General features: G+C 44.6%; 1 protein-coding gene and 1 long non-coding RNA gene across 2 annotated transcripts; one reads left to right on the forward strand and one right to left on the reverse strand.

Annotated features, from left to right (window-relative positions):
* Nucleotides 1–23,888: 23,888 nt before the first annotated feature.
* LOC143261154 (uncharacterized) lies at nt 23,889–25,189 on the reverse strand. Its single transcript, XR_013035372.1, has 6 exons — nt 24,833–25,189; nt 24,649–24,753; nt 24,465–24,569; nt 24,281–24,385; nt 24,009–24,201; nt 23,889–23,929 (listed from the first exon to the last, which is right to left on the reverse strand). It is a non-coding gene; the product is annotated as an uncharacterized LOC143261154 (long non-coding RNA).
* A 15,693-nt stretch (nt 25,190–40,882) lies between these two features.
* Nucleotides 40,883–51,868, forward strand: LOC143261149 (uncharacterized). Its single transcript, XM_076527756.1, has 4 exons — nt 40,883–41,219; nt 41,299–41,376; nt 41,469–41,655; nt 51,696–51,868. The coding sequence occupies exons 1-4, from the start codon at nt 40,980–40,982 to the stop codon at nt 51,866–51,868; spliced, it is 678 nt and encodes a 225-aa protein (XP_076383871.1). The 5' UTR covers nt 40,883–40,979.
* Nucleotides 51,869–72,089: the final 20,221 nt, after the last annotated feature.

The following is a 72,089-nucleotide window of genomic DNA, read 5'->3' on the forward strand; positions in this document are numbered from 1 at the left end:
TACCTTCACGCTCTGTAGCAAGAAGAGTGAACCTCCGGTCTGCTCTAATTGCAAGGACAGAGGGTGGGCTAGTGCACACAAGTCGCGGGACCCAGCTTGCGCTTCCTATCAGGCGGCGCTAGCTTTGGAGTCGTCCCGTGTCCGACTTGAGTGACGGGCAGACGTGGACTTGTCCACTCCGCCATTCGAACGGCATGCTGGGCGGACCCCTCGGGGTTCGTCCCCTCGGGCCAGGCTGAAGCCCCTCTTGCGGAGATAAATTGACTTTAACACTACTCCGTCAAGAGTGCCTGGATTGGGTTGGACTCGAGGTGGCAGCGGGAGTAGCACGTTGTCTTCCCCTGTCACGATAACGAACGAGGGTAGAGCCAGACCATCGGCACGCGTCGAGAGAGCGGCTAGTATAGTCCACATAGGACCCAGGCATAGCCCATCTTTAGACTCACAACGACGACGCTAACTGTCCCTATCTACACCAGGGGAACGGCATCCTGGTCGAGTCCCCTCAGGACTCTGACCTCGCCACCCTCAGAAACAACCCCCAGCTCAAAGCTGCCGGCCTCATCGTCGGCGCCCCCCTCAAACGCAACCCCAGAATAATCCTCTACGACGTCCCAAAGCTGGAAAGCGACGAGGCCACCCTTCGAGCCATAGTCAGTCAGAACTTGGACGCCCCAGAAAAAGCCCTCTCCCAGCAAATTAAGCTCGCGTTCAAGTCCGGAGACAAGAACAAGGATAACTCGAGGTATCCAGGCAGGCCCGCGACGTCCTAATAAAGAAAGAGCGCGTTTATGTCGGATGGAGTTGTTGCCGGGTCAACGACTACATCGCGGCCACCCGGTGTTACAAGTGCCATAGCTTCGGCCACACCACTAAATTCTGCCGCGCCGAAAAAGATATCTGTGGCCACTGCGCCGAGCAGGGCCACTCTTTCAAGACCTGCCCAAATAAGTCCAAACCAGCCCGCTGTCACAATTGCCACAAAACCGGCAAACCCTCTGCCCACCCTGTCACCGATAGGCAATGCCCTGCCTACGTTACGGCCATAAATCAGGTTCTATCACGAACGGATTATGGTCTGTAAACCTGACCCTTTGTTAAGATAGGCCAGGTCAACGCACAGAACTCCAGATCGGCTCTCGAGGAACTAAAAGTCTGCGCCTTTGAGGAAGGAATCGACATTCTTGCGATCCAGGAGCCCTACTCCTTTAACAACGCCCTTAGTAGCTTCGGCCCGAATTCCCGGATAGTCACCGATAGCAAAAGGTTCTCCAGCCTCTCGGTTCCTGGTCTCCCCAAGGCGGCACTGGTTATCAGAAACCCCAATATAACCGTCCTCAAAATAGACTGGCTGTGCAATACTCATTGCACATGCGTAGAAATCACCCTCCACGACCTGAAATTCATCGTCGTCAACCTGTACTTCCAGTACAGTGACGACATCCAGCCCTTCCTCCACCACATGGAAACCATCCTGCACTCCATCCAAAACCGCAACATCCTGTTCGTTGCCGATTGCAACGCCAAGTCGCCGCTTTGGTACAACCAAACCACCGATGAAAGAGGCGAAACAATGGAGGACTTCCTTGCTCAATCCCGATTGATTGTAATGAACGAACCCTCCAGCACCGCCACCTTCGATAACGCCCACAGTCGATCCAATATCGACCTAACGCTTGCCACAAACGCCCTCTCCAGCCATATCTCTACGTGGACTGTCCATCCAGACAGGTCCACCAGCGATCACAACCTGATCACCTTCTCTATTAGCGTCCCAACGCCCACTGCCACCGACCCCCCCAAAACCCGCTACAACATCAAGAGAGCCGACTGGGATGAATTCGACAGAATTATCCCAGCTCTCACAGCGGAATACCCCCCCCCCCTCCCGGACGACCCCTACGCTGTCGACCCCGATATCCTTAGCACGGATATTCAAAACATAATCACTGCAGCTTCCAACACCGCAATCCCGAAGAAGACCAGATTCCCGAGTTCAGTCCCGTGGTGGACCCCTCAGCTCACATCCCTCAGATCCGAGGTCCGCCACACGAAAAGAAATTACCAATCAGAATCCAACTCCGCTCGTAAAGCAATCCTGAAAGCCCAGTACAGGCAACTCAGGAATAGATACACCGCCACCATCCGCAAATCCAAACTTCAAAGCTGGAGAGATTTTGTCACCAAGCAGGGAAATGCCAACCCTTGGGGCATCCCGTATAGATCAGTTACTGGCAAAGTCCGCGCTGAGGATATCCCGGTCTCAATCTCCACCGGAAACGCGCAAACCTCCTCCTGGGAGGAATCGAGTAGGGCTCTCCTCCACGCGCTGATACCCGACGACTCTCCGCAGTCGGACTCCGCCTACCACGCGGAAGTCCGACAACTCGCGAACACCATCCCCGACACCCCCAATGCCCCCTTCTTCGAGATTGAAGAGGTTTCACGCGCAATCAAGCGAATTAAGAATAACAAAGCCCCCGGTCAGGACCTCATGGAGGCGGTCGTCCTCAAGCGTGCTTGGGGCCACCTCCATCGGGAGATTACCCTACTTTTTAATAGCTGCCTAGCCCACGGCAAATTCCCTACGATCTGGAAAACAGGAATTGTGAAGGTTCTCCGTAAGAGCACCGAGAAGCCCAGAACCGACCCAAAATCCTACAGGCCTATCTGCCTTCTTCCCATCATCAGCAAGACCCTTGAGCGGCTCATCGCCGACAGACTGTCGAACGTTTTCAACAGTCACCCCCTAGCTTCTACCTCTCAGTTCGGGATTAAAACTGGGCTCTCCACTGAGCACGCCATCCTTCGACTACGCGAGTCCACCCTCAATAGTAACAAAAAGTACGCGATCGCCCTCCTGTTCGACATCAGCGGTGCCTTCGACAACGTCTGGTGGCCCGCCATCCTCCAGCAACTCAAAGCGAGAAGCTGCCCAAGCAACCTCTACAGGTTAATCCGGAACTACCTGTCTGACAGATCCGCCATGATCACTTCAAACAGCTCCGTTTCCTCCAAGATAGTCACCAGGGGCTGCCCGCAAGGCTCAGTCCTTGGTCCCTACCTTTGGAACCTCGTCTTCGACGACCTCCTCTCCGCCATTCACCGTTGCGGCTATGACGCAACGGCCTACGCCGACGACCTTGCGGTCGTCGTCTCCGGCAACAGTAGGAAAGAAATTGAAACTAGATCCTCCGTCATCACGGACATCATATCCGCATGGTGTCTCAGGAACAAACTTGAGCTGTCAAAAGCCAAGTCGGAAATCTTCCTCGCGAAAGGCTTCCTCGACACCCGTAGACCCCCCACTATCCGCATCGACAATTGCTCGCTTAAGATGCCGGCCTCAATCCGGTATCTGGGCGTACACTTCGGTCCCCGCTTCAATGTCACCCCGCACGTCAACCACGTGGCGGACAGAAGCAAGACCTTGTTCAACCAGCTTTCTCGTATTGCCAAGACCCACTGGGGTCTTAATCAGAATAGCATGAGTACACTATACAAAGGCCTCTACGTCCTTATCGTTTCGTACGCGGCCGCTAGCTGGGCCGATAGGCTCAACAAGTGGCATGTCAGGAAGCTGCGACAATCCCAAAGGTTCGTCCTCATCCGCACCACTCGCGCCTACCGCACTACTTCTCTCGATGCCCTCTCCATCGTTGCCGGAGCCCCTCCCATAGATCTAATTCTCAGAGAGCGCAAAGCCCTCTTCCATCTCAGAAACAACCAACCGTTCACTATCGGCGAGATAAACCATCCCCCCCACCCACCGAACGCCCCCCTCACCGAAATCTCCGAAATCGCCAGTTCTATTAAAGAACAAACCCTGGCTTTTTGGCAGAAGGAATGGGATGAGTCGACCAAGGGTCGAATCACCCACGACTTCTTTAGTAGTACGCATGAAAGAATGGGCATCAAATCCCTCCCGCACAACTTCTATGCAACCCAGCTCCTCACGGGGCATGGACGCATAAAACAAAAGCTTCACGCCCTTAAGATCTCGTCCGACGACGTGTGTGACTGTGGTGCCACTGACACTGTCAGGCACATCATCTTCGAGTGCCCCTCCGTACTCGAACACCGGACAAGGCTCGCAACGAAATTGCGAGCCAACAACACCCCCTGGCCCTGTCATCTCCACGAGCTTGTCAACAAAGAAAACTTTCCGCATTTTGCCAACTTCGCGGTCAAAGTTATGACACTCAGAGACGACCTAATTATTAACCCCAGACCCCCGACACCCCCCCCCTCCCCGGCCACCCCCGGCCCTAGCACCCGCAGTGGCAGAAAGCCCACTGCCAGCCCCAACCCGGGCACCGCGCAGACTACCCTCAGAGCCAAACGGAGTTACGTGTGGAAGACTCCAGCCAAAAACCTGACTGGCAAAAGAGCCAGACCCCCTAAACCCCCCTCGCAACAACCCCCGCAGACCCAGACCTAACCCTACACCCCCGCCACACACCACACACCACCTGCCCACTCCTGGATGCGCAGGCACCCCTTGTCCATCAACAAGCGGTGATCCAGGAGCGAGCTGCGGCAAAAGTCCTCGCGAGCCGCAATTCAGCGAGTCGCGACGACAACCGCCGCAAACACTCTCGAATGGAGAGCCTGTTAGAGATCGAGCGTTATGCTGGTAACTCCGCCTCCCCGTGGCCCCCGCTGGAAACATTCTCCCGGCGGCCCGGCCCTCCTCGGGGCCGAGCCGGCGGGGGAATGGCTAAGTGAGTTACTCCCCTTGAGGGACGATCTTCCCTTCCGATGAACCGGTCAACGGTGAGGGAGGGGTTCTTCCAAGCACGACGTCCGCAGTTTCCGGATGCGGACTTCTCTCTTCGCAGTGGCTTCAGCTGCCTTAACACCGACCGGCATAAGCAAGCTCTGCTTCGCCCGGTCAGAGCCGGCCTCGGCCCCGTTGCTCAAATCGTAGACATTAACTGTCCCTATCTACTATTCTGCCGCCAGGTGTCGCAGCGAGTGTACGCGTCGTCACGCCGTGCTCCGTGTTACATCGATAAAAAGTGGTTAAATCAGCCGTAAAAATTATAAACAGTGCATTAGAGTGAAGTGCTAGTGGAGAGGATCAGTTCGTGATATAAATTGTGGAAATCGGTTCGAAATTGACAAAATTATAGCGAGTGAAAGTTGACATACGGATCGCCACGTGTTTTGACACGCCGGTGTTCGCGGTCCGATTCCGGCGAAAATAGAGACCGCATTGCAAATCTGATTACGTCAGAATTGATTGCTAGCGATAGCGGTTAATTTGACGTATCGTAAGTGTAAATCGGTGCAAAACTGTGGAAGTGAAAAAATCGTCCAATACATCGAGAAACAACGTACTGCCACCTCGAACTTCGAGACGCCACCGTCGGCGTGGGCTGGCGCTGCAGTCGCGGTGTTGAGCATTCTGATTGGCTGTCGCCGGGCCGTAACAAGCTCGGAGTTTCCAGTCTACAGAGAGACTCACCGCTGCTGCCAACCTCGCAAATTTTGCTAGGGTTGGCGACAGTGAACTCCCCGGGCCGAAATAACTCATCGAGTCTCCGCCACGAACTTAGACGAACATCAGTACGCGAAATTCGAAAGCGAATAGACAACAACAAACAGTATCCGGGCAATTGTTTAAATAATTGTTTAAACAATTTGTTTAAACAATTTTAAACAATTTTTAACAACTTTTGGACAATTTTTTATAAATAATTTTAATAATTTTTAATAACTTTTTTTTTTTTTTTTAGAGAAAAAAAAAGAACAACAAAAGTTACGGACTTAAAAGTGAAGTGCTAAAGTGTTCCGCCGCGTGATCTGTTCGCGCGGTGTGGGACAATGGAAGTCGCCATGGATGGTGACTGGAAAACGGTTCAATCAAGGGAAGCAAGAAAACTAGGCAAGAAGATGAAACGGAAGGCTGCATCCGATGACGATGAGGATAACAGCCGCGAAAATAAGAAAACCAACCACGCCGAACCGGAAGACACCGAACCTTCACCGCTGCTCCTGCTCCTAACTTTTAGCCAGGAACTCGCCGAGAGCCTGCCTGAAGAGGACTCCAGGCATTTCAAGGGCCTTATAAAGAGTGCCTACACCTACTCCGAGCGCATCCTGGCTGAAAATAAAGCCCTTAGAAAGGAGACCGTCAACAAAGAGACCCCATTGAAGCTAGGCTGGACAACCTAACAAAAATCGTCAGCAGTGTTGTCAACACAGTCAGCTCTCTGGGGAAAACAATACAGAGAGGCACAACAACAACAACCCCAACAACCAAAACACAAGCCACCTCATACGCCAACATCACAAAAACAAGGATAAACACCACAGCAATGACGATTCCAAAAAGATACGTTGCCACAGTTTACCCCACCGAAACAACACCCACATCCAGCAGCGAGGCCACCAAGAAGACAATCATCGACTCCATAGCTCCAACTAAAGAAAGCCTCAGAATCAGAAACGTCCGCATGATCAACAATAATGGAATCCTGATAGAAACCGAAACCAAAGAGGATCTCGACAAGATCCTCAAAAGCAAGACCCTCCCTAAGGTGGGCTTAAAAGCTGACCTGCCCACAAAGAAGAAGCCTCGGGCAATCATCTATGGAGTATCCAGCACAGTGACCGAAGACGACCTCATAGGTGCCCTGAAGTGCCAAAATTTAGAGCACTTAACCGACGAGGACTTCGCCCGGAAAGTTAAGGTCCTCTACAAAACCGGGGACAAATCCAGGGACACCATTAACTGGGTCTTTGAACTGTCTCCGGATGTTAGAGAAATCTTATTCTCCACCGGGCGAGTCTTCGTTGGTTGGAATTCCTGCGCTATCAGGGACTACAACATAGTCAGCAGGTGTTATAAATGCCAATCTTTCGGCCACATTTCAAAGCACTGCAGGGCAACCATCGAAACCTGTGGTCACTGTGCCAAGGATGGACACTCCTTCGACAAGTGCCCCGAGAAAAGCAGCCACCCCACGTGCATCAACTGCAAAAGGGTGAAGAAGCCATGCGACCACTCCTCCAGGAGCAAAGACTGCCCTGCCTTCCGCTACGCCATGGAGGTTAACTCTAGCAAGATTGATTATGGTAAGTAAGCCTTCACCTTTTGTAAACGCGGGAACCACCGGGAGAAACACAATGTCACACAGGAGAGATCGTATCTCCACTATAAAGATCGCGCAAATAAACACAAATAACTGTAGAACGGCAATGGACGAGCTAAGACTAATAGCCTCGAGAAAGGGGCTTGACGTCTTAGCAATCCAAGAGCCATACATTCACCCGAACACAAAATACACTAACATCCTTGGAATCACGACACAAACAATCACAAACAGCAAACACTTCTCAGACAACGCCTCGAAAAACACTATCAAAAGCGCCCTAGTTATTTGCAACCCGGCGCTCACGACATTGAAGCTGGAGCACCTGTGCAACACGCACTTCTCCTGTGCTGAGATAAGCACGGGTGACCTCTGCTTCTATGTCGTGAAGGCCTACTTTCAGTGGTCAGATCCAATCACCAAGTACATAGACCACCTTGATTCAATCCTGTCCAACCTCCAGGGAAAGAATATCATAGTCCTCGCAGACGTAAATGCCAAGTCCACCCTTTGGCACAACACGGACACAGACAACAGAGGTGAAGCTGTCGAGGATCTAATCTCGCAGCATAACCTCTTAGTTGTTAACAAACCCTCCAACACGTATACTTTCGATAACACAAGAGGCAAATCCAACATCGATGTATCTCTGGTCGCAGGCCCAATAGCGAACAGGATAGATCGATGGTGGATACACGATAGAGAAACTGCAAGTGACCACAACCTAATCACATTTAGCATCCAACGCACATCCGCGGATAGCCCAAAACTCTCCTCCAACCGGTTCAATCTGAAAAGAGCGAACTGGAACAAGTTTGACATAACCCTTAGAACCAAGTCCTTGCAGGTTCTCAATGCACCCTCTACCAACCACACAGACGCAAACGGACTTGCAGTTGCGCTCGAGGATGTGATCATTCATGCCAGCAATGCTGCAATCCCAAGGAAGACCTGTTTCCCCAGGTCTGTCCCTTGGTGGAATAAGGACTTGGACGGATTGAAGAAGGAAGTCCGAAGGCTTAGAAGGTTAACTCAGCAAAACAGAAACACTGCACAGCAAGAACAAACAATGAAACAATACAAACAAATCAGAAACAAATACAATGCACACATCAGAAAAGCAAAACTCCTCAGCTGGCGCTCACTTGTGACAACTGAGGGGAACAAAGATCCCTGGGGCATAGTCTATAAACTACAAACCAGGAAGATCAACACTGCAAAAGCATGCAACAACATTGTACAAAACAACACGCCCACAACCACGTGGCACGACACTGCTGAGTTACTCCTTCACAGCCTTATTCCGGATGATGATAGGAGCACTGAAACGCAATGGCACAGGCGACTACACAATAGCACACATACACCCCCCAACACGCGCAACTCTGCCTCCTTCACCACAACTGAGGTGGAGATTGCCATTCGTAAGCTTAAAGGAAAGAAGGCCCCAGGCGCTGACGTAATGGAACCCGAAGTAGTCAAGAGGGCATGGCCCCTGCTACACGCGCAGATAACACAGTTATACAACACATGTCTCTCTACGGCTACCTTCCCGAAAAGATGGAAGGAGGGCGTCATTAAGATTCTCCTAAAAAACGAGAACAAAGACCCTGCGAATCCGAAATCTTATAGACCCATCTGCCTCCTTCCGGTGCTAAGTAAAATCTTGGAAAAGCTAATAGCCTCTAAATTAGAACCTCTCCTAGAAACACACGCGCAAACGGCTGACCAACAATATGGCTTCCGACCTGCCAGATCTACGGAGGAAGCTATTGTTAAAGTCAGATCTATAACAGCACAAAGCCAAGAGAGATATGTGATAGGTATGGTACAACGTATGGTAGCCTTCTATCCTGGATGGCCTGAAGCGACGAGATTGCCCGGCAAATCTGTACAGACTCATCCAGAGCTACCTCTCGGAGAGAACTGTACAGATCCAAAACAATAGTTATTCAGTTAGAAAGGATGTGACAAAAGGTTGCCCACAGGGTTCTGTACTGGGTCCAAAGTTCTGGAACCTGGTATTTGACGACCTTCTAAACAAAATTACACTGAAAGGTCTCAAGTGTGATGCATATGCCGATGACCTCATAATCCTAATCCCTGGAGACTCCAGGAGGGAGCTTGAGGTCAGAGGCAACACTGCAACAAAGCTTGTCGCCGACTGGTGCCAGAAGCACAAGCTCCAAATCTCGGAGCCAAAAACAGAGATGATCCTACTAAAGGACATCCTGGACATAAGACGACCACCCACCGTAAAAATCGGGAACTCATCAATAAAGATGAAAAAGGTCGTCAAGTACCTAGGAATTAACTTTGGACCCAGGTTCAATGTCACGACACATATCCTGGAAATTTGCAAGAAAAGCAAGGCCGTATTCCAGGGCCTCGCGAGGGTCTGTAAGTCATATTGGGGACTGAATTACGGTACCACCCTCAGGCTCTATCGAGGCGTCTTTGTGCCTATAATAACGTACGCTGCCGCAGGTTGGGCGGACAAAACCAACGTCCACCACCTGCGGAGGCTACAAAGTGCGCAAAGAAATGCCCTCCTTAGAGTCACCAGGGCGTACCGTACAATATCCAACGAGGCCCTGATGGTACTAGCCGCTGCCAAACCTATAGATCTCGTCCTTCAAGAAAGAATGGCAATATACCGCCTCAGGAAGGGTGAAGAGGCTAAAATCGGAGATACGATCTTCTCTTCTGGTACACTAACACAACCCTCTGGTAATAACGACACAATAACACAAATCACACAGAACATCAAAAACCACACTCTTGACATCTGGCAAGAAAGATGGGACTCTTCCTCCAAGGGAAGAATCACCCATCAATTCTTCCCAGATGTCAGAGCGAGGATGGGTGCGAAGCTGGAGCCGGATTTCTACAGCTCGCAGCTACTGTCGGGGCACGGCAAGTTCAATGCCAAATTAATGGCGTTGAACATAGCCGAGACCGACGCCTGCAGATGCGGAGAGACCGACACGGTAACGCACGTCATCTTCGAATGCTCACTCCATGACATACACCGCACAATACTACACACCCACGCCACCAAACATCACCTCCCGTGGCCGTGTGACCTGAGGAAGCTTACCGAGCCGCCAATAATCAATTCCTTGCTAAAGTTCGCCAAAGAAGCAATGAAAGCGCGCGAGTAGGCGGGCAGTCGGCTCGCATGGCTTACATTGGTCGGTACACGGCAGCGCAGGCATCCCACCGAAAGGTGAGATGGGCCGAACCGTCCACTAAAACACTCATGCATTGCACCCAACGCATGAGCCTGCAAGAGACTGAGCATATGCCCGTGCATATGCTGACAACCCCGCCTCCACGTGGCCCCCGCTGTAAACACTGCTCCACTCACCTCCAAGTGAGGCTTGCACAGTGGAGCAGTGGCTAAGTGGGTTGTCTCCTGAAAAGGACAGTCCTCCTTCCTGATGATCCCCACCAAAGGTGATGGAAGGGTTTTTCACAGCAGGTTCCCCTCGTACTGGTTTCGCTACCTTAATACCGCCAGTATAAGCCGCACTCTGCGGCTTCGGTATGGCAGAGCAGGCTAACGCCTCATTAGCTCAAATGTAGACATTCTACTGTCCCTATCTACTCCCGGAGGAGGAGGAGACGACCGTGGCAGCCCTCAGAGCCGACGCTGCCAAAGCATACAGGCTATTAACGAACGAAATTACGCTTCCAGGAAACGATATCCCGTCTACTGTGGTGCACGCCCTGTGCGCACAGGCCGCGAAAATAAATGACCTACTCATGAAAGCCCTCGTTTACAGCAGCAGGCTTGAGGGGCGTCTTGAAGCAGTTCAGGCCGAGTCCAAGGAGTGTAAACGCTCCTGCCAGGCACTCCAGGACAAAGCCGTCGCCGTCGCCGCCGCCGCAGCCGTCACCGCCAAAAAGCCGACCACATATGCCGAACGCATCGGCGTCAGGTCCGCTACGGCAGCCAGGTCGACGCAGAAGCAGGACCCTCCCAATGTGGTGATCATCACGCCGTCAGACACCGCCAAATACGAGGACAGTGCGAAGACTAAGGAGGCAGTCTTCGAGCTGGTTTCGCCCAGAGCGGACGGCCTGCAGATCAGGGGCGTCCGCAGGGTTCAGGGAGCAGGAATTGCGCTCGTTACATCTAATAATACCGACGTAACATCCCTGATGACCAACCCGAGACTTAAAGCGGCTGGTTTTGTTTTAGGTGCTCCGGCCAAAAGGAGCCCGCGGATCATCGTCTTCGACGTCCCACGGGCCCAGGAGGACAACAAGGAGACGACGGACGCTATCCTGCAGCAGAACCTAAGTAAGGAGGAAGCGGCCAGCCTCTCAAAGGAAGTAAAACTGGTCTACAAGAGTGGCGATAAGACTAGGGACCGATGCAATTTAATCTTCGAGGTCTCTAAGCGAGCCAGGGACCTTTTAGTTCCAAAAGAGAGGCTGTACGTGGGTTGGAGCTGCTGCAGGGTACGCGACCACGTGAACGTGACCAGGTGCTACAAGTGCCAGGGATTCGGCCATCCTGCCAAGTTCTGCAAGGCCGAGAAGGAAACCTGCGGCCACTGCGCGGAGGCGGGGCACGGGATCAAGACCTGCCCGAAGAAGGAAAAGCCGGCCAACTGCGTAAACTGCATGAGGGGTAAGAAACCCTCCTCCCATTGCGTCACCAGCAAGGACTGCCCCGCGTATGTAGCCGCCATAAATCAGTCGCTCTCCCGAACTGATTATGGTCATTAGGCCCTCACCTAAAAATATCCCCGACATTAGGATACTGCAGCTGAACATGAGACGTTCAGCTGCAGTTACCGGAGAGGTCCGCGAGCTCATCGCTCAGAAGCGGCTAGACGTCCTGCTATTGCAGGAGGCATACGTCAGCCAACTGGGCGCGCGATATAAAATTAGCGGTCTAGGGTCCGGAGTGAGGTTGGCAGCAGCCGAACCACAACCCCCGTGGGCGGCTGTTGCGGTCTGCAACCCCAACTTCGACATGATCTTCGTCTCGCAGCTCAGCAACTCCCACTGCGTCTGTGCGGAAGTGCTAGCACCCGGCTTTTCATTTTACGCGGTGTCGTGCTATTTTCAGCACAGCGACGAAATTGAAAAGCACCTCAGCCACCTCGAGAAGGTGTTCTGCGCACTGAGGGGGAAGAGACTCCTAGTTTCGACAGACGCCAACGCGCAATCCTCGCTCTGGAGCCCTCGAGGCACAGACGAGAAAGGAGCTCAATTCGAGACTCTGATAGCGGCGTTCAGCATGGACGTTGTGAACGACGCAGCTCAACCACCTACCTTCTGGACGCCAACCGGGTCGTCATACATCGACGTAACCCTGGCGTCGCCTTCCATGTCTCCGTTCATCAGGAGCTGGAACGTAAGGTGTGCGTGGACGACCAGCGACCACAACGCCGTTGACATTAGGTTGCGGGCACCCAGAGCCGCGACGGGGAATCGCGGAGTCGCGAACTCTCGGTTCGACACTCGTCGAGCCGACTGGGAGCGATTCTCCGAGACCCTGTCCGATCTTTCACGATCGAGGCTCGAAGTCCTGAGCCTGGAGTCAGCGGAGGAAACCATAGGAATGGCAGAAACGCTCACAGACATCATCAAGGATGCCTGCACCGCGTCGATGCCGAGAAAGCGTAGATTTAGAAAGTCCAATCCGTGGTGGACGAAAGAGCTGACGGGCATGAAGAAGGCTGTCTACCGAAAGAGGCGTGCCTTCCAGAAGGAAAGAAATGAGTCCTCACGCCTCCTAAAACTGCTGGAGTACCGCACTTCGTTGCGGAACTACAGCAGAGAGGTGAAGAGGGAGAAATTCGAGAGTTGGCGAAACTTTGTGTCGTCGCACGGGAACACGGAGCCTTGGGGCATCGTGTACAAGCTGCAAGCGAACAAGTTCCGTGTCGAGAGGGTGCTCAGCACCCTCCGACGAGCTAACGACAACACCATGAGCGCGGTAGAAACAGCCAACACCCTTCTGGAAGCACACGTCCCGGACGACCGGACAGAAGACGACACGCCCGCGCAGCAAGTAGTTAGGGAGAACGTGCGAATCGCGCCAAACACCGCGGACGCCTCTCCGTTTTCACCGGACGAGGTCGTGGATGCGATTCGCACGTTCGGAAACGACAAGGCACCAGGGCCGGACCTTATCGAGGTCCGAGCGCTGAAGGCCGCCGCGAAAGTAGTGTTAGGACAATTAGTTCGCCTCTTCAACGGGTGCCTTCGTTGGGGCGTCTTTCCCCCCACCTGGAAGGAGGACTCCCTCAGAGTGCTCCTGAAGGGAGAGGGCAAGGACGTGAAGGACCCGAAGTCCTACCGACCGATCTGTCTCCTCTCCGTCGTAGGGAAAACCTTCGAGAAGCTCCTTAAGAGCCGACTCGAACAGACGGCGATGGCAACGGGACGCATCTCCAGCAGACAGTACGGCTTCATGCGCGGAAAGTCGACTGAAGATGCAATTGTCGAGCTGCGCCGCATGGTTGATGCCATGGAGCATCGGCATTTGATAGCGTTGCTATTCGACATTTCCGGAGCCTTCGATAACGTCTGGTGACCCTTAGTTTTGAAGAGCCTTAGGGATCGAGACTGCCCGCGCAACGTCTTCGAAGTGGTCTCCAACTACTTCGAGGACCGCAAAGTCAGTATCACCGTCGGAACGGAAAGAGTCTCCAAGCGCGCGACGAGGGGGTGCCCACAAGGCTCCGTCCTCGGCCCGGCAGTGCTGGAACCTGATGTTCGACGATCTCCTGAGGTCTCTCGAGGCCTCAGTCGAGAATAGATTCGTCGCCTACGCGGACGACCTCATCGTCCTCGTGGGCGGAAACTGCCGTAGAGACCTAGAGATCGAGGGTCAACGAGTTGTTGACCTGATCCTAGGTTGGTGCAGATCAGCAAAGCTAGAGATCTCCGAAAGAAAATCCGAGGCGATTGTCCTGCGCAGCGGATATATCGAGAGAGATTGAATAGGCCGACGGGGAGGATCGCGCCCAGACCGAAAACGAACGGCAGTCCGCGCTTCCAAGTTAGATTTAGTCAAAAGGCCACCGACCATTCGGATCGGAAATAAGTCCTTGAAATTCAAACCCTTCGTCAAGTACCTCGGCGTCCACTTTGATAGGGGCATGGGTGTTCGAACCCACTGCAACTATATAAGTGACAAGGTCGGCTCGCTCTTCGCGAAGCTGGGTAGAATGGCAAGGCGTGAATGGGGGCTCCGCTTCGGGGCGCTCTCCGCCGTGTACCGGGGGGTTTTCATCCCGGTGGCAACGTACGCTGCCGCCGGGTGGGCCGACCGGTGCACGGAGGGGGAGCTCAAGGTGCTGAGAGCTGCACAGCGCCGTGCTCTCATCGCGATGACCGGCGCATATTGCCGGGCATCGTGGGACAGCATGTGCGTGGTGGCCGGTGCTATACCCATTGACGTTAAGCTCAGGCAAACCAAAGCCTTGTACGAGACGCGTAAAGGTAAAGACGCCAGAATAGGTAGCATCGTCGTTCCGGCGGGGGCCGACGATGCTAAACATAGGTTAGCGGTCGAGGCGTACAAGGTGTGGCAATCCATGTGGAATACTTCCCACAAGGGCCGCACCACCTACGCCTTCTTCAAAAGCATAGAGGAGAGAGTGGCGGCCAAGTGGACGAAACCGAACCACTACACCACGCAAGTCCTCACCGGCCACGGAAACTTCCAGGCGCGCATACGCGCGTACGGAGTTTCCGACGGTGAGGAGTGCGCGTGTGGTCACGGATCGGACACGGTCGATCACTTCCTCCTCGACTGTCCCAATTTCGACCCGCAAAGAGAAGCCCTCCGCGAGGTAGTACCAGCCGGAGACTGGAAATGGCCGGAAGCGGCACAACACTTCGTGTCGTTTCCAGAGGCTTTCCAGGTCTTCTCCGACTTCTGTAGGGAAGCCCTTTGGCTAAAGGGCTTCATGTAGGAAACCCCGGACACCTGTACTCCCCAGGATCCGGAAGGGGACGACTCACGTCCCCATCAACGACAACCCCAAACCCCCACCCATCCCTCCCAACTCCCATCCTTCCTCCTAGGTCTTCGCTTAGTGGCCGCGAGGCGTCGCGTCACGAGTTCGCCTCCCCGTGGTTCCCCGTGGGCGCTAGCGAAAGGAGGGTAAAACCAGAATTTCGCTAGCGGCTAAAGAACTCGTCCATTGCAAACGGCTCAATGGCACGTGCGGATTTTTCCTTGGCCCCTCTCCTTGACAGTGGTTTGACTGGGGGTAGATAGCCGCTTAGCTGTGTATGCCCGTAAGGGCGAGGAAACATATCCGCGTCACCCTCGCGGTGACCGGATTCACACTAGATGTCCCTATCTACTGGATTCTGCTCTCAACAGTCGAGGTGAACGGACGTGTTTCCGGTAGCTCCGTAGTTGATCCGCGTCTTTTTCGATAACGTCAGTTCGAAGTGATCGAAATTCAAAAATTTTTATACGAGTGTGTAGTGCTAGTTACCAGCTAAAATCGTGTACAGTTTGTTTAGTAGTTGTATAAACATTTAAAAAGTTATTAGTTAAAAACATTCATTTCAATTCCACGCGTCCGTAAATTTTTCGTATACCTGCGCCGACCCGGATTATAAGGGTCGCCGGCCATGTAGCGGTACCGCTTAACGGTAATCCTAACGGTCTCCACATTCCTCCGCGATTTTCCATAGCAACCGTCCTTAGTTACGCGCAAATTTCTAAATTCACACAGTATTTTCTTTTCACGTGCGAGTTTTAAAAAATCCAAGTGGAATCTCGTGTGCAACTCCTGGACGACCTGGAACCCAGCCCAGCAGCCACCCGCCCGCCGACAGACCCACCACATCGCCAGAGACCAGCCAAAGACAGGATGGAGGCCGACACCTCAGACACGGAAGGCTACATTAAGGTCAGTAAGCGTAACCGCAAAGTTAAACGTAGAATAGTCTCCGATGTAGAACTAGATTCGGACACTCCCCTGATTAACGCGTCCACGCAAAAACCCCCAAAAATCGGAGAAAATCCGAAGCACCCTCCCCGCCCCCGGTCGCACCTGCCCCCTCCAACCTCGAAAGCAGCAGCAAAACGGTTCCCGTCACCCCCTCTTCAGATCTCACCGCCAACGATCTCCGCCTCAAGTTGAAGAAAGTCTCAATGGCCCTCCTAAACTTCCTCATGGACCAGGACAATGGTCTCTACCCCGAGACATCGAAATTCATCGCCACCAAGCTCGCGAAACCACACCACCTTGAAACCATCCTCCAAACCGTTAAACACCGCAATATCCCAATAACATTAGACAGCAACGCCAAATCGCCGCTTTGGCACAATCAGCAATCCGATGATAGGGGCGAGATGATGGAGGAATTCATCGCTCAATCCCGGTTACTAGTAATTAACGAACCCTCCAGCACCTACACCTTCAACAACGCCCACAGCCAGTCCAACATTGATCTCACCCTCACCACCAACAGCCTCCACAACCATATCGCAGCGTGGTCGGTCCACCCCGACAGCACGACCAGCGACCATAACCTTATCACCTTCAAACCCCTCAACCCATCGCTACCAACCCCTCACAATCCCGCTTCAACACTAAGAGAGCTAATTGGGAAAAATTCGAAAGAATTATCCCAACTCTCAGAGCAGAATACCTCCCCCTCTCAGACGACCCCTACGAAATTGACCCTGAAATCCTCAGCGCGGACATTCAAAATGTCATAATTTCAGCCTCTAACTCCGCGATTCCGAAGAAAACCAGATTTCCGCGATCCGTCCCATGGTGGACCCCGCAGCTAACACCCTTAGAAACGAGGTCCGCCATCGGAAGAAAATATATCAATCCGAATTCAACCCCGCTCTTAAAGCAAACCTGAAAGCCCAGTACAGGCAATTCAGGAACAAATATACCGCCGCCATCCGCAAATCAAAACTCCATAGTTGGAGGAATTTTGTTACGAAACAAGGAAATGCCAACCCTTGGGGCATCCCTTACAAATCCATCTCTGGTAAAATCCGCGCTGAAGATATCCCGGTAACAATCTCCACAGACAACGGACACACCACCACATGGGAAGAAACGAGTAGGACCCTCCTCCACGCATTAATGCCCGATGACACCCCCCTGACGGACACCGCCTTCCACACGGAAATCCGTCAAAACGCGAATACCATCCCGGACACCCCGAACGCCCCCTTCTTCGAGGTGGAAGTAGTGCAACGCGCAATAAACCGCCTCAAAAACAACAAAGCCCCCGGCCAGGACCTGATGGAGACGACATTACCCTTCTCTTCAACAGCTGCCTCGCCCACGGCAAATTTCCCAGCCTCTGGAAGACAGGAGTCGTTAGAGTCCTCCTGAAAAACGTGGAGAAGCCCAGCACCGATCCAAAATCCTACAGGCCCATCTGCCTCCTCCCAGTAATCAGTAAAACCCTGGAGAGACTTGTCGCCGACAGACTCTCCAACATCTTTAACAGCCACCCCCTAGCCTCCACTTCCCAATTCGTCTTCAAACCCGGGCTCTCCACTGAACACGCCATCCTCCAGCTACGCGAATCCACGCAAAATAAGAACGAAAAATACGCCATAGCCCTTCTCTTCGATATTAGCGGTGCCTTCGACAATGTTTGGTGGCCCGCTATCCTCCAGCAGTTAAAATCCAGAAACTGTCCAAGCAACATTTATAGACTAATCCAAGACTACCTGTCCAACAGATCCGCCAAAATCGTCAGCAACAATTCCGTGTCCTCCAAGGCAGTCTCTAAAGACTGCCCACAAGGATCTGTCTTAGGCCCTTACCTTTGGAACGTCGTCTTCGACGACCTCCTAGGTTCCATCCACCGCTGCGGCTACGACGCAACAGCCTACGCGGACGATCTCGCGGTCACCGTTTCCGGCAATAGTAGGAAAGAAATCGAGCACAGGTCCTCCATCATCACCAGCATCATATCTGCTTGGTGTAGGAGGAACAAACTTGAGCTGTCAAAAGCCAAGTCTGAAATCCTCCTCACCAAAGGATTCTTAGACATCCGCAGACCCCCCACAATCAAAATAGACAACATCTCACTTAAGATGCCGGCATCCGTCCGGTATCTTGGTGTACATTTCGGCCCCCGCTTCAACATTACCCCGCATGTCAATTTCGTCGCCAACAAGAGTAAATCCGTATTCAATAAGCTTTCTCGCATTGCTAAGACCCATTGGGGCCTTAACCACCACAGCATGACAACCCTTTACAAAGGTCTCTTTGTCGCAATAATAACATATGCAGCTGCCAGTTGGGCCGATAGGCTCAACAAATGGCATACAAAGAGACTCAGGCAATCCCAGAGGTACGCTCTAATTCGTACCACCCGCGCCTACCGCACCACTTCGCTCGATGCCCTTGCTATAATTGCCGGAGCTCCCCCGATAGATCTCGCCCTCAGAGAACGCAAAGCCATTTTCCACCTCCAAAATAACCAACCATTCACCATAGGCGAACTTCAATTCACCCCCCCTCCGCCCGACGCACCCCCGACAGACACCTCTGAAACAGCCAACTCGATCAGGAATCAAACCCTGGTCAGCTGGCAGAAGGAATGGGATGAGTCGACCAAAGGTCGAATCACCCATGACTTCTTTAACAGCACCCATACAAGAATGAGATAACTATGGTACGTTGGAAGGACAATAATGTCGTTACAATGGGAACTAATTTTGATGACATAGAGCCTCTGGGCAAAGTCAAACGATGGTGTAACATCAGAAAGCAAAAGGTTGACGTAAATATACCTAAAATGTTTGTCAACTATAATAAAGGAATGGGTGGAGTTGACCAAATGGATCAGTCTATCAGCCTTTATCGGATTTCAATAAAAGGAAAAAAGTGGTGGTGGGTTATATTTACCTATTTGTTAGATATGGCGATATCAAATGCTTGGCGACTACATGTTTTGCTCAGTAAAACTAAACAAGAGATAACTTACATGGACCAGTTATCTTTCAGACGAATTATTGCACGGACTTATTTACGTCCAACGAAAACTAAGAGCCGTCCGTCATCCTCAGCGGCACTAGGGGGTCGGAACAATAATGGTCATAATCCTGAACGGATGGAAAACCCATTGCGATGTGTTATCTGTCACCAAAGAATTCGCTGGCGTTGCGAAATATGTTTGAAAACGCTATGTGTTGAACGACCTTGTTTCAAACAATTTCACTCCTAAAGCGCCCATTGTACACGGCTGAGTACACCCCTAAAACTTGATATGTAAATATATATTTTTCATTTTATCTTCTTATATAGCATAGTTTATCCCTTATGGACTAATAAATAGAAAAACAATAGAAAAATATACTGTAGTTTCATTTTGGGCGTTAATCCATCCCGCTCAATTTCTATGTGACCCAACTCCTAACGGGGCATGGGCGCATTAAGAAAAAATTACACTCCCTCCGAATTGCATCCGACGATGTGTGTCTGTGGATCTACAGAAACAGTCAGACACATCATTTTCGAATGCCCCACCATTCAGGACCATAGATTAGAGCTCGCATCTAAACTGCGAGCAAATAAAACCACATGGCCATGCCATCTCCACGAGCTAGTCAGTAAAGAAAACTTTCCGCACTTTGCCAGCTTCGCGGTAAAAGTTATGAAGCTCAGAGACGACATTATCATAAATCCCAGACCCCCGTCACCACCCCCGGCCACCCCCGGCCCAAGCACCCGCAGTGGCAGACAACCCACTGCCAGATCTAACCCGGGCACCGCGCAGACTATCCCCAGAGCCAAACGGAGTTATGTGTGGAAGACTCCTGGCAAAAACCTGACTGGAAAAAGAGCCAGACCCCCTAAACCCCCCTCGCAACAACCCCCGCAGCCACAACCTTAATCCTCCACCCCCCGCCAACACACCACACACCACCTGCCCACTCCTGGATGCGCAGGCACCCCTTGTCCATCAACAAGCGGTGATCCAGGAGCGAGCAGCGGCGAAAGTCCTCGCGAGCCGCATTTCAGCGAGTCGCGACGACGGCCGCCGCAAACACTCTCGAATGGAGAGCCTGTTAGAGATCGAGCGTCATGCTGGTAACTCTGCCTCCCCGTGGCCCCCGCTGGAAACATTCTCCCGGCGGCTCGACCCTCCTCAGGGCCGAGCCGGCGGGAGAATGGCTAAGTGAGTTACCCCCCTTGCGGGACGATCTTCCCTTCCGATGAACCGGTCAACGGTGAGGGAGGGGTTTTTCCAAGCACGACGTCCGCAGTTTCCGGATGCGGACCTCTCTCTTCGCAGTGGTTTCAGCTGCTTTAACATCGACCGGCATAAGCAAGCACTGCTTCGCCCGGTCAGAGCCGGCCTCGGCCCTGTTGCTCAATTATATTGTAGACATTAGATGTCCCTATCTACTTCTCCACACAGCGTGGCCACGGGTCGGTGTCTTTGACCGAATGGCCCATATGTGGCAAGCCCTACGGGGTTGGCTACCCGTATGCACTTTGTATGTATACTCGTACTCACTGAGCATCAACTCTTCTGTCCGAGAGATGGAAAAATTTTCTAAAATGCATCTGTATGATCTGTAAGATTTGGAAGCAAATCGTACCACTTGAAAACTGCGGCTAAAATGAATAGCCCAGTGGAGAGAAAAAACTAACTGTCAAGAACAGCGGGAGCGTACGCACTTCCACGACTATGGCATCACCCATGTGAGCGTGAGCAATTGACCAAAGCTATTCAAACGGACATGATAACGGAACGAACGGGAAAGGACGAAGGCGGGTACTAAATTTTAAAATCAATAATGCCAAACAGACAAAATAAAGCTAGAGCCTCGGACACAGGGACTCCCGTCCCTGGGGTCCCTGTGGCGGAATTAACCGCTAGGATTAGGAGGGACATCGGCTACAACCTTGGCAATGCAACAGGAATAGACTCGGCTAATCAATTGGACGGGATCGGTCTTCGCGCCGTCCGCGCCCACCTCGTAAGGTGCGACGCTACGAATATAGGGAATAATAGGAAAAACAACCCCCGCGTCCCCCCAACCCCAACGCGAAACCGCGGCCCCGCGACCGCGAATGTAGCCACGGGAATTAGGATCCTACAGCTGAACATGCGACATTCGGCTGTAGTAACGGGCGAAGTTAGGGAGCTAATAGCGCAAAAGCGACTGGACGTCCTGCTCCTGCAGGAACCACACGTCAGTAAGCAAGGCGCAGGATATAGGGTAAACGGATTAGGGACCGAAGTGAGGGTGGCGGCGGTGAAAACCCACTCCCCGTGGGCCGCTGTCGCCATCCCCAACCCTCACTTTGAGGTCACGTTCATCTCACAGCTCAGTAACCCGCACTGCGTATGCGCGGAAGTGCTGACCCCCGGCTTCTCCTTCTACGCGGTGTCTCACTATTTTCAATACCAAGACGAGATAGAGAAGCACCTCAAGCACTTGGAGACGGTACTCCTGGCACTGAGCGGGAAGAGAGTGATAATTTCTGTCGACGCGAACGCGCAATCCTCGCTCTGGAGCTCGCACAGCACAGACGAGAAGGGAGCGCAGTTAGAAAGATTAGTTTCCGCGTTTAGATTAACTGTAGCTAACGACGCTAGTCAACCACCCACCTTCTGGACGCCAAAAGGATCGTCATACATCGACGTTACCTTGGCATCCCCCTCCATGGCGCCCTATATTAAGGAATGGAGGATAAGAAGCGAATGGGCGACTAGCGATCATAACGCCATCGACATCCGGCTGCGGGCACCTAGGACCGCGACGGGAATTCAGGGAGCAACGAACTCTCGGTTCGACACTCGTCGAGCGGATTGGGAGCGGTTCTCGGAGGCCCTGTCCGACCACTCACGGTCGAGGCTCGAAGTCCTGAGTTTGGGGTCGGTGGAAGATGTAAATAGGATGGCAGAGACGCTCACAGCCGTCATCACTAACGCCTGCACCGCGTCAATGCCTAAGAAGAGGAAATTTAGAAAGTCCAACCCGTGGTGGACCAAAGAGCTAACGAAGCTCAAAAAGGCCGTGTACAGGCAGAGGCGTGCCTTCCAGAAGACGATAGACGGACCCTCCCGCCTCCAAAAACTGCAGGAATACCGTACTTCGTTGCGGAACTACAGTAGGAAGGTGAAGAGGACGGAACGGGAAAGCTGGCAAAACTTCGTGACGTCGAACGGGAACACGGAGCCCTGGGGCATCGTATACAAGCTCCAGGCAAATAAACTCCGTGTAGAGAAAGTAATAAGCACACTCCAGCGCAACAATAAAAGCACAACCGGTGCTTTGGAAACCGCCAGCGAGCTTCTGGAAGCCCACGTCCCTGACGACCGACCTGAACTCGACTCGCCGACACAAAGGGTTCTCCGGGAAGAGGCGCGAATTGCCCCGAATACCGTCGACGCCTCGCCCTTTTCCTTGGTGGAGGTGGCCGGAGCAATTCGTTCCTTCGAAAATAGAAAGGTGCCAGGACCGGACCTCATCGATGTACAGGTCCTGAAGGCCTCCGCGAAAACGATCCTCGGGGAACTCACGCGATTATTTAATGGGTGCCTTCAATGGGGCGTCTTCCCCTCCGCCTGGAAGGTGGGCTCCCTGAGAATCCTCCTGAAAGGCGAAGGAAAGGACGAGGAGGACCCAAAGTCCTACCGACCGATATGCCTCCTCCCCGTGATCGGGAAAACGTTTGAGAAGCTCCTTAAGGGAGTGTGCACCTAGGCCGTAACGGATCGTGGCGCTGCAGTTGTGCGAACGGACATTAGACAAACCAAATTAGAAATATTTTCTACCGGCAGGTGGCACACGCATATGTTTCTGTGATCACGGGTATCGGTAAAAATGTAACGGAAGAGAGAAAGCAAGCTAAAAGAGAAGGATAGCGACTAAACATGGTTGCCACATTTCATTCCGCGCCGCAATGTTGCCATGTCGTCAAAACTGTTTCACAAACTGAGTTTCATGAAACTGATTCCTGCTTCATGAGCCCGTTCTGCCGCGCGCTAGGTTACTAGACCAGGGGAAGGTGGCGTGCGGGGCAGTCGTGAGCGGCGCGGCAGTTGCAGCAAGAACGCTCGTCGAATACTGTAAATATCTGAACTATAATAAAGAAATGGACATTTCTACAACCGAAGCCCCCCAGCTTAGACTTTTCTGAATCGAAATATCCAACTCCGGAACTGCTCACTCGAATATTGACACGTCCATTTTACTTGATGCGAACAGTTGTCGCGAAGATATTCTGCCGCGCGCTAGGTTACTAGACCAGGGGAAGGTGGCGTGCGGGGCAGTCGTGAGCGGCGCGGCAGTTGCAGCAAGAACGCTCGTCGAGTAATCGGGTAGGTGAGTAATAATATATATTAAAATAATAATGGATTTTTTTATCATAATAATAATTTAATGACATGTACTTTATATACTACGTTTATATAAAAACGTAAGGATGAATAATTATAGGACATCAGGAAAAAAGTGATGGCGATGGGGCAATTGGTAAATAAAATGAACACAAATGATGAAAACGATTTTAATAAAATTTAAGTATATATTTACAGTTACCCCCTACCCCCCCACCTCTGCCTCCTCTTCCTCCTCTTCCTCCTCTTCCTCCTCTTCCTCCTCTCCCTTTCCTTTTTTCCCCCCTCTTCAGGGGGCCATACATCGTTGTCCTGAGTAGCTTCTTCAGCTCTCTCTGAAACATATAAGCATGTATTATTATTATTATTAGATATTATACATATTACTATATTATATTATATATAAAAGTATTTTTCATTTACTTACATTCGCCGCTACAAGGTTTGCCAGGTTTGACCTCTCTGGCCAGTTGGCCAAGTATGTTCCTCCATTGTGACTGTAACATAACAGTAGAATTATAAGTATATATATTATAAATATACATTCTATTTTGTACACATATTGCATATACTTACAGCCCTCCCTGACTCGTATGCGGCAGCGATTTCTCGCTGCCGCGTCAAAATAGAGTCGAGTGACTCCTCTGCATTGCCCGCTGCCGCGGTGGCTGTTGACGGCGCGGAGGATGTTTCCGCTGCTGCGGTCGCTGCTGTCGGCGCCGAGGAAATCTCCGCTGGCCAATTTAGCCAGAACTGTCTTCATACTTGCCTGTAACATGGACGTGGAATTAGAAGTACATACATTATGAATAAGCATTTCATCGTACATACATATTGCAAATACATACAGTTTTCCGGGCGTCGAATGCCAGAGCGTCTTCTCTCCCTCCGGTCAAATGGAAGGTGGTTTCCGCCTACCGAGCCAATTTAGCCAGAACTGTCTTCATACTTGCCTGTAACATGGACGTGGAATTAGAAGTACATACATTATGAATAAGCATTTCATCGTACATACATATTGCAAATACATACAGTTTTCCGGGCGTCGAATGCCAGAGCGTCTTCTCTCCCTCCGGTCAAATGGAAGATGGTTTCCGCCTACCGAGCCAATTTAGCCAGAACTGTCTTCATACTTGCCTGTAACATGGACGTGGAATTAGAAGTACATACATTATGAATAAGCATTTCATCGTACATACATATTGCAAATACATACAGTTTTCCGGGCGTCGAATGCCAGAGCGTCTTCTCTCCCTCCGGTCAAATGGAAGATGGTTTCCGCCTACCGAGCCAATTTAGCCAGAACTGTCTTCATACTTGCCTGTAACATAGACGTGGAATTAGAAGTACATACATTATGAATAAGCATTTCATCGTACATACATATTGCAAATACATACAGTTTTCCGGGCGTCGAATGCCAGAGCGTCTTCTTTCCTTCTGGCCAGAACATTGTCGGTCGTTCCCTCAACCGCAGTGGCGCTGTCAATGGTAGCATCGCAAGCACACCTCACTGCCGATCCGCGTGAACATCATCTGGAATATGCAAGGAAAAATTCGCACACTAAGTGTGCAACCCGACATTGCGTGGGTACGCTCGAGCGAATCTAATGACTCGCGAGGTCAGATCTGTTTTAAATTTCCTTCGCTGAAATAATCAGCGAAGGCGCACACTAAGTGTGCAACCCGACATTGCGTGGGTACGCTCGAGCGAATCTAATGACTCGCGAGGTCAGATCTGTTTTAAATTTCCTTCGCTGAAATAATCAGCGAAGGCGCACACTAAGTGTGCAACCCGACATTGCGTGGGTACGCTCGAGCGAATCTAATGACTCGCGAGGTCAGATCTGTTTTAAATTTCCTTCGCTGAAATAACCAGCGAAGGCGCACACTAAGTGTGCAACCCGACATTGCGTGGGTACGCTCGAGCGAATCTAATGACTCGCGAGGTCAGATCTGTTTTAAATTTCCTTCGCTGAAATAATCAGCGAAGGCGCACACTAAGTGTGCAACCCGACATTGCGTGGGTACGCTCGAGCGAATCTAATGACTCGCGAGGTCAGATCTGTTTTAAATTTCCTTCGCTGAAATAATCAGCGAAGGCGCACACTAAGTGTGCAACCCGACATTGCGTGGGTACGCTCGAGCGAATCTAATGACTCGCGAGGTCAGATCTGTTTTAAATTTCCTTCGCTGAAATAACCAGCGAAGGCGCACACTAAGTGTGCAACCCGACATTGCGTGGGTACGCTCGAGCGAATCTAATGACTCGCGAGGTCAGATCTGTTTTAAATTTCCTTCGCTGAAATAATCAGCGAAGGCGCACACTAAGTGTGCAACCCGACATTGCGTGGGTACGCTCGAGCGAATCTAATGACTCGCGAGGTCAGATCTGTTTTAAATTTCCTTCGCTGAAATAATCAGCGAAGGCGCACACTAAGTGTGCAACCCGACATTGTGTGGGTTCGCTTCAGGTTTTTTAATTACTTTTGTGCTAATCACAATTGGTTTTTTGTACTCCGTTTCTGTGGCCTCTCGGATACTCATGTTCCTAATGTAGCGGCTGTCCAATATTTCGGGCAACATACAATGGACGTAGAATCGCGACAATTTCGATTTCATTTCGTTCTGCCAAAATGTGTCGTCTTTGGTTACTTTTATAGTTTTCATACCCTTTGGTGTCCACAAACAAAACAGACAATATTGTCGACCTGTTATGTGCAGTTGTCCCTGCACTTGGTAAAAATAGTGATGGGTTCTGCGTAATGCAGTACCTGCATCATCTTCAAATATTCTTCGTAGTGGTTGAATATTTTTTATCGCTTCTTCTGGCGATAATTTTTCTGCCGTCTTCGGGCATTTAATTTCCACGATACCGTCGTCGTCAATTATGCCGTCCGGAGTTGCCCCCAAAAATGGTATCTCTGCATCAATGAAGAGACCGCATTTGCGGATTTCCACGTCTTCCTCCTTCGCAAGTTGTTCGCGGGCAATATTCTCACACTGCCGACCATATTCAATGGCAGGCAGCTGCAATATGTTTGCATACAGCAGTGACTTTACCTAATTTCCACACTTGGTTGTTTTCCTTCGCCGACACACTTTGCCAAAGTTCGACGCTGTAAGTAATTTGGATCGGTATGTATGCCACTCGTGGCTTTTATTTTGTTCTACCGTATCCCTCTCTATTTTCTTTCGATTCGCTTGCCAGTCCTGCAGCATCTCCATGTGCCTTTCTTTTTCAAAGCTAAATAGATGTTGCTCCATATCCGGTTTCTCTGCGCTAACTCCATAATCCGGGTCCGTTGCTGAATAAAACGGGTTTCTCACCTTCTTCGGAGACTTTCTTTTCCTTTCGTTTCCTTTTTCATTAATGCCTTTCCTTCTTTCTTCTAATTGTTCTATCAATTTCGGCGGTTTCACACCCTTGCCCTCTATTACCTTTGATATTAGTTTTTGCGTGTTGTGCTGTACAACAGCAGCTGCACATCTCGCAGAATATGACCCTCTCTGGCCCCAATTTAACCTTTTCCCACCAGTATATTTTGCAATGATCGCATTGAGGTTCTCAACTGAATTGTTTGTAGTATTATGTAACAAACTTTCAGCATGAGCCATCAATGGACGGAAGATCTCATGCATCCGGTTATATGTGCCGATTTTCTTGAGATGCGGTACCAAGTTGTCTTCTCCCGTGTTTTCTGGGCGGTCGCAGAAATATCCTAGTCTTCGACACTCCTTGTGCTCTCCGAAAACGTGGCTGGGAATATTTAGTAGATCCGTTTGTAAATTTTTTATTTTTTGGTGGGTCGGAAGATTTTCCTTCGACCTGTAAACTGCAGCCCTCACAACATCCGTGCGCAGTCTACGAATGTTATTTTCCACGGCTTTTCGATAAATGCCAGGTGGAGTCTTCTTTACAACATCTTTCAGTTTGTTGCAAAAATTGCGCAATAAATGGTTCGTGCACTCAATCTTTTTCACACGAACCATCTCTGCCTTGTATGGATCACAATCCAAAATCCTTTTATATACGCTGCTGTCGCCATCGGCAATCAATATATTATATATCAGACCTCTTTTTTCTATGCTGGTCTGGAAACCCTCAGCAATTGCAGCACTCTCCATTCTCGTGGATGTCTCATTTCGCCCCCAGTTCTTGAAGCATCTATGTTCTCTGGGGCTTTCCTTCCTCTTCGAAGCGTTGTGGCAAATCAAACACACTTTATTCTTCACACCTGCAAATAACACTTTTTTTGTGTGGTATCCCGCTATTGCACCAATACCGGACAAGGAGTCATGCCTTCCACTATGGTACGATCTTTTCATCCAGCTGCCGTCAGCCACGACGGGGATGAAAGGAATACCGGAAACTGAAACGTCGCCTCTTCGGACGGCTAATTGTTTCTCCTCTTCTGCCGCTGCTAGCATTTCTGCTTCAGCAAGACTCACCAAATCTTCAACAATGTCGTCATGACGTCTTCGATATTCCGTCCTTGACATGCATGGAATGTTCATTGTTGCAAACATTTCTTCCATCTTTGCGTAACCACCTCCAGAAGTGATTGCAGCGAGGGTCGTAGTATAATGCAAGTCCATTGTTTTGTTGTCTGCCGTTTGACTGTGCACTTCCGCTTCATAGTGGCACATCTTGCACTTCAGAGTTATCGTTGCTAACAATCCCGAGCGCTTCATCCCGATCACTTGCAGATGTTGCGTGGTACATTCGAACGTTGCCGAGTGGTACCCTATCAGTAGTACCTGCTCCACCACGAACCGGAAGTCCGTTATGGTTAATCCTTCATCGATGATTGGCTGTGCACATGATTGCTCTTGCGTTCCTGACATAACCTTGACATAACCTTGACATAACCTTTTTTTTTTTTTTTTTTTTTATTTTACGTGGAGGAAATCTGCTCGCCAGACACCCCCGCCCCGCCCGGGGGAGCGGGACGAGGGTAGTGTGGGGTTTGACCCACTAAAACCTCCACGGCGACCTGAGGACGCAGGACCGATCGCTGGCGATTCAACGGGGGAGCCACGGGAACTCTTGAAGAACACTACCGCGGCTCCCCCTCGCCTGGCCGGCCATCAAGGTGGTAACGATGACCGGCCGCGTCCCGGGGGGAAATAAAATAAATCCTCCCCCCTAAAATCCATTTAAATTCGGCGGCGCGAGGGGTCGCACCCCGCACCGCCCCGACACGGCGACCGCGCGATAGGTGACCAGGGCCCCCGCCCTGATCACAGCGGCCGCCGGGGGGATGACGAGTATATTGGAGGAGGATCACAGTTAAACCTCGCCTCCTTCACGCGACTCGTCATCCCCCACTCCCAACAGTGGACGTCCTCCTCTGTTGGCGGGCGGCGGGCAATGAAACCAGCATATTCTGGTACACCCGCCGCCCGCCTACTCTCAGCTGCCCGGGGTTTCTCGGCGTGGGCGCGCACGCCGTCCCCGGGCACGTCGGGCGGGATCTGTAAGCTCCCGATCCCGCTCGGCAGCCTCCTTCCGCGACATAACATCCTCGCAGAAAGAGATTGCTGCCGCCCACTTCCCCGGGCTCTCCAGCATGGCCCCAACTAGGCTGGAGAGTGCGAGGTCGTGACCGACTTCCCGTTTTAGGATTCGGCGCAGCGCTGAAAAGGCGGGACATTCCTCCAGCGTGTGCTGCGCCGAGTCTTCCTCCGCGCCACAATGGTGGCACACCGTCGTCGCTTCCCGCCCGATGCGACACAGGTAGACACCGAAGCAGCCATGCCCGGTGAACACCTGCGTCGCTCGGTAGGAGAGCCTGCCATGCCGTCTCTCCCGCCACGAGGTGAAGTGCGGCAGGAGAGCCCCGGGGACGCGCTCGCCGGCGTGGGAGCAAAGCTCGGCACGCCATCTGGCGAGCGCTAGTCGCCGGGCCTGGAGCTCAAAACCGTCGACCGCCTCTCGCTCCGGCGGGGCCCCTCGAGCACGGCTGGCGATGTTTGTGCGCCTATAAACATAGGCGCGCACCGCCGCCTGAAGCTCGAAGGGAAGTTCTCCCGCCAGAGCAAGCGCCGCCACGGTAGACGTGGTGCGGTAACCTCTTATGAGGCGGATGGCCATCCGCCTCTGCAGCCGGCGCAACAACAGCGTGTTGCGCCGGCTGGTCATCACGTACGGCGCCCAGATTGGGGCACCGTATAAGGCCATAGACCGCACCACGCCCAGGTATAGGCGGCGCACCAAATCTCCCGGTCCCCCGAGGTTGGGCAGCAGGCGGCCCAAAGAGGCCGCCGCCTTTTCGACTCGGGGGACGAGACGGTCGAGATGCGCATCGAAGCTCCAGCGGCTGTCGAGGATCAGTCCGAGATATTTCAACTCGGACTTCACCTCGACGCAGGCTTCTCCAACCCGGATCCACAATCTGGCCGGTGGCCGAGACCGAGGCCGTCCGTGAAACCAGACAGCCTCGGCCTTCTCCGGGGCTATTTTCAGCCCCAGATCGCGGATCCTCGCGACGACGGCTGCCACCGCAACCTCTGCTCGTCGGATGGTCCTCTCGAAAGTACTCCCGACGGCGACCACCAACGTGTCGTCCGCGTAGCAGACGAGGGTGGCACCGTCGGGCAGGGAGGCCTTTTCCAGGACCGCGTTGTAACCCAGGTCCCACAGGAGCGGTCCTAAAACGGACCCCTGCGGGACCCCGCGGTCCACTTCCCTCCGTATCATCCCGCTCCGGCCCGGGTATTCAACCCACCTGTCCCGCAGGTAGGCCCCGATCACCCGCCTCAGATAGGGAGGCACCTGGTGATCGACGAGGGCCTCCCTAATGGCGGACCAGGACAGGGTGTTGAACGCATTGACGATGTCAATGGACACCGCCAAGCACACCCCGCCCCTTGCCACGACATTGTCCGAGAGGGACTTCAGACGGACGATAGCGTCCACCGTCGATCGCCCCTCCCGGAAGCCAAACTGGCAGTCCGCCAGATCTGGGCCGTCGCGGGACAGGTGTCTGGAGAGGCGGGCAACAATGATCTTCTCGAAGATCTTGCCCGCCTCATCCAGGAGACAAATGGGCCGGTACGCTGAGGGAGAATCCCCCGGCCTCCCATCCTTCCTCAAGAGGACCATCCGACTTTCTCTCCATAGGTCGGGGAACGTCCCCGACCTCAGGAGCCCAGAGTAGAGGCTCCTCAGCCTCTCCCCCAGGACGCTCGTGGCGAGCAACCAGACCCGGCCGGGGATACCGTCCGGCCCCGGGGCGGTATTCTTGCCCCGGAGCCATTTGGCGACCCCGGCCATCTCCTCCGGCGCGACCTCAAGATCCGGGGACCACTCATGTTCCTCTGGCTCAGGGACGGGCCGGGACGCCTCCCCGCTAACGGGGAATAAAGCGTCCACGACCCGCCCGAGCAGCCCCGGATCCAGGCTCTCCGTCACGGGGGGCGCCCAGGGACGTAATCGTCCCAATGCCATCTTGTATGGGCGCCCCCACGGATCTCGGTTCAGAGAGCCGAGGAGATCGCGCCAGGCCTGGTCCTTCGCTCGCCTGATGGCCAGCTGCAGGGCGACCACCTTCTCCCGATATCGCCCATACAGCTGGGCAGCCAGCACGTCATCCGTACGTCGTCGTCGACGGGCGCGAGCGTACTGGCGTCGCGCGCGGACGCACTCGGTGCGTAATTCCGCTATTTCGCGCGACCACCAGTACACCGCCTTCCTCGGGAAGACCCTGGCCCGGGGCATGGCGACGTCGCAAATCGACGTCATTGCGCGCCGGAACCAATGGGCCTCCCCATTCCCGTCGACTGGCCCGGGCGGTGTCGCTGGCCAGGCCACGACGTGGGCTGCCGCCATCAGAGCGTCCTGGTCGAGGCGCTTCAGCGCCCACCGCGGTTGAGGCGAACCCTCATCGGCGGGGCGACGACGGGGTGTCGATGGTGGGGCGGCGGAGAGGTCGAGAACTATGTATCTGTGGTCAGACAACGTCTCGACCCCTTCCGCCACCCTCCACCCCGTAATACGGCGCGCGGCCGGGGGCGTTGCCCACGAAAGGTCAACGATGGACCCCCCGTTATGCCGCACGCACGTATGGACCGAGCCCGTGTTCAGGAGACGGAGCTCCAGTCCCGCCGCCCAATCCAGCACCTCCCGGCCCCTCGAGTCAGTCCCGGGGGAACCCCAAGCCGTGGCCTTGGCATTGAAGTCCCCCAGGACCAGCACAGGACGGGGATGGCAGCGGGAGACGCATCTCCCTACCCCGTCCAGATACTGCTCAAACTCTTCGAGGGACCACCTTGGAGGTGCGTATATCGCCACAACCGCGGTGCCGCCCCAATCAACGGCCACGTATCCCAGGCCGCGCTCGATAAGCGAGCACGGCGGGGACCCCGGCCTCCCAGCCCAAATAATCGCGGCGGAGCCAATCGAGTCCCCCATCCAGTGTGGATGTTTGGGGACCCTGTGCGGCTCCGCCATGACTGCCAACCCGGCACCCCGCTCGGCCATGCATTGAAACAGGAGATCCTGCGCTCTGGCCGAGCAGTTGAGGTTAACTTGTATTATCGGGCCCGGGGGCCCCATTACACAGCCGTGTCCATCGCCGTCACGGCCGCGGATGCGGTGGCGTCTGGGACTTTAATGGCCCCATCCGCCCCAGCGGGCGCGGCGGTAGCATCAGGCCATGCTGCCTTTCCGTTGCTGGCCACGGTGGTCGCTGCCTTGGCCATCGTGGTTTCCCTCCTTTTTTTATTCAATCTGGCAGACGGCCTTTGGCCGCCTCCCTTGCCTCGCCCCGCACTGGCAGGACATGCCCGGCTGCCGAGGCGGTGACCAGACGGCTTGCCCGCTCCCGCACAAAGCCGACAATTGGGCGTGCCCGTACAGGCTGCCACCTTATGGTCCCGACTGCCGCATCTATAGCAGCAGTCGGACCTATCCTCGGCAGAAGTGCACCGCTGACTGGTGTGGCCAACACCAAGGCAACGGTAACACTGCAGAGGCCGGGCACTCAGGGCCTCCACGGCTGCCTGGGTCCAGCCGACAGTTATCCGGCCCGCGACAGCAACCTTGCGGGCGGCCGCGGCAGGACATCGGACCCAGAGGGTGCCCAATCCCGAGGGGGAAGACCGGATTTCGCCGGTATTGATGTCCCCCTCGCTGCACCCTCCCACGCGGGCAACAGCCGCAGCGACCTCCGCCGGCGTAGTCGAATCGACCAGGCCGCGCACCCTAAGGTCAGCTTTTTTGACCGGACGCGCGACCTTTACGCCGGTGCCTGCCAGCGCTTCCGCCACTTTTGTGGCGAGGACGGTGGCCTTGGCGGCACCGTCGGTGCCAGGGACCTCCAAAATTAACCCCCCAGTCACCGCCCTTCGCGGCCGCAGCGAGGCGATGCCAATTTCTGCCAGGTCCACCTTGGACCTGGCAGTGGCCATCGCCTGCGCGTAAGTAATGTCCACGCCAGACGGAACCGTTATGGTAACCGCTGCTGTGCGTGGCGGTCGAGGAGGCAGGGGTGTCTTCCTGGGGGCCGCCGGGACCACCCGTCCTTTTTTATTCGCGGCCGAAGTGGCCTTGGCAGCCGCCTTTTTGGCCTTCCGGCCAACCACCTGGGACCACGCCTCCTGGGGTGGAGGCGCAGCGGAGGGTGGGGCCAATTCTGCTCGTGGTCGAGCGGGCTCCGTCTGGGCCGCTATAGCCGCCCCAGCTTTCCCACCCTTCTTCTTCTTCTTCGTCTTCTGCCGCACCCTGTCCGAAGACTGTGAGGGGACGGACGGCCCAGGGGCCACCGATCGCAGGGCCGAGTCCGCTCGCGGCGCGAGCTCCCTCCTGAATGACGCCAATTTGGCGTCTATCAGGGCGCCTATTTGCGCCAGAAAATCTGCAGGCGCTGCCGCAGGTGGTGGCGAGGACTTTTCTTGCCCGGAGCGATGGCAATCCCGGGCGCCGACGATCGGCGGCGATACTGATCCCTCTCCCGGGCGCGGCGGCGGAGGCATTGCGGCAGCAGCCGTTCTCGCCTCCACCACCTGCCGGAGCCGGGCCACCTCCGCCTGCAGCTCCATCATTTGCCCCCTGAGGACGGCATTTTCGGCCTCCAGGACACGCGTGGCGTCGGTAGCTGACCTCACTGCCAGCTCGGACACCCCCACCCTGCCGTTTAAGGCGGCCACCCTCAGGGCGCGGGCCAAGTTGCCCTTCAGCCCCTTTGACACGCCGGAGATCCTGGCCACCTCATCCAGGCTCTCCAGTAAACCTTGACATAACCTTGACATAACCTTGACATAACCTTGACTTACCTCCGCTGCTTCGATCTTCTCGGTGCGCATCTTCCTTGCCGCTGCAGCTTGTTGAGTTCTATAAATGCAAAATATACAAACAAAAATAAAGGTTTTCAAATGAGTACTATACCGTTCGATCTAAACAGATTGATATTATTAATTAAATAATGTGAGCCAGTCACTGTGCCGTTGCAACCACTTCGAATCATAACCTGGAGTAAGCCGTTCAATCTTTCCATTTTAATTGAACACTTGCAAATGATAACGATGACAATACAAGTAGCAACGATTTGTTGCATAGCAATACGGCCCACCGGTCAACAAAAACCTAGCTGCGCAAAATTTCAACCCGGTTGCAAGCTGTGGTTATCTCTGACTATCACGAAGTCAAATAATAATAATGCGCCATTGGAGTTCAGTAATGATGTAGCACAAATCTAAGCTCAATCAAAATTTATTGTACGTATCTATTATTTAAAAAGTATAATATTATATATTAGAACTTAGACTTATATGTGGGATTAATTTATAATAGAGTTGAATATAATTTCTATTTCGATTTCTCGGTTCGAGAGATGTGACATCATCTAATTGAATAATTGAATTCGATTTCGAATATACAGTTACGGGGTAATTTTCTTAGAAATAAATAATTGGGTTATAGTTAATTAGTACTATGATTGTAATAATATAATTTATTTCATTTAGGTTTATTTGATTGAATCATATTGAACTGTTAATTATTTGAATTAATTCGCTTTGTTGGAGTGAGAACATATATATTATTTTAATTGCGGCTAAAGCATTGGCTACAAAATATTTTTCATACATACAATTGATGAATTCAGCTGAAAATTTAGATAGTTTTCATACGAGTGACAAGTAGAGATTAATTGTTAATATTACATGAAAGTTTGAATAAGAAATGCAAATTAAATAATGGTAAAAATTCAGTGCGCCAGCACCAACGGTTGAACTGCTGTTGTTCGTTATTTTGAGAATTTTCAGGGGCTGCAGTTATCTCGATGGTAGATTTTAATAATTATCTAGGTTGAATAAATTTATGCGAACCGTACAAATTGCCCGTCGCTTTCATTACAAATGGAATAAGTCGTAACGTTGTAAAAGTATGGGACAATGTTTTCATTAAAATTTTAGTTTAACAATAAGTGTTTCATTTACATTGAAAGGATTCTGAATGAGGAAAATTTTATTATTTGCACAAATTATAAATATTATTGATTTCTTAATTTAATATATTTGAAAAATGGAATTACATGATTATAAGTTATAGTATTTATTTACGAATAAATTTAATGGTTGTAAAATGTGTGTGCATGTGTTGTAGAAGAAGAAAGTAATATTAGTATAAGTAAAAGTGATTTTTCGTACTTTTTTGTATCAGGGTTAATTAAAATAAAGTTAGTGTTTTTAATTATCTCGAAAGTAAAAGAGTTAATTTAATATTTCTGTTATGTATCATAATAGTTCTTAATAATGAATTGATGAGTGAGTATGTTAGAAGAAAATCCTAACTTTGGCATTGTTTGTTGTTACATTTTGTATTGGAAGGAATCTTTTTTTTTTCTTTTCTTTTTTACGGACATTATTATTTCATACTTTTAAATATATTTATTCATTTATCCTACATCAAATTGAATTGGTTAGTGTTGAAATTTTAGCCTCGGACAAAAATTCATCTATAGTTTATTTAGTACTAAGATACTACGATATCGGTTTACATTTTCGCCGGTTCCGTCAGCGGGCAACGACGGTGATGTAAACTGTATATAGTAGATACCGCGATACATCATCATCGGTACCATTAGATATACATCGTGCCCTGACTGTTTGGGGGTCCCAGCGTCACGTATACAATGTGAAACGCGAAGATTTAAATTTTTATTACTCAGTAAAATTAAATTATTTGTGTTTCATAACAATTGTATTACTTTGTTGTAATACAATTTAACTTGACTGGATAAATTTAATGTAATACTAATTTAAAATTGGACTTTTAAAATTAGAATATTTAAATTTTCAGTAGTTTTAATCAATAAAATTAAATATTTTGTATTATGATAATTAGACCGCATTTCCAAGATTTTCACGTGGCCCGCGGGTGGTCTGGTCTGCCGATAGGACCCACGGTGGACAGTCGCATGAATTGGGGAAAACCGTAATTCGTTTTCTATGGCCATAAATCCGGTCGACGGGCTAACGATGCATACTGTCAATGTCGTGCTAAGAGAAAGAAACAGTTGTGCGTTTGTCGTAAATTATGTTGAGTGCGAGCGGCGATTGTGTCGCGCCTTCGACTGACGATATACACACGACCAGGCACTCGACGCCCCAATAGCGTTTGGTTTCCTGGATCGCAGACAAAATATATATATATATATATATATATATATATATATATATATATATATATATATATTGCCGGGTAAGTGGCCGAGGACTGTCGCGTGGTTTTCCACAGATCAGTTTGTTTTTCCTTTAGAGAATCGCGGGCCTCGGGGCATTCGTTGAATTATTAGGGGCTGCAGTAATCTGGTATGCCCCGAGGCCCGCGATTCTCTAAAGGAAAAACAAACTGATCTGTGGAAAACCACGCGACAGTCCTCGGCCACTTACCCGGCAATATATATATATATATATATATATATATATATATATATATATTTTGTCTGCGATCCAGGAAACCAAACGCTATTGGGGCGTCGAGTGCCTGGTCGTGTGTATATCGTCAGTCGAAGGCGCGACACAATCGCCGCTCGCACTCAACATAATTTACGACAAACGCACAACTGTTTCTTTCTCTTAGCACGACATTGACAGTATGCATCGTTAGCCCGTCGACCGGATTTATGGCCATAGAAAACGAATTACGGTTTTCCCCAATTCATGCGACTGTCCACCGTGGGTCCTATCGGCAGACCAGACCACCCGCGGGCCACGTGAAAATCTTGGAAATGCGGTCTAATTATCATAATACAAAATATTTAATTTTATTGATTAAAACTACTGAAAATTTAAATATTCTAATTTTAAAAGTCCAATTTTAAATTAGTATTACATTAAATTTATCCAGTCAAGTTAAATTGTATTACAACAAAGTAATACAATTGTTATGAAACACAAATAATTTAATTTTACTGAGTAATAAAAATTTAAATCTTCGCGTTTCACATTGTATACGTGACGCTGGGACCCCCAAACAGTCAGGGCACGATGTATATCTAATGGTACCGATGATGATGTATCGCGGTATCTACTATATACAGTTTACATCACCGTCGTTGCCCGCTGACGGAACCGGCGAAAATGTAAACCGATATCGTAGTATCTTAGTACTAAATAAACTATAGATGAATTTTTGTCCGAGGCTAAAATTTCAACACTAACCAATTCAATTTGATGTAGGATAAATGAATAAATATATTTAAAAGTATGAAATAATAATGTCCGTAAAAAAGAAAAGAAAAAAAAAAGATTCCTTCCAATACAAAATGTAACAACAAACAATGCCAAAGTTAGGATTTTCTTCTAACATACTCACTCATCAATTCATTATTAAGAACTATTATGATACATAACAGAAATATTAAATTAACTCTTTTACTTTCGAGATAATTAAAAACACTAACTTTATTTTAATTAACCCTGATACAAAAAAGTACGAAAAATCACTTTTACTTATACTAATATTACTTTCTTCTTCTACAACACATGCACACACATTTTACAACCATTAAATTTATTCGTAAATAAATACTATAACTTATAATCATGTAATTCCATTTTTCAAATATATTAAATTAAGAAATCAATAATATTTATAATTTGTGCAAATAATAAAATTTTCCTCATTCAGAATCCTTTCAATGTAAATGAAACACTTATTGTTAAACTAAAATTTTAATGAAAACATTGTCCCATACTTTTACAACGTTACGACTTATTCCATTTGTAATGAAAGCGACGGGCAATTTGTACGGTTCGCATAAATTTATTCAACCTAGATAATTATTAAAATCTACCATCGAGATAACTGCAGCCCCTGAAAATTCTCAAAATAACGAACAACAGCAGTTCAACCGTTGGTGCTGGCGCACTGAATTTTTACCATTATTTAATTTGCATTTCTTATTCAAACTTTCATGTAATATTAACAATTAATCTCTACTTGTCACTCGTATGAAAACTATCTAAATTTTCAGCTGAATTCATCAATTGTATGTATGAAAAATATTTTGTAGCCAATGCTTTAGCCGCAATTAAAATAATATATATATATATATATATATATATATATATATATATATATATATATATATATATATGTTCTCACTCCAACAAAGCGAATTAATTCAAATAATTAACAGTTCAATATGATTCAATCAAATAAACCTAAATGAAATAAATTATATTATTACAATCATAGTACTAATTAACTATAACCCAATTATTTATTTCTAAGAAAATTACCCCGTAACTGTATATTAGAAATCGAATTCAATTATTCAATTAGATGATGTCACATCTCTCGAACCGAGAAATCGAAATAGAAATTATATTCAACTCTATTATAAATTAATCCCACATTATCGAATTTTAATGAAAACATTGTCCCATACTTTTACAACGTTACGACTTATTCCATTTGTAATGAAAGCGACGGGCAATTTGTACGGTTCGCATAAATTTATTCAACCTAGATAATTATTAAAATCTACCATCGAGATAACTGCAGCCCCTGAAAATTCTCAAAATAACGAACAACAGCAGTTCAACCGTTGGTGCTGGCGCACTGAATTTTTACCATTATTTAATTTGCATTTCTTATTCAAACTTTCATGTAATATTAACAATTAATCTCTACTTGTCACTCGTATGAAAACTATCTAAATTTTCAGCTGAATTCATCAATTGTATGTATGAAAAATATTTTGTAGCCAATGCTTTAGCCGCAATCAAAATAATATATATATATATATATATGTTCTCACTCCAACAAAGCGAATTAATTCAAATAATTAACAGTTCAATATGATTCAATTGCTATGCAACAAATCGTTGCTACTTGTATTGTCATCGTTATCATTTGCAAGTGTTCAATTAAAATGGAAAGATTGAACGGCTCACTCCAGGTTATGATTCGAAATGGTTGCAACGGCACAGTGACTGGCTCACATTATTTAATTAATAATATCAATCTATTTAGATCGAACGGTATAGTACTCATTTGAAAAACCTGTAAGAACAAGTTTGACCATCTTGAATCGGCTACGCTCTTTGCAGAAGATTGAAGAGACAATGTTTGTTGCGAACAAATGCAGAATACGTATTGAAATAATATCTGCAGTGGGCCCTCACCGTGGGAGGGAATGAATTGTAGGACGCGGAAATTGGAACCTTCCCATCTGCGTGCCGTACGCGGCCGGGTCTCAAGGACCGCTCGTAAAAGCAACGAGTTCCAGATCCTCGGCCTTCTAATTTCTTTCTTTAGGGACACACGAAGGCAATCAGCTTTCTTTACGACAATAATCATACAATTTTCTTTCGACCCCATCTGTTCGTCAAACAATACGAACATCCGTCCATACAACCGGGAAAGCATTTGTACGTGACGAAGATCCCAAAAAACGGAAGGGATATCTCGATGTCAGTGTTTACGATGATACAGAAATTTACGTGAAATATAAATGACGTATAAATGACACTAATCAGCTACTTCGACCCGTTGATTTTGTTTTGCAACTTCATTCTAATGATTGAGTATGGACTACAGCATATGTCAATATCATAAAAATCCGAGCAATGGAAGTACAAAAGCAAAAAAGCGAAAAAATGTATTTCCAGCAGTAACGAGAACTTTTGCTCTTACCATATCGAAACATATTACCGAAATCATAGTAACGAAACAAAATGCTCACTTACCTCTCCTTCATAATTTTTCTTTTGCTGTATCTTGGTGTGGTCAGGGTCAGTTTTTTCGATGCACCCCCCTTCATACGTCTAAGCAATTGGGAAGAAACCACATCCTCCCAATTCATTGAATTCACAACCTTTGGCATCGTTTCGCTACACTTTTGAAATTGTTAAATTTATCTGTTTCTATTGTTTACAATGAAATGCAGTAGAATAATGCCGAATAGAGTAGAATATAAAAGTAGAATCAAAAAGAATAGAATTGAATAAAATAAAATAGAATGAAGTAGAATGAAATAGAATGAAATAGAAAAAATCTAAAACTATAAGAAATAATAATCGCGCGCTTTGCACTCCTAGACCGTATCACTTGGAGAACAAATCACGACTGAACGCGACGTAAAAACGCAGATAACAGCTGAATGCGAGTCACGTTACGATAGTACTAATACATGTAGCATCATCGTCTACGAAAGTGTAAAACAATCATTTTCGAACTGCAAACAGCGGTAGCGGGAAATTCGAAATAGGGAAAGGAACCGTTGTGTGGGATCATGATTTGGACCAGGGTATGCTTGCGATGCTACCATTGGACATTGCCATTGGCAGACAACCAATGATAATATTTGAACCATTGGCAGACAACCAATGACATTATTTGAACCACTGGCCTATCATGTAGTCCCATTTAGTAAATCCCCCCACCACAAACACGGCTCCGAGACCGACACTGGGCCTAACTTCGAGCTGCGAAGGGTCGCAGTTTCATTCAACGTTCAAGTCTTGAAGTGATAGCATTAGGACGTGACGAACACATTGCATGTAAGTACATACAATTTCTGTTACACAACCATGGTAACGAAGCCTCTCGCATTCGTAATTGTAGCGAAACAAATGAATCATTCCAAGAATGTAAAAAATCTTATATAATAAACAGATATATAAACTATGTATATATGGTATTATTTAAGAATACTAAATGCAAATTAGAAATGTGCGTATCCGCTTCCTGTTACTTGCCAAGCATGTTTTTGGACCGTTCGAAAATGTGCGGTCTTTGAGGGCGTGTCGAACGCGCAGAGCCCCATCCGCAATGTGTTAAAATCACTAGAACAAATTTCTACAAACGTTTACGCACATTTCTAACTTGCATTTAGTATTCTTAAATAATACCATATATACATAGTTTACATATCTGTTTATTATATAAGATTTTTTACATTCTTGGAATGATTCATTTGTTTCGCTACAATTACGAATGCGAGAGGCTTCGTTACCATGGTTGTGTAACAGAAATATTTGCGGCTGGTTGCTTGTTGCTGATTAAATAATATTATTTTTTTTTTTAGAACTATGGAAGTTACAAGTGAGATGGATAAAGTTACGGACACAGCAACGGAGGAAACCTCCGCCACGGGGAGGGCGACCGCGGCAGCGGAGGAAAGCTCCGCCACGGAGACAGCGACCGCGGCAGCGGAAACATCCTCCGCGCCGCCAACAGCCACCGCGGTCGCAGGGAATTCGGAGGAGTCACTCGACTCGATTTTGACGCGGCAGCGGGAAATCGCTGCCGCATACGAGTCAGGGAGGGCTGTAAGTATATGCAATATGTGTACAAAATAGAATGTATATTTATAATATATATACTTATAATTCTGCTGTTATGTTACAGTCACAATGGAGGAACATATTGGGCCAACTGGCCAGAGGGGTGGCCAGGCCAAACCTGGCAAACCTTGTAGCGGCGAATGTAAGTAAATGAAAAATACTTTTATATATAATATAATATAGTAATATGTATAATATCTAATAATAATAATAATACATGCTTATATGTTTCAGAGAGAGCTGAAGAAGCTACTCAGGACAACGATGTATGGCCCCCTGAAGAGGGGGAAAAAAAGGAAAGGGAGAGGAGGAAGAGGAGGAAGAGGAGGAAGAGGAGGAAGAGGAGGAAGAGGAGGAAGAGGAGGAAGAGGAGGAAGAGGAGGAAGAGGAGGCAGAGGAGGCAGAGGAGGGGGGGTAGGGGGTAACTGTAAATATATACTTAAATTTTATTAAAATCGTCTTCATCATTTGTGTTCATTTTATTTACCAATTGCCCCATCGCCATCACTTTTTTCCTGATGTCCTATAATTATTCATCCTTACGTTTTTATATAAACGTAGTATATAAAGTACATGTCATTAAATTATTATTATGATAAAAAAATCCATTATTATTTTAATATATATTATTACTCACCTACCCGATTACTCGACGAGCGTTCTTGCTGCAACTGCCGCGCCGCTCACGACTGCCCCGCACGCCACCTTCCCCTGGTCTAGTAACCTAGCGCGCGGCAGAATATCTTCGTGACAACTGTTCGCATCAAGTAAGATGGACGTGTCAATATTCGAGTGAGCAGTTCCGGAGTTGGATATTTCGATTCAGAAAAGTCTAAGCTGGGGGGCTTCGGTTGTAGAAATGTCCATTTCTTTATTATTGTTGAGATATTAACAATATTCGACGAGCGTTCTTGCTGCAACTGCCGCGCCGCTCACGACTGCCCCGCACGCCACCTTCCCCTGGTCTAGTAACCTAGCGCGCGGCAGAATATCCTCGTGACAACTGTTCGCATCAAGTAAAATGGACGTGTCAATATTCGAGTGAGCAGTTCCGGAGTTGGATATTTCGATTCAGAAAAGTCTAAGCTGGGGGGCTTCGGTTGTAGAAATGTCCATTTCTTTATTATTGTTGAGATATTAACAATATTCGACGAGCGTTCTTGCTGCAACTGCCGCGCCGCTCACGACTGCCCCGCACGCCACCTTCCCCTGGTCTAGTAACCTAGCGCGCGGCAGAATATCCTCGTGACAACTGTTCGCATCAAGTAAAATGGACGTGTCAATATTCGAGTGAGCAGTTCCGGAGTTGGATATTTCGATTCAGAAAAGTCTAAGCTGGGGGGCTTCGGTTGTAGAAATGTCCATTTCTTTATTATTGTTGAGATATTTACAGTATTCGACGAGCGTTCTTGCTGCAACTGCCGCGCCGCTCACGACTGCCCCGCACGCCACCTTCCCCTGGTCTAGTAACCTAGCGCGCGGCAGAATATCTTCGTGACAACTGTTCGCAACAAGTAAGATGGACGTGTCAATATTCGAGTGAGCAGTTCCGGAGTTGGATATTTCGATTCAGAAAAGTCTAAGCTGGGGGGCTTCGGTTGTAGAAATGTCCATTTCTTTATTATTGTTGAGATATTAACAATATTCGACGAGCGTTCTTGCTGCAACTGCCGCGCCGCTCACGACTGCCCCGCACGCCACCTTCCCCTGGTCTAGTAACCTAGCGCGCGGCAGAATATCCTCGTGACAACTGTTCGCATCAAGTAAAATGGACGTGTCAATATTCGAGTGAGCAGTTCCGGAGTTGGATATTTCGATTCAGAAAAGTCTAAGCTGGGGGGCTTCGGTTGTAGAAATGTCCATTTCTTTATTATTGTTGAGATATTAACAATATTCGACGAGCGTTCTTGCTGCAACTGCCGCGCCGCTCACGACTGCCCCGCACGCCACCTTCCCCTGGTCTAGTAACCTAGCGCGCGGCAGAATATCCTCGTGACAACTGTTCGCATCAAGTAAAATGGACGTGTCAATATTCGAGTGAGCAGTTCCGGAGTTGGATATTTCGATTCAGAAAAGTCTAAGCTGGGGGGCTTCGGTTGTAGAAATGTCCATTTCTTTATTATTGTTGAGATATTAACAATATTCGACGAGCGTTCTTGCTGCAACTGCCGCGCCGCTCACGACTGCCCCGCACGCCACCTTCCCCTGGTCTAGTAACCTAGCGCGCGGCAGAATATCCTCGTGACAACTGTTCGCATCAAGTAAAATGGACGTGTCAATATTCGAGTGAGCAGTTCCGGAGTTGGATATTTCGATTCAGAAAAGTCTAAGCTGGGGGGCTTCGGTTGTAGAAATGTCCATTTCTTTATTATTGTTGAGATATTAACAATATTCGACGAGCGTTCTTGCTGCAACTGCCGCGCCGCTCACGACTGCCCCGCACGCCACCTTCCCCTGGTCTAGTAACCTAGCGCGCGGCAGAACGGGCTCATGAAGCAGGAATCAGTTTCATGAAACTCAGTTTGTGAAACAGTTTTGACGACATGGCAACATTGCGGCGAGGAATGAAATGTGGCAACCATGTTTAGTCGTCTTTTGATTCAAAATATTTTGGATGGAAGTGTAAAACTATGTAATTTGTCGATCTGTTTTATCGACTGTAAGTAACTATAGTTACCGGCAAGCTCGCTGTGGTGCATCTTTTGCTTGGAAGAGAACTGTGACGCTAGTAGTGAAGAATGTCGGAAGCTCGAGATGGTGTTTCCGATACACTATTCACATCAAGTAACCGTGTGTCTTAATTAACTAAGTAATCTACTGAAAATACACTCCACTGCCTTTGTACATGCCTTATCTCGGGGTCTTCGGATGCGAATTTTCGATTCGAGCTCTATATCTCTCGATATTTACGAAAAACTGTTAGCGGCGGCCATCTTGTGTCGTCTTTTTCGTGAATTGTCACCACTCTGGCCGAATATTGCAAATATCTCCGCAATAACTGCAAAACGGACATTTCTACATCCGAAGAACCCCAGTTTAGTCTTTTGGGAATCTAAATGTTCCACTTACGAACTGCACATTTCGATATTAAAGCGTCAGTTTTACTTGATAGAAACCTTTAAAACTAATATACGTATATGGATTTTCTTCTATGTGTGGGTCGTCATAGTGTGCAGTCTCCCGCCACCTTAAGAGCAGATTAGAGCAGACGGCGATGGCGACGGGACGCATCTCCAGCAGACAGTACGGGTTTACGCGCGGAAAGTCGACTGAAGATGCAATTGTCGAGTTGCGCCGCATGGTTGATGAGATCGAACATCGGCATGTGATCGCACTACTCTTCGACATTTCCGGAGCCTTCGACAACGTCTGGTGGCCCCTAGTGTTAGGTAGTCTTAGGAATCGAGACTGCCCGCGCAACGTCTTCGAGGTAATCTCCAATTACTTCAAAGACCGCAAGGTCAGTCTCACGGTAGGAACAGAAAGGATCTCCAAGCACGTGACAAGAGGATGCCCGCAAGGCTCCGTCCTCGGCCCCGCGTGCTGGAACCTTATGTTCGACGGTCTCCTGAGGTTACTCGAAACCTCAGTTGAGAATAGGTTCGTAGCATACGCGGACGACCTCATCGCCCTCGTGGGGGGAAACAGCCGCAGAGACCTAGAGATCGAGGGTCAACGCGTTGTCGACCAGATCGTAGGTTGGTGCAGGACAGCTAAATTAGAGATATCCGATTCGAAATCGGAAGCAATCGTACTCCGGAATGGGTACGTAGACAGGGAAAAAATAGGCCGACAGGGAGGATCGCGTCCCGATAGAAAAAGAAAAGCAGTCCGCGTATCGAAAGTAGACTTTCAGAAAAGACCGCCGGTCATTCGGATCGGAGCGAGGTCAATTAAATTCAAGAATACAGTTAGATACCTAGGCGTCCACTTAGATAGGGACATGGGTGTCCGATCCCATTGTTAATATATCAGCGACAAAACCGGGTCACTCTTCGCGAAACTTGGCAGGTTGGCGAGACGAGGATGGGGGCTCGGTTTCAGAGCACTCTCGGCTGTGTACCGCGGGGTCTTCATCCCGGTAGCGACTTACGCCGCCGCCGGATGGGCCGGAGGGTGCACGGCAGGGGAGTTGGGAATACTCGGAGCCGCTCAGCGACGTGCTCTCATCGCGGTGACCCGTGCATACCGCCGGTCATCGTGGGATAGCATGTGCGTGGTGGCCGGTACCCCCCCTATCGGACTTGAGCTACAACAGGCCAAAGCCCTTTACCAGGTCAGGAAAAATATGGATGCCAGGATCGGTAACATCGTGGTCCCAGCGGGAACTAACGATGCGAAAATTAGGATCGTGGCTGAGGTGAAAAGGGTGTGGCAATCCATGTGGGACTCTTCCCACAAAGGCCGCACAACTTTCACCTTCTTCAGCAGTATCGAGAGAAGGATGGCGGCCGGGTGGATGGTACCGAACCACTTCACCACACAAGTCCTCACTGGACATGGGAATTTCCGTTCGCGCCTCTTCGCGTACGGGGTTGCCGACAGCGAGGCGTGTGGGTGTGGTCACGGGTCGGACACGGTAGACCACTTCCTTCTCCACTGCAAGGACTTCGACCCGCAGAGAGAGAGGCTCTGCAGTCACCGAGGAGAAAGGTCATGTGCTTAGTGTGCTCAGTGTCCTAAAAAAAGTGCGATTAACCCTGTGGGCCAGATATCCCTGAAGTGTGTCTTTAACAGGCACTGCCTGTACATTAAAGGATTCCAAGGCGGCGGACAATCGCCGGTCAACCTATTATTGTGAGGGAGCTGCAAACGAGTGGAATATAAGTGGGCTGCCATGCCCAAAGGGAAAAAACTGCACAATGGCAGGCAGCCATAAAAGAAAATTGGACACTATCTCAGCCGAAGCGGACCGCACGATCCAACTAAAGCTTGGGGTAAGAAACTTTGATAAAGAATTTAGTGCGCGGAACTATGATAAAATATTTGAAAGCACCAGAAAGGTCCACAAACCTAACCTTGCTGTCTCGAGGAGAGGCGGACAAGGCCCAAGCCAGACCAATGGCGAGACCGATAGTGACGGATTTCGCCACCCATCTAAGACAGCGCCACGGGAAAGCCTAGGGGACTCTCAGAGGGCACCAGCTTCGTCATTACCAATAAATACAATCTCCTCGCGACAGAGTGCACTGAGAACAAAGAAACGGAGGGGACTCCCGAAAATGTCACCACACCAAAAGGGAAGGGCAGAATGCCACCAATATATATAACAAAATCAAAGATAAAAACTATAATAGCATTGATTTCAGAAAATAAACTTAACACAGAGTCATTTATGGTAAAACAACTAGACGAAGATACTGTGAGGCTCAACGCCAGTGATGAGAGAGGGAGTCTCTCTGCTCACTTTAAAAGCATGGAAATCCTGAAAGAAAATAACCTCCAATTCCACTCCTTCACCCCAAGCCATCTTAAAAACAAATCATTCGTCCTTAAGGGCATTCGAGGGGGCTTCAATGAAGCTGAGGTAATGCTGCATTAGAAGAACTCAAAATCAATAACATAAGCATAACCAAAATTAACAAACTACAATTTGACCGCACAAATAGCAATAAATACCATTTTATAGTGCAAATAGACAAAAATAGCAATCATCCGGAGCTACTCAAAATCAAAAAACTGCTAAGCCAATCAATAAGATGGGAAAGGCTTAGAAAGCCTAAAATTTTCCAATGCAAAAACTGCCAAAGAGTAGGTCACGCCAGCTCTAACTGCAACATGGGGTACAGGTGCGTCAAATGCGCACAAAGCCATGAACCGGGAAAATGCAACATCGAGAAATCAGGTAATAAAAACGTGCTAAAATGCGCTAACTGCGGGGAAAATGGGCACCCGGCCTCTTACCTGGGCTGCCCATATATGTCTATGATAATGAACATGAAGAAGCAAGAACACGAAAACAAAAACAGGAAAGCTTTCGAAAAAACACAAAAAATTCACAGACAAATTGACCCCAGCATTTCATACGCAAACATCACAAAAACAATAGAATTCCATACACACAACATATGGCACAACCCGAAACACACACCAGAAACGAAAGGCTCACCCCCCCCCCTCCCCCCAAGAATGCTGACCAACAGCAACGAAAGAACACAATTTCAAGTAACGGACAATAATAACCACAACAACATAAATATAAGCCAAATACTCGATATATTCAGAAGTAGCTTAGACGAAATCAAAGAGCAACTAGTCGATTTCAATAATAAAATCACCCAAAATACACTGAGAATCGATTACTTAGCACAATGGTCAATCGAGTAATGGCTCACACAACGACCAGCAACCCAATCAAAATATCAGCGATAAATGTAAATTCACTGTGCACAATTAAGAAAAGACTAGACTTACAAAAATATATTGAAGCTTACAAACACGACATTATACTGATCTCAGAAGCCAAACTTAACAACAAACACAAACTGAAATTAAACAACTACGACATAATTAGGACAGACAGAGCTCCAAACTTGAAGAAAAATAGAATCATAGAATACACAGTGACAATAATAATAGTAAACTCAAAAAAAACATTACTCATCTTCAGCATATACGCCCCACAATCCACAAAAAAACACATTCATAATCGAGTTTGAACAACTTTACAAAGACTTTCATCTGGACAACGAAAACATTTTCTTCATCATAGCCGGCGACATAAACGCCAGAAATACACAATGGGGTGATTCAAACGCGAACGACAGGGGCAGACGATTACTACAATGGGAGGTCGACAACAGTATATCATATAAAACAACAATCTACGCAGCTGCCAACCCTACGTACACCAAAGCAAACTCTTTCCTGGATTACTGCATAACAGACAGCAGATTAGAAATACTGAACCTCAACAACAACAAAATAAGGACAAACCCATACGATAGTGATCATAATGCAGTAACATTCGCAATAGAACCAACCACACTGTTCCAAGGAATAACACCAACTCCTCCTAAAGCCCACTCATTCAACTATAAAAAAACTAATTGGCGAAAATTCGCCAAACGGGCCGATAAGCACCTAAAAAATAAACTACCGAATAATAGGAATCTCACGATAAATGAAATAGACGAAGGTATCAGCTACCTCGAACTGCTTATCACAAAAACAATTAAAGAAATAGTCCCAACAAATAAACCTAGCAATAAAAATTATTGTCAAAAATACATTAGCAATAACACTAAAAAAACTACACGCGGCAAAGTCATGCCTAGTATCAAAATTGTATTTCATCAGGTACCAAAGCTCGAGCAAGCACAGCAGACAAGAGACAAACAGAATTAAACGGACAATAAAAATACTCAATAAAAAACTCCACATTGAAATCTCTAAAGCTGCAACCGCATACTGGGCCTCCATCATTAAAAATATAAACTTCAAGGACGCCAATGAATTTTTCCCGACCATTAACAGGATACTGAGACCACAAAAACACATTAACATCGAAAACCTCAGACTTGATATTAACAAAAACGAATTTAACAAAGAAGTAGCGAAAAGTTTACCAGACAGGACCGACAACAACGAACTTTACATTACAGATCCGATTACTAAACTCGAGATAATAGGAAAGTATCTGGAAAGAATAAATTCACCAAGATACACTAACACCAATACAACCACCAAAAGACTGGCAGACGAAACAACAGACAAATACAGCAAAATAGCAATAAGAATGACAGATACAAAGGCAACTTTTACAACATTCACAGACGCTAACCCAGCATACAGGCCAGTACACCTGGATAAAGAAACCAATCATTTCATTTCTGGCAGTGAAGTAAGCGAAATTATCAAAAAGCTAAATAATTAGACTTCGTCAGGGCTGGACAACATCCCATCAATTGCCATCAAAAATCTACCGACAACCATCATAATAGAATACACGATACTCTTTAATAACGCAATTAACCACGCCTATTACCCAAACAGATGGAAACAAGCTAAAATCCTACCGATACTAAAAAAAGGTAAAAACCCAGGAGAGCCACAAAGCTACAGACCCATTAGTCTCACTATGAACATTTGAACACAATATTATACCAGATAACCAATTCGGATTTAAGAATAAACTTTCTACCACACACGCAATTCACAAATTAACTTCTGACCTCAACAATTACCTACACAACGGACTGACAATGGGGCCAATATTGCTAGACCTTGAAAAAGCATTCGATTCAGTTTGGCATAATGGGCTAATTCATAAACTAGACAAATACCAATTTCCAGCAGGACTAATCCTACTAATAGCAAATATGATCAAAGGAAAAACGTTCCGCATATGGGACGGAACGAAAATGTCTACCACCACATTCAAAATCTCAGAAGGCCTACAACAAGGAACAGTAACATCACCAAACTCTTCAACATTTATAATAGCGAAGTTATAAACGAATTCGGACTCAACACCGTAGACAGACTACACTCGATTGCCTACGCGGACGACTTAATAATCTACAAAGCTGACACGGACGTAGGACAAATCAAAAACTCACTACAAATGACATTAAACCACATCACTGACTACTATACAAACTGGAACTTGAAAATTAATCCCACCAAAAGTGAGCTAATATTCTTCCGCAGACCGGTGAAACAAATCAAATACTCAAACGTAGTAAAGATAGAAAAAGCAACAATCACAGCTAAAAACATTCACACTAACGAAACTGTTGAAATCCCCCCAAAAAAGCTAGTAAAATATCTAGGAGTACAACTGGATCATCTACAAAGACTGAACAAACACCACATTACGCAACTGGACAAAGCCAGAAGAACCTTCAAAGCTAACTCTAGACTTTTCTACAACAAAAATCTTTCCACCAAAGCCAAACTTATTTGCTACCAGCTATTAGTTAGACCCATATTAACGTATGCCGCACCCATATTCTGGAACACCGGGCCAACAATTATAGAAAAAATAAGAAGATTTGAAAGATCATGCTTAAGAACATGCCTCGGCCGATATAGAACAGCTGAATCAAATTACACCAAAAGAATCAGTAACATTAAAATATACACAAAAGCTGATATGCCAAGAATAGACTGCTTCAACTTAAAACTCACCCGAAATTACTTCAGCAGGATTGGCCACACCAAAAATCAAATAATAATAGACACAATGAAAACGGAAGAATAATCAGACACAATGAATAATCCAAGATCAACATAACTTACTCATAATCTACCATAGGAATAGACACTCCGCTAATAAGAAAATCAATCCAGACGACAACAAATACATACGAGAACAATCCAACTACTCAACAGCACTCTCTATCAAGGACAAAATGGACAGGGATAGACTAAACAAAGATTACTCCTGGCTAGCTAACGACGCCAGGCACATTGACGAACTCCGCAGAAGAACCCGTAAAAAGTGAAAAAATAGACTAAGTTCCGGAAAAACAAAGGTCATTAGTTATTATCAGTGATTGTCTTAAGACCTGTATACAATCCTTAAATAGCGCAAAATGCTTAACAGCAACATTAGTTTTAAGTTCCCTTGTAAATAGATCCTCCGAACCCTAACCCACCCATCCCAACTCCTCACCCCACACCTACTGCCTTATTTATTTATGTTTTAATTAGCCTAAGTCATATTTAAGATAGATGGTAAAAGTTTTTTTAAGACTCTTCCTTTTCTTTTACTAACAACTAACGATACAAGACTGATAGCATATAAATCTCTCGCCCTAATAACGTGCCTAAAACATATCATATTATCATAGCTAGCTATAGAGTTTATCCAAATTGATAACTAATAGCTATCAAAATTTTATTATTAATGTTAAAAGTATTTTTAAGTAGGATTATTCTCTGTATATTATGACTGAAATGAGAAAAATAAACTTACTTTAAAAAAAAAAAAAAAAGACAAAATCTGATATAATACTGTCGATCAATCCGTCGGAATTAAAACAAATAAAGGATTGTAGAACATCGAACGAGGTATGGCGGAAACTCGAGCAGATCTACCAATCACGGGGGCCTGCGCGTAAAGCAACGCGCATAAACGAGGGCGAAGATGTTCGCGAACACCTCAGGAAATTCTTTGATGCTGTCGACAAACTACACGAAATGGACGTGGATATCAACGCAGATTTGCTGGCAATTTTGTTGCTGTATAGTTTGCCACAGAGTTTCGAAATTTTACGCTGTGCAATTGAGTCGCGTGATGAGTTGCCACCTCCCGATACTCTTCGAATTAAGATCATCGAAGAAAGCGACGCACGCAAAAATGAATCGTATGACACGGTGCCTAACGCTATGGTTGCCGGAAGACGTGTAAGACCAAATTATGGGAAAAATAATTATAACAGAGCTGCGGAAAATATACCGATGACGACCGCTCAAAACCGAAATGTTTTCGATGTCGGAAATTCGGCCATATAGCATCCGAGTGCCGCAAGGGTAGAAACACGAGACACTCGGCTAAAGGTGCTAGCAGCGATATCTCCTTCTACACAACGTCGGAATTCGGGCAAAAATGCGAAATAACACGAGTGAATAACGGGGTGAGCGACGGACAGTGGCAGCACGCCTCACCTGTGCAAGGATCTAAATAGCTTCGAATATATCGACAAAAGGCTGCATGGAAAATTAAATCTTGCAAACAATGCGTCGACAAACATTAACGCGAGTGGAACTTTGCGCATAGTTATCGATGAAAGGGGTTCAGAAAAGAACTTGACGCTAGAAGACGCTCTGTACGTACCGGACCTAAGAACAAACCTGTTATCGGTCGGGAAAATAACGGATCGTGGATACAGAGTGCTTTTCACAAAAGATCAAGCCAAAGTCATCGATGGTAAAGGCAATAACAATTTGACCGCCATTCGTAAAAATGGCCTATATTACGTGACGAAAAAGGGGTCCACACACAGGGCCATGGCAGCAGACGAGGACGCAGCGAAGTCGCAACGGAACAACGAGCTCGAGATATGGCACAGGCGGCTTGGACATTTAAATCAACAGGATCTACTGGAAGCGAGGCGGAAGTGCATCATACCGAGTGGCAACGTTGAAGATTTTAAACGGACATTGTGTTGCGAAATTTGTATCGAAAATAAGATGACGCAAACACCGTTTCCGGAACAATCGAAGCGTGCGACGGAAGTCTTAGAAATAATTCACAGCGATGTCTGCGGCCCCATGCGAACGCACTCACACGCAGGTAACAGGTATTTCGTCACGTTCATTGACGATTATTCTAGGTGGTGCGAAGTTCGGTTTATAAGATCAAAGGACCAAGTATTTGATGCGTTCCGAGAATTCAAGAACTATATATAAAATCAGACCGGTCGCAAGATTAAATTCCTACAATCGGATAATGGGAAGGAGTATATAAATTCGCGGTTTGATAAGTTCTTAAGCGATAACGGGATTAAACGTAGGTTATCGGTCGCATACAATCCACAGCAAAACGAGGTAGCCGAGCGGAAGAATCGGACAATAGTAGAAACGGCGAGATGTCTAATTGCGCAATCCGGTCTACCGCGATCTTTTTGGGCAGAAGCCGTATCGACGGCGAATCATATTCGTAATCGATGTCCGTCAAGAGCTATAGCCAGAAAATCTCCTTTTGAGAGGCTTTACGGGAAGCTGCCCGTTGTTAAACACTTTCGCGATTTCGGATGCGACGTCTATTTTCTAAATAACGATCCGAATAAAGGGAAGTTTGAACCACGTTCGCGAAAGGGGACTTTCGTCGGGTATTCCGAATGTTCGAAGGGATATCGAATATGGAATAAGGATGCAAAACGGGTAGAAATCGCGCGCGATGTGAGGTTCCTCGAAAATTTCAGCGCGAACGACATTCAAAAGTCTGCCGTAAAGAACGTTCCCTCCGAAAATATCCCGCAAAATGATTTAGGCCGCGACGAACACAATAGCGAACCATTAACTTTCGATGTCGATCTGTCTTCTCAAGATTATCAAAACGATAACATTGATTATCTTCAAAGAGAAGATAATCTACGCATCCCAACTCTCGAAGCTCAAGAAGCACCGTCACAACCTGAAATCCCTGTCGAACAATTATCGACGAACGATATAATAAATTCTAGTCCTAAAAATCATGATGAAATGTTAAATAGAAAACGACGAAAAAATTCAAATTTGCAAATTAAAGAAGTTTATGAACCATTAGATTTAATTTAACTTATGAAAGAGTCTAAAATAGGAAAATTTTGTAACCAATATAGTGGTCCGCACAAAGTTGTAGAAATCTTGCCGAATAGAAATACTAATTGGAGGTAATCTACGTATAGTACACACTAACAAATTGAAAATTGCACATGTAAGATCTAAATTTAATTAACAAATAACGGTACAATTAACAATAATGCCACATATGTATTACGTATCAACGAATGTTCATTAGACTTTAAAATTGCAGTACCAAGACAAGGTAAATTCTCAGAAATTTCTTGGAATTCAACGAACCAATGGATGATGTCATTCTACCAAATCACGACGAACCTCGCTGAAGCCTACCACAATCAAAGCCGTTATCTGTATCCGATGAGACGACTCGACAACTTCCGTGATGGTAGCAGATAGTTGTTGAGTGTCATGAAAACAGAACCACATTTCGAAACGTACCAGTAGAAAAGAGCATCCTATATAGCAACGATAAAAATAGCATCTATAGAATACGATATAATAGAGAAGTAAAATTCGCCCCAGGAGTTCATTCGCATTAACTTGATTAATTATATCAAAGATAATTTATTATTTTTGATTATAGAGAAATAAGATTTTTGAATATTCTAACTATTTAAATTACTGTCCTAAATAAAATATAATGTTTTAAATAATCTATGAGGTTCACAAAATTCGAAAATGTCAAAATTACTTAAAAAATATTGTCATTCCGAAACTAGTCTCGAACGCATTTCCGAAACTCGATCAAGCCCAAATTATGCAAATAACTTCATTTCACATAGAAACAATGTTAGCGAGAAGGATTTTTTGAAATTGGAATGTTACGACCCAAAATATTGCGAGAAATCTATTGCACTGTTATGTAAACAATAAACATTTACCATTTCTGTCTTTTTTAAAAACGTTTACAAAACCTCCAATAAGAATGAAAAATTACTTTCCTGACCGAGTCTTTTCCGTACTTCAACCTAAACCAATGCAGTGTCTCACAATCAGTGATAGTACCAAATTGCAGGTTCGAAATACACAGCGTTCGTACTCAAGCACATAATATACAACGCGATTCCATTTCACAAGAATAACTGCGATAAATACTGTTCGATATAAATCATAGTTCTGTTTAAACCAATAACACTACTATGAAAAACCTCAGAAATAAGTTTATTAATTGCATTAACTCTGTAATACTATAAATGCTTGAGTTTGCTCGAAAAGATTCGACATACCTACTTTTTAACTTTGCAGCTTACTTAATAGACAACAAGATTATATCCTCGCAAAATTTGCTACAACTAGAAAATCTGCATTATCAATTTCATCGAATGAATGTTCCAAATTGATCATATAAATATGGATTTTTATAAATCTAGAGTATTTGATTTAATCGTGTCAAAATCGGAAGCAGACGGTAAATTGATCAACGTACTCAAGAAAGCAATATCTCTAGTGACAGTAGGATTTGAATGTAGAAATAAGTAGCAAGGCAATCAATCCTCTGAAGCTGTATTGCTTGTTATCCAAATATGGTTGCAAGTTTTTAACTAATGGAAAGCAACAGCAAATAATGACGTGTAAATAAAAATTACCGATTCAGATTTCAAGTTTGCTTCTACATGACGTTTAGTGCCATTACTGCACAATTTGATTCATAGATAATAAACGCGACTTCGCACAATCACTTCCGATCCTGTTCACCCCGAGAAGTAAATGTTTCAGACTGTTAACCAAATTCAGGAAAGTTCGGTATGAAAGATCCAACATCAAATCTCAAATCCTTGCTCCAAAAGTACATCGAAATTCAGATCAATGTAGTCTTCCTTTTCTTGTTGATTACTTCCGCAATCGCGCCATACAAAGTCTCAAGCAGAAGAACCAGTCTTCTAGATATCTGCTGAACACTGACGTGAATCTTGACATGAAAACTGCATCACTCAATCTCCATATTGATCCAATCGGTTTTTGCTGACGATTAAAGCCGTAAATCTTGAAGCAAACAAATTCCTGCTTTCTAAATTTCCACTTGAATGTTTAGTAGGAATCGTGCAATCTTGGTATTTTTCATTATGTGATTAATATTTGTTGCCCGTTTATTGAGAATGTATCCACTGCAGGTTACATTTCTGGTTATGTATATCACACTATTTGAAATTATGGAACCAAATTTCCAAATACTTTGGAAATTGAGATTGATAGTTGTGAACATGCTTTGAAAATGGCTATATTTACCTATAATTAATACTTAGGGAAGCATCGCTCCAATATCGAAAGATATGAGATAATTAATATCCCAGCCATAGTTTTCTTCGACTACTGAAACCAAGCTGCAGTAGTATCATTAATGCATTTCGAATAATTTGGTTTCGATGAATAACATAAGAGTGGGTGTTGCACTGCTTTTCTTCCTCTATATCATAACCACTACAGAAACTCATTTAGTTATTTCGGGCGCGTAGAGTACAAGAAATGACCTGCAAACTACCAAGAATGCACAGCTCTGCAGTAATAAAAAATGGAGTATTCTCAATCTGAATGTTCCATTTAATGCAACTCTTCATTTGTGGTGAAATTAGATGTTGGCGATTCCGTTGCTGATTCCGAATATTGGAAATTTGTCAAGCAACAACCCGACCCAACTATAAATTTTCCAATACAGATCCAGTACGCTGAAGAAAATAGTCTCGTGTGTCTAAAATCAAATCGATCAATTTTAAATCGCCAGTCGATTACCTCCTCTTTACTGGTATCACTTGGATCGATGCATAAGAATTCTAGCGCGACCATTATTTATTTTCCGTCGTTTCCCATGCAACGTTGTTCGTTAGGGCATTGCCATCGTACACTGTAACGAACATTCAGTTCTGCTTACTTTTCAATATTTACAACGAAATAAATAGGCCCTCACACCGCGACCGTGGTTAGTTTTCATTTGTCATGAGTTAGCAGCTACTGTTACGTAGATACATATAGTTACGCTTGTAATTCTTCTCTGCTATTGTGCACGCGATTCACGTTACGCTTGTAATACTTTTGCGCTTGCAGCCTAGCTTCGCTACAACCGATTGCGCTTGCAAATTTCGATACAGCTTTGTAGCCATAAATTGATCGCTTAATCGTATCATTCATGACCTTCACGACACATCATCACATTTCATCATAACCTCCTCTGTACGAATCTTATTGGTTAAAACATATTTAGCGTTATTACACCAGCGTTTTTTACCATACAGTCCACTATCCAATTCATCCTTCCAATCCTTCCTCCAATTCATCCTTCCCAACGAAAAGATACATTTGCAACATATTTGGAAATTTGAGAAGAATAACAAACTAGTAATTTTGGAAATTGTCGAACATTTAACTTATTTTGTGCACTTTATGAGCCTTCCCGGGTACTACATATTTCCAAAACTTCATCCTCCGGTTACGTAAATACATACAACTATGAGATGTAGATGGTTCATTCTATTATATAATATTTCACATAAAACATTATGATTCAGATTCTGATAATACTCTACATTGATGTTTAAACCCACGATTTAAAAAAGTGATGAAAAAAGTGATGTCAATTTTGCAGGTTGTCTTCGCTATAGTAAGCATGAAAGTAGTATAATAATACTTTACTATCCACACTTTAATTATGCATGATTCGTACTCAAGCCGCTATATGCACTATTCAGATTTGACGAGGAGATGACTATAAACAGTGCGGGCATGTTCGTCGCAAAAGTCTTCTCGTTAGCTTTAAACTATACGATAGTAGGAGTTATGAATTGTGCATTAAACTTAATATAACAATTTGCGTTCAAATTTTTTCGAGCAAACTTATTATCATACATACAAATACACTGTATGTTACCGTGTTCGTTTGAACAGTTCAAACAGATATATGTATAATTCTTATAGTTCAATACTGTGCATAGTACAAACAGAATTAAGTCTTATTACGAATAATTTCTTTCACGAACCATAACTGAACGCGACATCGGGACAAAAATGTGTAAATTGTACATCCGATCGAAAAAATAGAAAAACTCGTCTCGATGACTACATTGTGCAACATATGTCCAAAATGATCTATTGGAAACAAAAAATACTCCATAAATACTGCAGAATTCATTTGAATTGATAGAATTAAGAATTAACTTTCCTACCTCGAGTATAATGATATAAGAAAATGATCACGTTTTCAGCTGGCATTTATGCATTACTATCCTACAAATGTAAGTTTCATAAATAACGCTAAATATTTATTAATAAAAATAAGATCAGATTAAATAAAACTAATTAAAACAAACACTATGTGGTATTACAACATAGTATAATATAAAGAGTATTTTCCCGAAACTACAGAGATTTAAATTATTATATTATCATTAAAAAGAATTTTTTCAGCTACTTTTAAAGTACACCTATGAGATGATTTATTATGTGTACAACATTATTTAAAATACCAAAATTATGAAATCCTTTTTCGAAAATCATCGGTTAGTGTAAACCAGTGTATTACAAAAGATGAAAGGTAACATTCTCTATTATTCCGAAAATGTCTAGTCATATAAGTCAACATAATAAAAAACATGGAGAATACTTAGGCAATTATGCAAACTAATATTTTTGTAATTTCTATTGCGTGTTTCGTCCAAATTTTAATAGGAGTTTGTAGACAAATGTTTTATTTTATTTTCTTCTCATGGTTACTCTGGGGTTTTAATAATGTCAAGTAGAAAGTTGATTGAAGTCATAGAAAATGCTCACTGGAAGTGTGACATACGAAGAACATTCCTGACATATTTTTCATAGCTTATCTTTCACGTACTTTAAATTCGCTCAAGAATAATTATTCAGCCACAGGAAAAGAACGTCGAACATAACGTCGAAAACGTGGGAATTTAAGACAGCGTTAAATTCATTTAAGACATCCACAACCCACACTCTCGATGAGAGCCAAACGTCCAAATATCCAAATAACCAAATCGACGACCCAAGCATCTTTTGCAAACGCAATTCAATAGATGAAACTGTGATAACAGCGAAGCCAAGATTAGAAGAAACAATGATGCAAACACCACTCATCTACAATCTCCCAGGAGCCTCATCTACGCCATTACATCTACCAATAATCTCACCTGCCAAGATCAGTGAACCAAGTATAACTTAGTCTATACCTGATTGCGAATCTAAATCCCAGGAGAACAGCAGTTCAACTGATGGAGACGAACCAGATATTAGCCCAGTTTTGCCACAACCTACGAACACGAATAACATTGTCACACCAGCAGATGAAATTCGATGAAAATTAATAGGAGAAGCTTGCAGTAGATTAATCGCAGGTCACAAGGGTGTAACGGAAACCTTAAAACAATTAACCCTTTCGGTACTACCGCCGCCTATTGGCGGCATCCACGGAAAGTTATGTGGGCACTTTATGTGGGCACCGTGAACAGCACCAATGGAAAGTTATGTGGGTATGATTACTCTCTATAGTACACATTACTTTACTATTCTGTGTTTAAAATTTCCGGCTGTTCTAATCGTTCCATTATAATATATAATTAGTAACAGTCAACAGCGTGCCTTAATTATATATGTTTTATAATATATAGATAAGCTACGAAAAACAAATTGGAATGTTTGCTTATATCGTTAATTTTTTTAATGTATAACTTACAATTTGAATTTAGTTCCCTTCAGGATGAGTGTAAAACGCTTGAAAGGAGAACAATGAATAAAAGAAATCATTGATTCCAAAAGAGATTCTGATGAAGAAAATCAATATAATTTAGCATTTCGCAAAAGGAGGAACAATCGAGCACGTGTACTTAGCACCTCAGAATCTGGAGAAGCAGAAGAGCCTGAAGTACGAATTGATACTCCTTCTAGCATCAAATGGACATCAAAGAAGCTTAGTCCAAAAATTCATGATGTTACGCCACATCATTCGGGAGTAGTTGGGAACAATTTAAATCGTTCGTCGAGAATTTTGGATTACTTCAGACTACTTTTTTCTGAAGATTTAGTTAAATTTATTGTGGAAAAAACAAACAATTACTGGTGTCGACAGAAGGGTTCAGAAGGGATGGAAGTGGATGAATTATATTGTTTTATTGCTGCGTCGTTATTAATGACGCGAACCAAAAAGCTATCCTTAAATGAATATTGGTCTAAAGATAAGCTTCTCCGAAGCGATATATTCAGTCAAATTATGAGTAGAGATCGCTACTTTTCATTATTGAAAGTGTTGCATTTTACGGACATAGTCGGTCGCACTGCTGATCGTTTATACAAAATAAATGAAGTAGTGGAAATGCTACGAACATCTTTTTATCAATGCATTTCAGCCATACCAGCGGTTATGTATAGACGAAAGTCTACTCCTCTACAAAGGCCGTCTCTCATTTAAACAATATATTTCCTCGAAAAGGAGTAGGTTTGGTATAAAATCATTCCTACTTTGTGACTGCAAGACGGATTATATCCAAGATATAATCATTTATTGTGGGGCTAGTGCTACTGTAGCTACCGAATATCAATATATTGGAAAGCCAGGGAACATTGTAATGTCGCTTTTGCAACCTTTTCTAAACAAAGGCCATACTATTTATCTGGACAACTGGTTTTCCAGTCCCATATTGTTCAACCTACTCCACGAAAAAAGTACGGACGCTTGTGGCACTGTACAAAGAAGACGGAAAGAGATGCTTAAAATAACTGATAAATTGAAAAAAGAAGAGGCAGTGTTCCGCTCATCTGAAAATCTGTTTGCAATGAAAATGGTTTGATAGAAAGAAATTTTATATGCTTTTCACACTATCCATACCGCAGAATTTGCAGAAGTACCTAAGAAGTCAAGAAAAAATGAAATTATTCTAAAGCCCAAATGCGTAATAGATTATAACTCTTCAATGGGTACAATCGATAAATCAGATATGGTGATAATTACTATCGATGCAACTCGCGCGCGCAAAAGTTTAAAGTGGTATCGCAAATACTCTCTCTCTCTCTTTTTCCACTTGATCGACATTTGCGTGTGGAACGCATACTGCCTATATAAGCACACCACAAAAAAACAAATCTCAATGGCGAAATTTCACCTTCAGTTGATTAAGGAAATATTAGAAAAATAACACAAGAATCATGAATATCATCGGTGCAGCAAGTCAAGAAGTAATTATCCCACAAGGCTCACAGGGGGACATTTTCCTTCGATATATCAGTCGGTGGTGTGGGACGTGAATCCAAGTATCAGTGCGAACAATGTAATGTGGGCTTGCGCGTTTCCCCTTGTTACGAAAACTATCACACCAAGTTACACTATTAGTTTTGTCGTTGATTATATTTCACTATTAGTTTTATTATTTATTATGTTACACTATTAATTTTGTTATTTATTTTAATTTTGTAATATTGGACCATGTTATTTATATCAATGCCATTTACTTTAATTAATGTACTGTAAAGAAAAAGATATGATTTTAAAACGTTAAGCGCCATGCCTGTTTTGTCTGTCCTTCCGTCTGATCCGCGAGATAAGATACCGTCGAAATCGGTTTTCTGCCGAGGATTGGTTTAGGTTACGACAAAGCAGTATAAACATTTTAGAAATGTTTTTCAAACACGTTAAATTCCGCGTCAGTCACCGATGTCGCGGTCCGAATGAAAAGTTTAGTGTCAATCACGCTCGAGATTTCTATGAATGCCGCAAAACATGTTTTCGCGGTTTACGCTGTCGGACAGTGCAACCACTCTTGCGAAAAACTTCCTCGTTCCACGAATGTATAACCGCGGCCAGGTCCTCCGTACCGAAAGGGTTAAAAGAAAAATATCACTGCCCCGAAATGAGAAAAGATTCACAAGAACTCATTCGTTCACTTATCAGAACAAAACCCGTCAACCCGTGATTATTACGGACACGTCTCTGGAACCTTTTGACGAACTTGCCATCGACACATTTGGACTACTTCCAAAAACAATCAATGGAAATCGCTACATTTTAACTATGCGAGACAATTTAAAAAAGTATTGGTTAGCAGTTGCTTTATCAGATATTAAAGCCATGATAATAGCTGACGCGTCCGCGAGTCATTTCATTGCAATACGTGAGACACCAAAATCCATTTCGATAGATGAAAACACTAGTTTCTTGGGAAACTAATGCTACATGTTGCCGAGATGGATCGTTAAAAAGGAGCCATATATTGTATTAACAGAACATCTAAAACAATACATCGAGTCATATGAAGAATGGGACCTCTACTTACCATTTGCCATGATTTCATATAAATACCTCCGTCCACGAAGCTACGAATTTCACATCCCACGAATTAATCTTCGGGAATTACGATAAGTGAGCTAATCCGACATAACTTGTGGTGGAGTAATACGTCCATGTGTAAAAAGAACCTGAAACAAGTAAATTCGATCCACATTACATCGGGCCATACGAGATAGTAGATGTCGGATATAAATAATGCAATTTTAAAAACAGATGCGACCGGACACCTAATCGCGAAACATCAGGATAAATTAAAACACTCCTTCGTCTTCGATAGTTCGTCCGACACAAATTAAAAATTGGAATCACTTTCAGGATGAAGTAAATCCCGCTGATTATCCAGAGGTGCACGAGGATCTCTTAATATGCTAATGTATAAGGAAAATGCAACTCGTGTTTGAAGCTGAAGAATACAAATTGTGTGAAAAATGTTGGTCTCGAGTGGCAGCAGAAGAAAGAGAATTATTTCCTGAAGGCTGCTGGCATACCATCGCAGGAAACCACAGAAGTGAGGCAGATTGTCATTGTGAAGGATATGGTTCTGTAATCCTGGAAACATCAAACGCTAGTCGATGCCGAGAATGCATCGAAGAATACATATTTCGAAATGTAACTGGAGACATTACAGTAATTAAAACATGGCAAGGCCATTGATGTGGTTACTCAGTGGTAGCATCATGACCGTTGACAGCAACACACGCACATATATACTGCAAATAATTAATTTATACAAGCAGGAGAGTCATCGGATGAGAGCATTAATACTTTTGAAGAAATACTTCAATGTAGCAAGGAAAAAAATGTAGACCTTATATTTCATTGTGGAGATTTATTTCACGATGCGAAACCAACAACTTCTGATGAATTAAAATGTATGGAATTGTTAAATAAATACTATATGGGTCCCAGGTTAGCAAGATATGATAATATCAATATAAGATGGTATTTGAAGTACGACAAATATTAATGATTGTCTTTTCATCAGAGCAATTAACATCCAATTTTTGAGCGAGCCAGAATTAACATTCCCACACTGTACTTTTAAAACTGTAAATTTTTAGGATCCAAATTTTAATATTGACATGCTAATATTTTCCATTCACGGGAAAAATGACCATCCAAGTAAGAAATATAATATCAATAGTTTAAGTACAGTGATTTTTCAACATTGATTCAGCCATTAGTAATTATAATCAAAATTATAGGTTGTGGAATAAATGGGCCAAATGGACTTGTTGTCTGTGTCTGGTTTCATAAATTATTTTGGAAAATGGACAGCCACCCCTAAAATGATCATTCCTCCACTGATGATAAAAATGGGTAATACCCATGTTGCAATTTTTGGTTTAAGCTGCATGAACGATGATAAATTAATACGGATGTTGAACGATTTTAAGGTGAACTTATGAGATCCATATATGTATTGAGAGGTCTTTCCATTTTTTTTTATTGCACATGATTTTCATTCATAGGTGAAATGCTTTAATTTGTTTGTTTTACATAAAAAACGTGCACCATGTCTTAAACGTGGATATACTTCGGAAGCCCACCTTCCCTCTTTTGTTGACTTTGTCGTGTGGGGAGGGGAACAGGAATGTTGTATCACACACGTGTTTAACTCTAAAAGACAATACTACATTTCTCAAACAGGTATATTTTTAGATTTATTTATTAATTATGATGCATGAAAAATAAGAAACTACTGCTTAAGAAACGCACTTACAGATTGCGATTTCTTTATGCGAAGGCGAATCAAAGGCCAAACACATTGTCATACTTAGCGTAAACGGTAATAAGTTTAAGTTGAAGAAATTGAAATTAAAAACCGTTAGACCATTTGCGTTTGACACTCTGGTCCTTAATGATACAAATATAAAAAGTAACAATGATAGATTGCTATCAGAATCAGTTTTCAATATCGTCGACCGATGCATAGAAAATGAATTGATTCCTAGTACCGCGGAACAATTGTCAAATCATCCGAAGCAACTGGTCTTGCCGTATATTCGATTGAAAGTAATTTACTTGAAAGATAAAGAACGGTTCGATTCGACCAGGTAAGATTCTATTAGTATATTAACGAATACAAGTAATAAATGGAAATAAATAATATGTGTATTTTAGATTGGCACAGAAATATTGTGATAAAGTTGCTAATTCTCACGAATTAATTGTATTCTGTAAAACAAGAAGTTCCGGTAAGTACTCCAGGATACGACTGACATTATGAGCTATACTGAGGTAAACAAAAATTGCGATATTCTACAAGGTGCTCGAAGGTAATATTTGTGTTTGGTTTTTTAATTAGGAGAATTAAGGTTTTGTGGAAACCACATACAAGCAAAACTAAAAGGACACCAGTTTGGTTGAAAATAAAAACCTATGAACAATACTAACAGTGAATGATCTAAATAAAGCATTAGGTAAATTTGTTAACAAAAATAACACTAACGCTTTTAATAACCTACAGAGGTCAAGCATATACAATTTAATATTTCAAAATATTGATTTGCCATTATAAGCTCGATTGTATTGTTACAATTAATTCTTTACATATAGTCGTGAAATAAAAGAACTTGTGCTATGTTTGGAAACTACTGAAACAACTGCAGATATTGGAAATATCAGGAAAGAAATTAAAAATTATTGTGATAAGAGAAAGGAGGAAGCACAAAAAGAAAAGACAGAAGTATATGTATACTTGCAAACAAACTCATTTAAAAATGATAATATACTATCAGATTTGACAGATTGGATAATCGCATGCTATTTTATAGATGCAAACATTATTTGCTAATAGACTGGTAAAACCCTTCAATAATGACGAGATAATAGTTATTGACAGTAGTAGTAACAATGAAGAAGAAGCGGAAAAAACAGATAAAGCTAATGGCAGTGGAGCATGTAACAAAAGCAAAGAAACCGATAAAAATAATGAAAATCATAAAAATTCTGTTGGTATAACATCTGAGAGGTAATTTACTTCAACTCAAAAACAGACAACAGCGCAGGTACATCATCGAACTCTATTAAACGATTCACAGTTTATATGCATAGGTCTTTGATTTACTATTATCCATGACATTTTATCATTTGCTACAGGATGAAGCATTGGGCGGTGATGTAATAAAGAAAATAAATTGAGGGAAGCCTAATAAAATACGGTTCCTACGCAATTTCGATTCCAATTTAGATTAGTTTGTCCAGGTCCGAACCCTTGTTTATACACTACTTGTAAAACATTATATTAAACAAATACTTTTCATTAAATCTTGAAATATTTGATAATATATAATATATATTATATATAATTCGGACATTCAAGTTGCAACAAAAAAAAATACATACTATAAACAAATCTTAAAATCGTATAAAATAGAGATTTAAAAACGACATCAATCTTAAATAAATACTAATGATAGAACAACTAGTACAAGAACTAGTAAAACACCGTTTATCTGGACTGTGTTTATCCAACATAGTAACCCGTTACCAACAATTGGATGTCAGGAACGACGCGACATACCCATTATACAACACACTGTTTTTGTTTCTTAGTTAGAAATTCTAGCATAGTCTTCCTGCATAGAATGTAAGATAAGTAACGATTTAATTCAGTTACTTGTATGTATGTGATTCGTCCAGAAACTATATTCTCATTACGTCTTCACACAAATCAAACGAAAAGAGAAAAAGATTGGTGCTTTGTATTGAAGAAAAATTTGAAATTAATAGACGCTTCAGAAACAATTAATTTCTTGTCTCGTAAATATAACATTGGTAGATTTACTGTATATATCATAAAAAAATTATAAAGATAACATATTAAAATGCAAAGAAGATGATGCAGCAAACACGAATAGAGGAATAAAAATGAATAACAGCTTCTAAAAGTGGGTGAAAGTAATTCATCTTTGCATGAAAGATCAGATAGCGAACAAACCGTAATCACAAAGTTATATGTATAATGTCGCAAGGTGCATTTCGCACTGCGTAGAGTACGATGTAGAAAATGTGATTAAAAATGATGGAAATGATAAAGGATTTCATATTCTTAACGACAATAAAATAATATCTCAAGTTATAGAGGATCAATCTGAAGTGAATGTATAATCAGGTACGCTATACAGTATGTTATACAATACTTACATTAAACAACTTAAAAAACAGTTTCAGATATCTAGAAATAAAGAAATAAATACAAGACATGCCCATAAAGCGACATTTTATTAGAAAATAAGCTTACATATTGCAAAGAAAATATATTAGGAATTGTAGATCTCGATAAGTTACATGCATGCCGAAAATTTCATCGAAATCAGTTAACGCAAGGTCATAGTTACGAGCATTAAACAAATTTTAAAACAGCAACTTTCTCACAATTATTGGACAGAAATATTAAAAATCAGGACAAAACTGCGATTTTTGCGATCTTTAATTGTTTACCGCTTATACCAAAGTCAACCGATTCCGCTGAAATTTTCAATATGCATATAAATTACCGAGATCTACGAAATGCATTTCTTAAATCATCGTTATATATATTTCGTCATATATTATTTTCTTTAATCATTCGAAAGCAATAACAAAATTCAAGTTGTTCAGTCCAGTTCTAAGCAAGTTATGGCGTATTAAAAGTTGTCCGAATATTAATATAAATAAATATGGCCGCGACGCCATATATCCGCAAGAACCGATTGCCCACGTGGAAGACACGTGCTTCCAGTTTCGCAAGCTTTCTCGAGACGCCATATGCGTAACGCACGTGGCGTGTAATAATTCGCACTGGCGAATAATTAGCCCATCCGACAGAAGGTGTCCGAGCCATTGAAATGTAAATGAAGAAATTCGTACTGATAATGAGACTTACCGAAAAACCGATCAGAAATTCCCAGTTACGAATGCGGCTTCTGGCCGGTCACTAGTCTTGACATATCTTTGGAACGGTCGCTGCCAGTTGTTGCCAGCACTGTCCTTTATTATTTCGCCTGCTGCCCTATGGTCTTTAGCGGCTATCTTCCTTCATTTCGTATGAATTAATCTCGGCTCGAATTGTCACAGTTACACTTATTTCTTCCAAACACCCAACGCTACGGTCAACGCGACAGTGATCCTCGTTCTCGGCAGATCGCTTCCTCAGCCAGAAACGAGGCATTCCCCACTCCCCAGACTCACGGCTCGGCACGACGCACAAACTCTACGCGCACTCGCCGCTGCTCAGGGCCGGCACCATTCGACTCAGCCCACGCTCCGAGCGTCCTAGATCTCGCGGCATAATTCAGTGACTGTAGAGAATACCGCAACATGTTACAATTTCAAGAAATTTCAGTTTATGCAAATACGATAAGCTCAATAAATGGAAAACCAAGAAAGGAATTGGTGGCCAGAACTTTAAAGGACAAACATCTCGAAAGTGAAAACATGTGACATTCAGTGTTTTTTCTTCCAGCCGCAGAATTTCCTTCTTTCCTGATTTTGTTAAAAGACTTACTAATCACTTTGCAAATAAAGATAAAAAAAATACAAAAATCATGCTTTCCACAAAACAAAAAAATAAATTATTATATTCAAAAAACTCTACCAAATTTCAGAAAAACAGTCTAGACTGAGCCCTCTTACAGCAAACTACGTGTTACATTTAAGATTACTTTTTCTGTCCGTGAAATGTGTATACGCTGTACGTGATTCTACTGAACATGTGTAATAAATTATGATACCCAAAGCTCATACAATTTTCGAAGTTTAGTATTTACCTAGCACTCTTTATAGTGATTAGATCAGTGCACAGAGATTGACATATAGTAATTAGATGAGTGTGCAGATGATAACTAGAAAAGGCTCAGTAAATGAGCCGTTCAGTGCACACATCGCTTAACTCCATAAAAGAAAAAGTTGAGAAACGCGATGAAACAATGTACATTGTTTTCTAAAATTCCTGTTATAATATAGATTCACACATATAATGTAGAATGCATAAATACAGATATAGCTTTCATCTGACGCTGTATAAAATTAATAAGAAAGAATAGCCAAAAAATAATCGTCAGTAATGTTACAGCTTTTATGTGACTGGTGGAGTTAATCAATTTGGCAACTGAAAAAAAGTAGTAAAGTTAAATTCAGTCTTTAAATTTTTAAGTTTTTTATTACAGATAAAGTCAGTTATTATATATTTTTATTACAGCTTTTGCATAAACATGAATGTTCACAGTTCTGTTATATTATATTATTTGTAATTAATTCATCAGAAATATTATAAATAATGTCTTCTTCATCAGCTGGATGTGAGGATTCGTCATTTCGATTTGTTGTCAAGTTTTTATAGTAATCATGTTCAACAGGAGGAATGTATTTTAGCAGGTCCATCATGCCTCTCCATTTTTCTCTTGTCACAGTTCTGCCTTTAGGATATAATAAAGGCTGATATATATTTTTCAAACTTTGCGGTCTACCTGATACAGATTTTCTTAAAATAATGGCTTTAAATTCTGTATCTTCATTATAATCACATTTGAATTGTATGAGATGGGGTTTGGACCTTTCTAATTTTATCCAGCGTATTTTAAGCCAATTTACTGGAAAGCCTGTGACGGTTACTTTTCTGTTAATGATTGATTGTTCTAAAGGTTTTGTTGAAAAAATATCTTGGTGGGTCATTTGGATTAGATGAAATGGAGCTTTCTTTTTACATGTTTTGATTATATTGTACCAATCATCTGGTGAAAAAATGTTTTGATTTTTTTTCGTACGTGACTCAATAATGGCAAAATCTGAGTCATTAGGCAAATAGCTGTGCCCACTTACCAAAAATTTCATTTCAATTGACTCAGCTCTTATTTCCATACTCTGAACAAGTTTCAATAAACTTAAGACAGTTTTAATATTTCTGTTTTGCCCGGTACACGAATCCGAATATGTTATTATTTTTTCAAAGTTTGTAGCGTAAGTCTTTATGTACTTTATTAGACAAGATGAAATTTCTTGAGACCCACGAGATCCTTCAGTTTCTGGCCAAACAAACATGTGGCTTATATTTTTACTGAATTCATGACATCCGAAATTATAAACATATAAATTACGCTTATAATAAGCTACGGATGTGGTCAGCTTGGGAAAGGTCAAAGCTTCTTCCAAGTCGAAAGAAAATAAGAAAACTTTTTCTGATGTTGCCATTCGGTCGGCAGCCATTTGACTGCGAGCCCGTTCAGCCTCTTCTAAGTGAGTTTCCTTTTCAATTTCTGCCATCTTCTTTCCCTCACCGTCTGAGGATTGAATTTTTATTTGCAAAGCATCACAATTTTGACACGTATCCTTTGATGGTTGTTTAAAATGTAAATTAAATTTTGTAGAGAACACATTATAGTAATACTTTTCTTTCACTGGTACTATATTTTCCTTTTCACATTCTGTGACGTATAGTTCAGACATCTTCTTAATATTTAAGTCAGGATCTAAATATTGTCGTCTTGGATTATGAGCTCTAGTGTAGTGACTACGGTAGGCTGGAAATAACTTTATATATTTTATAACACTTGTGTCATCTATTTTATTGCTTGCAACATGGCCTTTGCGCAGATCAAAGATGTAACTTGTTCTTTAGGACAACATTTGTATATCCGCCCATCGCTCACCTGATAAGTGTCTCTAAAATATTTTTTGCAAACGGGAATATCACGTATGTCTTTTCAAAAGTAATATGTAAAAGAATGTGATCTTCGTTCTTTAGTTTCATTCGTGGGGCGCCTTCTTTTTATTTCGTTGACTTTAATACAACCTCTTAAGAAAATATTTTGGTCAAGCTGACTATGTAATCTATAAAATGCCTTCATGGCAGTCTCTCTCTCATTTGAAAAAATTTTTTGGTTGCACTTTTGGCGGCATCTGCATTTTATATCGACAAATGTTTTTGCAGGTATTAAATTTCCTCCCCTATTCCTATATGCCAAACCTTTTGTTCTGTTATGCTTTTGTAAATTTCGTGTCCATTTATCAGGATTACAACTTCTTTTCCTCCCAATCAACGTGTTTGTTGCGAAATTTGTACTGTTGCAATCAGATGAATCCGAGGAAAACGATAAACGTCTTCTTGAACCACACTTTCTGTTAATAAATCGTATTGAAGAACCATCACTGTTTTCGACATCCACGTTGTTATTAGTCTCACTCATCTTGGTTATAACGGTATAATATTTATTTCTTTAAAAACAATCTGGGAGTAATGATGAAAAGACCAAGAAAATATGTAGGCCGTGCAATAATGGTGAAGTAGACAGTAACATTCAGCGTGCGAGATCACTGTTATACTAACTACCGTTTGCGTTGCGCTTTTTTTTAATCTGTTTGTCGATGCGATTTTATTACCAATATTATTGAGAGGGGGGAAAGCATCTTCGGCTGTTTAAAACAAAGCGTTGATGCATGACAATAAAGCAACGATTACATTAGGGTATGGAGTTAATCAAAATGACTTCTGAAATAAATTACTTATTTTTCAATGGCCAAAAAAATGTTGCCGTTTAATGGTGTTAATTTTTATTATTCAGGGAAGTTATTATAAATATAAAAAGTTATGACTATAGCAAGTGCTTTGACACATAAATTTAAGATTTTTCAAAAAGTGGAGTTAATCGATGTATGCACTGAACGGCTCAAATAGCACGCAGTAGTAAACTTTTCATTCTTACAAGGCACAGTAACTCGATCGAAAACTACTATTTATATTTTGTTAAATATTTTATGTTCCTTATATATTTCAATTATAATAAAATTTGTAGTTATGTAAAAGACATCAACATATATGACATCAACAACATAAAAGACATCAACATAGAAAACCATATAATTTATCGAAAACTTCAGACGCCACTTTAATGGGCACAGTAAGTGACATACTAATCCTATCTGGCTATCATACAGAACTGAAAATTTACAGTTATGGACCTATATACATAATATCGATTTTAAATGTCGGCATTCAACTATCACATTTCTCCTTGGTGCTCGAAGACATCGTCGCTACTCGGTAGTTATTTTGTGTGCGTTGAGTTTTTTGTTTCAATTGATGGGTCAAACAGCGCGTTCTAGTCAGCCTGTCGCATAAAGGACATAAAATAGCAACTGTGCATACTTCGAATAAAATATCATTATTTAATTGGATACGCGGTATTGCTTTTTGTTTATTTCCATCATTAAACAATGGAAACTGTTTGATGAGAATTTTTGGATTCTCCATAATTCTTTCACGAACTGAAACCGATGTCATAATTGTTTTCAATCTCTGCTTTATGAAGGTATATTCAAGAATGTAAAAGTTTGAATCTTCAAAATTCTGGCAAAAGTTATCCGCAAATCTATTCGTAGCCTTCATATAAAGATAAAGATAAAAGATGAAAATTATATTCAACGCCACGGATAAATACGCTTTGAATAAAAAATGTATGTATTGGAAATGGATGTAAAAAGAAATGTGCACTGATACTTTCTGGTAGAAAAATATCTTTACTTCGCGACATGTGAAGAAGCTCAAAGAAGAAGAAACTCAACGAGCTACAGTGCCGGACGAATAGATAGCACACTTTAAAATTAACGTAATTTAGATTTATTTAAGGTAATAACCGAGATTCTAATACTATACAGATTTGTAAATTACTGTTATGAACATACACAAATAAAATAAAATTACGTTACGCCAGTTTAAACAATTTTACTTAGAAAAAAAGAATTTTTATGGAAATACGGTGGAAAATAATGATGGCATATTTCACTAAGAATTATGTTGCGACTCCATGTAATTCCAAATAAAAAAAAACATGAAAAAAGTGTAAAATAATATTTTTTTGTTTAGGATTTAGTTTTCGAGAAAATCGAGATTGAAAATTTGCTAAGCGCTGTACATCGCTTATAGCCGGAAAAGCGTATGTACAAAGCAAGGTTTAAAACCTGGTTTTCTCAAAAACGAAATCCTAAAAAAAAAAGAAGTCACTCTATATCTTTTCATTTCTTTTTTATGAAGAATAACCCGGTGACCGCTTGTATTATATATAGTTTCAGGAATACCCTGTACATATTTTTCAACAGGGTGATGCCGCGAATTTTTTTCTCGAGGATTAATCAGCGAGATTATATCGTTGAAAATTGTTGCGAAAATCATAACCATGCATTATGCAAATGGCAGATAATTTCAAAAGATTGCCGAATGATAAAAATGTATTTAAGATGATAAGAAACAATTAGAACAAAAAACTAATAAAGAAACTTCGTAGATAATGACGACTGTTAATAAGTGGAAAGATGAAGCCACAAAACATTAGGCATTCAATATTATTGCTTGATTTATTGACATACAT

The sequence above is a fragment of the Megalopta genalis genome, unplaced genomic scaffold (genome assembly GCF_051020955.1).
Source record: "Megalopta genalis isolate 19385.01 unplaced genomic scaffold, iyMegGena1_principal scaffold0038, whole genome shotgun sequence".
In the NCBI taxonomy this organism is placed as follows: domain Eukaryota; kingdom Metazoa; phylum Arthropoda; class Insecta; order Hymenoptera; family Halictidae; genus Megalopta; species Megalopta genalis.

Excerpts from the sequence above, each read along its gene's own strand:
- LOC143261149 (XM_076527756.1), top strand. The coding sequence starts at position 40,980 with ATGGAAGTTACAAGTGAGATGGATAAAGTTACGGACACAGCAACGGAG. Across the intron at positions 41,220-41,298 it reads CATACGAGTCAGGGAGGGCT|TCACAATGGAGGAACATATT; the intron begins GTAAGTATATGC and ends GTTATGTTACAG. Across the intron at positions 41,656-51,695 it reads CAGAGGAGGGGGGGTAGGGG|CATCCGAGTGCCGCAAGGGT; the intron begins GTAACTGTAAAT and ends TCGGCCATATAG.